The sequence below is a fragment of the Agelaius tricolor genome, unplaced genomic scaffold, assembly GCF_023055355.1.
Source record: "Agelaius tricolor isolate 1412-34295 unplaced genomic scaffold, bAgeTri1.0.p SCAF_9, whole genome shotgun sequence".
NCBI lineage: Eukaryota > Metazoa > Chordata > Aves > Passeriformes > Icteridae > Agelaius > Agelaius tricolor.
In genome coordinates this window covers 47,681,356-47,739,980 of record NW_027269269.1, presented here as the reverse complement: position 1 = coordinate 47,739,980, position 58,625 = coordinate 47,681,356, and the positions used below count along the sequence as shown (strand labels likewise).

The following is a 58,625-nucleotide window of genomic DNA, read 5'->3' as shown; positions in this document are numbered from 1 at the left end:
TTTCTCTCTCTTTCTCTTTCTCTCTCTTTCTCTTTCTCTCTTTCTCTCTCTTTCTCTTTCTCTCTTTCTCTCTCTTTCTCTTTCTCTCTTTCTCTCTCTTTCTCTTTCTCTCTTTCTCTCTCTTTCTCTTTCTCTCTTTCTCTCTCTTTCTCTTTCTCTCTTTCTCTCTTTCTTCTTTTCTTTGCTCCTTGCTTCAGACCCATTGTCTGCCAGACCCAATTTCTTCCTTTTTCTGCCCATTTCTTTAATGATTGGCAGTTGCTTCTTATGCAAGACCACAGGGGGTTACCAAGGAGTAAAAAACCTCTGCAGTGTTTCTGAAGTGACCAGACTGGCTCAAATTGGTTGTGCTCCCAAATTTATCCTTCCAGTCACTCCCTCTCCTTCCTGGGGAGGGCTGTAGCAACTGGGGAAAGTCCCATTCCTTATGAAATACGAAGTACTAAGCCAAGACAGGGAGAAAGCAGAGAGTTGAGGATGAGGAGTAAAAAGCAAGAGGTGGAGGAGGAGTTCAAGCAGAGCTTTGCACCAGATGGTCGTGATTGTTGGATGGAGAGAAAACAAAGCCTTTGGACAGGTTACAAAGTCCTGTGGGAGCTGCCTGATGCACTGTGGGGTTGCAGGCTCTTTCTGCTCCCTTGGGTTCCTGAATCTTCAGTCCAAGAGAGGGATGAAAGCCTGATCCCTCTGCAGCCTTAGGTGAGGGAATTTCAGCCCAGGCACCTCGGATGTGCGTGAGGTCTGTGAGGCCATTATTTGCTACTCAAGTCTATTGATCTGCTCACTTAAATGCTTCAAATCCTTGGGGTGCAAGGTGCTTTCCATTAGTTCTGCCCCTCTGCAGTGCCAGATGGAGCTGCTGGATGTGCTTTTGTCAGTGAAGGCTGATTGCACCCTGGGCTGTAACAATGGCAATGCCGGATGTGGGTTTTCCTCTCCAGGGACACTTGAGGAAACTCATCTGAGCACTGAGGGCTCCCTATAGCCATAGAACTGACAGAAGTGAACCCACTGGGGCCACCAAACTGTTTGGAACAGGAACAGGGGAGGAGGGGTGGAGAGCTGGGGTTGTGCAGATGGAGGTAGGAAGAGAGAATTTTGCTGCTCCCAGCAACTAAGGAGAGGATAGAGAAGGTCACAGAATCATAATTTTTTGGTGTTGGAAGGGACCTTGAAGATCCTCCTGTTCCAACACCCTGCCATGGCAGGGACACCTTCCACTAGACCAGGTTGCTCCAAGCCCTGTCCAGCTTGGCCTGGAGAACTTGAGCCAGGATGGCCCTTGGCAAGAGGCAGCAGGCAGAACCTGCATCAGGGGAAATTCCAGCTGGACAGAAGGGAAATTTCTCCCATGAGGGTGGTGGTGAGACCCTGGAGCAGAAGCCAGAGGAGGGTGGGAATTCAGTACAAGCCACTGCTTTAAGGACTCTGCATTCACATACTGAGAGTTAATAAGGAAAGTTTGTAATTTCTCCTTAGGAACTAAAGTGTTCCCATTGACAAAACACTCCAGCTGACACTTGTTCTTGGTGATGCTCAGTTTCTGGGTCTCTTAGGAGATGGAGTCATCTTTCATCCTCAGAGATGATTTAATAACTTGCTTGAAGATAATGTTTTGTTTGTTTGGATAAGATCTGATTGGGTAATCCCGAAATGAGGAATTGTGCTGTCAGTTTTCCCTTTGTATTTGCTGGATAAATGTTACCTCTCCTCCTTTCCTCTCCAAACTAATACTGATAAATGCCTGAAGCAAATTGATTCTTGAAAATGCCAGAAAACAGTGGAGTGCAGACTCCTTAATAAACTCTTTGTTGGATCCAGGAGTGAATTAAAATGGTCTGAAAACACACTTGAGTGATGGTGGTGGTGCTCCAGTCCAACTCCAGCTCCTGGATTTGCTCCTGAGGTAGAGAGCAATTGTTCAGGACTGATCCCTCAAAAAACCCATTGAATTGCTTAAGGCAGGTGCCTGAGCTGGTGGATATTTAGGGACACAAGGATGGTATGCACTGCAGGGAGATAAAACACCTTTTGACCTTGTTGCATTTCCAAATTTCAAGGTGTGGTTATATTGGATATCTCTGAATGTCTGCACATAAAATTTCCAGCAGGGAGATTTACAGTATGGAGCTGGAGGAAGATTCCCACACTGGGTTTGGTTGGTGTGGTAAGATCCATGTGCTGCTGTTTTCCATCTGCTTGTGCATGCCCTGCCCAATGTGCTGCCAGATTTGTGGGAGGGCTCAGGCTCCTTCCAGTTTCCTCTCAGCAGAAATTCCATCCTCAAGCCAAGATGCCCTTCAGCAAGAAATTGCTTTAAAATACTAGATTTTCTCTAAAAGGCTTCTGTTTTTCAAAACTGGAGTTTTTCTGATTAAAAAAAAAGAAGGGGGAGAGGAGGGGTAAGACATTGTTAAACAGCTTCTTCCTGTTCTAGTTAGATTTTTATTTAGTTATTTCATTATTTTAATGAATGAACAGGAGGTTCACTGTGCTCAGGAGACAGAGAATGGGTAGGGTCCTCCACAGGGACTGGAAGCCATGAATTCCCAGAGGCACTTTGGCTTGAATAAGAGCCTTTTTCCTAGTGGATGACTGGCAGCTCCAGAAACAAGAGGGTCGGCTTCCTCCTCCCCCTCTCTCCTCCCTTTTTTTTTTTTTTTTTTTTTTTTTTTTTTTTTTTTTAAATAAAACTGTGCCCCAGTAGCTGCACTCATCTGATTTAAACTTCTACACAACTTTGGGTTGTTTCCTCTGCCCAGTCTCAGTGGTGGCTCCTTGTAGAGTTCACAGAACCACGGAATGGTTTGGATTGGAAGAGACTTTAGGGATCATCTTCTTCTAACCCTTGCCATGGGCAGGGACGCCTTCCACCAGACCAGCTTGCTCCAAGCTGTTGATGTTCTCCAGGTCTCAGTCTTTTAAAGAAAATATCTTTAAGTGAATAAGATCCATCTGCTCTGTGGTGGATCTCCTCAATTCCAAGCACCCACAACCTCCTCCCTGTGTTTAGGATGGAATCTTTAGGTGGAATCTTTCTTTCTCTTTAGATGGAATCTTTCTTTCTCTTTAGGTGGAACTTTTAGGTGGATTGTGCTGTGGTTTCAGCTGCTCTGGGAGAGCTTTGGGCACAGTGGGTTTGTTGTGAGCCAATCCTCACACGAGGATGTGAATCCAGGAGGGAATATAAAATCCATCTGTTCCCTTCTGAGCTGTGCTGGAGTGAACTGCAGCATGCTCCAGCAGTGGCATTTGGGTTCCTTCACAGGAAAGCTCCTGTGGATGCACACCCTGGAAGGGACCCAGCTTCACCCACGTAGATGGAATGTGTGCTGTGAGCTCATCCCTGTGGGAATGGAGCCATAATCCATCCGGCAGAGGCATTTCCTCAGGCCCATTCCCAGTTCAAAGCAGGCTTCTCTCCTCCCTGTTCCTCTGAAGCTCTCTGGGTGCCAGGGAGGATGCTGGAGGCGTGGGTTTGCTTAGGAAGGGGTTCTGCTGTTTCATCCCAAGGCTGGGAGACGTAGGCGGATCTCAGGGATGCTAATCCTGCTTGGGATGAGCTGAGAAGGACTCCAGCAAGCAGCACAGGTGCAGGATGGCATTTCAGGACTGCTGTCAACTGGGGTCACTCCAGCAGCTTCTCTGGAGCAAAATCCTTCTGCTCTGTTGGCTCTGTCAGGGAATCAGCTGGCTCTGGCCTTGCATTTCCTTGGCTTCCATGGAGCAGACCTGGAGCCAAGAGTGTTTTACTGGCCCTGATTCCCAGCTGGGTCCAGAGGGAGTGTGAGGGGACAGCTGAGCTCGTGGTGCAGCATTTCAGCAGCCCTGGGGACTGTATGTGGGAAAAATAAGGAATTTAATATGGTCTCACATGTTGAACCCTCTGTTTTGCCTGCAAGACTCAGGCAGGGTTTGGGACAGACTTCTGATAGAGCCATCTTAATTATGTAATTTAAATCAATGTTAATTATAAATATATTGAATTTATTTATATATCCTATCACTATATAAATATTAATTATATTACTCTAAATATATAATATGAAGAATAATAATTATATGGTTGATCTTTATGATCTTGGAGTTCTTTTCCAGCCTTTCTAATTCTATGATTAATAGAATTAACCTCAGGAAGAGAGGCACCTGTAAATGCAGTGATAACCACTTTAGATCAATGCAGTCTCACCCTGGGCAGTCTTTATTTTTAAGATCTTAAGTGTTGATTATCTGTTCTAAGTTCAAATCACCCTCTGAATCCTGATACAATGCTGATCTGCTTTTTGGGAGAAAAGCAGGCAATTTAGATAGCCTGGATTTCCTGGTCAAAGGATTTTTTTAGTTCACAAATGGTACCATGCTGGGAGGTGTCTCCTGGCATATGTGTGATCATCTGGAATGAAATAGGTGAGAAATTCCTGTCTCTAATATAGAACTGAGAAAGTCCTTGTAGGAGGGGTTGGTGGGAGTATGTGTATAGTTAAACCTCATAACATCTCCCACAGATCCTGCAATAAATAAAATAAACTTCCTGAGCCTCTCTGCTTTCCTGTGCACTGCAGTAAATAATGCTTTGCACTGCAGTAAATAATGCTTTGTGTGGCTTGGGGAGTTGCAGCAAAAGAGACTGGCAGAGCCTTCAGTTAACCAAAACTAATCCCTAAATTGGAAAATCTGTCCCCTGTGATATGAAATTCATTGCTGTTTTAAACAAGATTAAATCTTCAAGCACAGGAGTGGGTAAAATCCATGAGCCAGTGTCACAAATTAATCAAACACTGGCTTTTCTGCAGCAAATTCCTTTAATATGTGGATTGGGTTTTTTTCCCCAAAACCCCTAACCTGGAGCTGGAACAGTGTAGGGATTGGGGATGTGCAAAAGTGGTGGAGAATGTGTGTGAAACACTGGTTTATATATTTATTTGTTATTAAGGATTCTATGATTTTAATGAAAATTTTTAAATCTGTCAATCTACAACTTGGAAGAATGTCTCTGTTGTCATTAATTTCCTTTTGGAGCCCTTCTGATTGTGTCTGTTGATCACTGAATCAGAGGATGGTTGGAAGGGACCTTAAAGATCAAATATTCTGTGTTTTTTCTGAAAGCCCACTGAGAAATGTGCCTGAACTCACTGAAGGATGCCTTGAGACAGAAGAATTTGCCTGGGTTTTCACAAAACCAGCAAGGCATGGCAAGGGCACCCTCAAAGACAGACCCAAAATAGCTTTTGGAGAGCTTGCCACAAGCTCTGCTGCCTGCATGTAAATAAGGGGGGGAATTATCTTTATATATACAGGGGGAAGAGCTCAAAGGTTTTAAAATGTTTTCCTTGGCTTGTTTATCAAATCAGTGTCATCCAGTGCATGAATATCAGCAAAGCTCAGCCCAGAGTAACCTTTAAAGGGCTGGAGGTTGGGATTTTTGTAGAAATGTTGGTCTTTGGCATAAAAGGTACCTAAAACCTCCCTTGCCTTGGAAAACCCCAAATATATGTGGGAATATAACCCATATTTAACTTATATGTGCAAGGAGGTGTTAGACCCAAATGGAGAGGGGGAGAGAAAATCCAAAAAAACAGTGGGAAATTGAGGTTTGAGATCTTGGGGATGTGCAGAGTGGAAGGCATCCAGAAGGAGGGGAATGGTTTGGGTTGGAAGGAGCCTTAAAGCCCATCCAGTGCCACCCCTGCCATGGACACCTTCCTTATCCCAGGCTGCTCCAAGCCCTGTCCAGCCTTTGGAACACTCGCAGGGATCCAGGGGCAGCCCTGGCTTTTCTGGGCAAAATTGGATGTCTTGATTTGGGTTATACAGCCAAGAATTTGGAATTTCTAGCAGAAAACATCATTTTTGGCACAGCAAAAATGAAATAATTCCAACCCTTTTTATTGCTTTATTTTGGCTTTTTTTTTCTATGATGGAGGATACAAGGAGGAGCTGTATCACAGGATTAGTATCCAGGGTGATGCACATTAAAAAATAGTCACAGTTAAAAATAATTATAAAAATAATTCACAGTTAAGTAGATAACTCCAGCCCTTCCCATGGAAAGAGAGGCAAAACCTACTATTTTTAAATGTTTCTATTGTCACTATATTGGTTACATTGTTTTGCATAATTAAAAAGCCAGGAGAGTTCACCAGAGAAAAGAGCATTTTCCAAAAAAATCAATGTGTGCTCAGGGTCTGGAAGGCAATTACAGTGGTAGAGTTGCTCATAGTCTCTTCCAGTCTTCATCCTTCCTTGCTCGTTGTGGGAAGAGAGGATTTGTTGGAATATTTTCTGTGCAGAATTTATTTCAGTGTTTTCAGTGTTGAAATGAAAACACCTGTGGACTGTTTAAGGCCAAGGAGTAAAAACCAACCCGGAGCCCATGGAAATGGTGCTGGTGAGAGGCAGTTTGAAGACACTGATTGATGTCCTTGAGGTTTGGGATTTTACCTATGGCATTGGAGCAGGGGCACTGAACAGATTTATTTGGGGGATTTCTTTTGTGTGTGTGTGTTGAGTAGAATTTGAAATGCTCCTGCACGCTGAATGTTGGTGCTGGTGTGGTCTGTTTGTAAAACACTTGAAATATGTGGTGGTGGGAAGGAATAAATTTTAGGGATGGGTGGTTTGGCTCTGCAGGATCTGAGCACCTCAGGGGAAGGAATAAGGAGTAGGAACATCCCTAATCTGCTGTGTAATCTTCACCATGTGATAACTACTCATTTAGGCTAAGCCCAGAGGAGGGGAAGATGCATGAGAATGGAAAAGTTAATTAAACAATTGCCTCAAAAAAAAACAAAAAAACCCCACCTAAACAACCACCAACAAAAGCCCCTCACCAAACAAAACCCCAGCTCCATATCCAGAAATGTCCCCTCTCCCCTGGCAGCTGGAGAAATGCTCTTCCAGCCCTCCATAAGATGAATCTACATAAATGAGCCCTCTGCCCAGACCTGGGGAAATCTGGAACATTTCCAAATCTGCCTTTGGAAATGCCTCTTTACTCCAATGAATGCCCATAGCTGGGACCAAATGGGATTCTACTGACACTGATTTCTCTTTTCCTCCACAGTGGGAGCGCCTCTGGTTCCTCATCCTCACCTCATCCTTCTTCCTCACCCTGGTGTGGTTTTACTTCTGGTGGGAAGTTCACAATGACTACAATGAAATCAACTGGTGAGTAGAGCTTCCCTCAGGAAATTGGGGTTTTGGCCATCATGCACCTGCTTGACACAGCTTTGGATATATCTGGATCCTTTGGATGGGACTGTAATGATGAGAAAGGGAAAATGGGGTGGGGAGTGGGGCTCAAGGAGAGCTCCTTCTGCCTGATCTATGTGTAGCTGTAACGTGGCCTCACATCTCCACTTGGTGGCTGGGTTTTTGTTTGTTTATCTTGATGGTTGGCTGGATTTGAAAGTGACTGAGCAATTTGGCTGCAGCTATTCCACAAAATACCCATGGCAAAAATTCAGCCTGAAGCACATGGGTGTGGAAAATATTATACAAAGTTGGAAGGAGCTGAAAAGGAGCTTTGCAGTGGGATGTGCTGGAATTTAGGGTGTTGCCAGCTGCCTTCCAGTGCTGGAAATTATTCTCCCTTTTATTATCGGCAGCATCTTAAAACATTTTGACAGCACCTTGGGCTGTATTCTAACCAAACTGCTTTGACATCACCTTCTTGTCAAACATGAAATGTAAAGTGTATTTTAAAGCACAGCGGGGAGCTGATCCCTTAAATAAATCATCTGCTTTGGATGCTGGAGCTGTGTGAGGGCGATGTTTACCAACATGGTGATGTGAGCTGGCTCCTCCCAGGAGAAAATGGGTTTTTTTCTCTTTGCTCACACCCACACTGTGTGAAGTGAAACCATTACTATGGTTCTGTATTATTTGTAACAGCAGCATGATAAAAATGCCTTTTTTAAAGTGGTATTTTGGAACCCTCCTCTTCTTCAGTTTGTACCCTCAGTAAAGGATGTGATTGCTCCAGTGCAAAACCAGCTCTGTCTGAACTCAAAGTTGTGAGAGGGCTAAAAGCATTCCTTCAGAAATGAAGGAAAGCCCTGGGATTGCTGGGAATGGGTACTGCAGCTGCAGTGCTGCCAAGTTTTGGGTCCCCAAATATTCTTGCAGGAACAGGGGGAGATGTACAGGTCTGCTCTGGATGCAAGAGGCATTTGGGATTTAACACATCCAGATGTCACCTGCAGCCCAAAGCCCTGTCCCTGCCATGCAAGCCAGGGTGCTGGAAGCACGTCCCAAGAGGGAAAGGATTCTCTTTTGTGCAGCACAGGTCTGGAAGAGGCTCTGTGGATGGCAAACAGCATTTCAGACACTGCCACTCAGTGCTGAGAATGGCTCAGTGCTCTGTGTGTGCTGTAACCCCAGCTGGATCCCTGCTCCACACACCACCAGAGGTCGAGCAGGGTTTCTGGAAAACAGCTGTGGAAAGGCTGGGTAGGAGGAGGAGAACACAGGGTGAGGCTTTAATTACAGCCATGCCAGTTCCAGGCAAGGGGAGAAATAATTTCCACTGGGTCCATGCAGGCTGAGCCTGGCCCTTCCCTTCCAGCACAGCTGCATGGGCTCCATGAAAACAGAGCAGTTTGGGGCCAGACAGGGTGAGAAGGACTTGAAAGCATCATTTTATTCCCAGCAGAGCTGTGAACCTGTTGCTGATGAGGCACAAGTGAGGTCCTGGCGTTTAGAAACAGCACCTTTGATGTTCCTCTGCCGTTGTCACTTCTGGGTGGTGTTTTTGGACAAGATTTCTTTGCTGCTTGCTCCTGCTGCCTTCCTCTCTGCTCCACTGATTTCTTGGAAAGCTGGGAGCTCCCCCAGAAGATAGGAAGGGCTCTTTGGGGCATGGCACACCAAGCTAGTGCACCAAGCCGGGGTTTTCCAGAGGAGCTGGGAGGAGGAGTTGCTGTGATATTGGTGAGGAGCTGCTGAGCTCTTCCTGCCCTCCAGAGTTCATCCCTGCAGCTCTCCTAGCTCCTGTCACCTTCAGCCTGTCTCACCAGGTGGAGAGGGAGTGGAGGAAGACTTCCCTCCTCTCTGGGACTTGTTCCAGCTCTGCACCACCCTCTAGGAGGAGATTTTTCAACCCAAACCTCTGAGGGTCTTTTGCCTCTGCCACCCTTGAGGAGGTTTTTCATCTTTTTACCTGTGTGTCGGGCAGCTTGGGCAGCAGTTTGGTCATTTCAGCTTGTAAGGACCAAAGGGCTGTTCTGGGATTGAAATGGGTTTTAGGAGGACAAGGCAAAACTGTGGGCCAGCATGTATTGCTTCAGGCTTTTAACATTGAGGTCCTTGTAAGTGATGGTGCTCTGTGCCTCTTCAGTAATTTGTTTTTAAATTTATTGCTTTTGGCATTTTCCTTTTTGGTGTCTACACTTGATTGCATTACAGTTCAGCTCTGCACTGTCTGAGGTTTGCACTGCACCAGAAGGCTTCACTCTAGCTCAGGCAGGTTGTGGGGGATGCTCTAATTTGTGACCCTGCCTGTGTTCCCCATGGAGCAGGACCATAAAATTCAAGTCTGTGTAGCAAATGTTTTCCTCCTTGGTTCTGGAGAAAGCTCCTCTGCTCCTCAGCTACCATGGACCCAGCAGTTTAAAACAGTCATTGCACATCAAGAGAAGGCCTGGTGCTCTCAGAGGGACACTGAAGGGACATCAGAGCAAAAGCTTAAATGGCCTGAGAGCTAAGGAAGCTCTGGGTGGTGGCATCAGCAAAGACTTCAGAGGAGCCCTCCGTCCTTTCTTCCCTCTCTTTTCCTAACAGCACGTCTGGATCCCTGCAGATCCCTGGGTTTGTGCTCTTTGACTCCCTGAGCAGAACCTGGACCTGGGCCATGCCTGTTGAGCCCAAGGATTTGCTTTCCAGGTCCCACAGGGAGCTTTGCTCCTGGACAGAATGAGAATCAGAGAATATCCTGAATTAGATCATGGAGTCCAGCTCCTAGCTCTGCACAGAACAGCCCCAAAAATCACCCCAGAGTTTGTCCAAACAGACCAGAGGTTCTGGCTGATGAATGATGCTGGATTTGAGTGCTGGGGAAGAGATTGAATCTTTGACTTGCATTTATATAATGCAGCATTTCTGTCTGTGACCAAAAAAAAAAAAAAAAAAAACCAAGAGGCAAGAAGGCCAAAAAAAACCCCAAAAAACCCAGCCAGTTTATTGAATGAGCTAATGCCACCCCAAAACCATCCTGTCCTTGCTGTGCCAAAGGGCTTGCATGGAGATTATGTCAACCGTGATCCAAGCCAATTTAGTGATGTTGTTTTGGGTTTTTTTCCTAAAAATCCAGAGGAGAAATTTGAATCCAGGTGAGGTTTGAACTGTCAGAAGCTGCAAGAAGGGTTCTGGGGTTTCTCTGCCTCTCTCTATCCAGATAATTTCCATAAGGGATTAAAGCACTGGGTTGTCACTTGTGCTTTTTGCTGCCTATCTCTTTTCTAGAGAAAGATCTAAAGTTTTCTAAAGTCTTGTCTAACCCCAGTGGAGCTGTTCTGGTGTTGAATCCCTTCTTAGTCTGCCCTTCCCACTTCTCCCCCAGGTTTTTATATAACCGAATGGGATATTGGAGTGACTGGTCCATTCCAATCCTTGTAACAACTGCTGCTGGCTTTACCTACATCACAATGTTACTGGTGAGTAGAATGAAATCCCATTTCCTAGAGCTTTGTGTGTTGGCTTTAAAAAGGCCACGAGCTCCTCAGGCCATCTACAAGTTGAGGAGTTTTCTCTGAGAAGTGATTTCTCCCACCTTCTCTTTCTCTTAGCCTGAAGTTGCATAAAATCAAAAGTGAGAAATTGATGGTCTTTGAGCTCAGATGATTAAAAGACATGTTCTCAGAGGAGGAATACAGTTTTGTTTCCCATGGTATAGCCCAGTTTCCACTTCTGGGCATAAGTGGCAGTAGTTTCCCTGTGTCCCAGGGTGCTGGGACCTCCAGGGAGGTGTCCATCCAGATGGCACTGTCCCTGCATGCTCAAACCCTTCAGGGTGGTGATGTGCCTCTGTCTGACTCTCTGTTTGTCCCTCCCAGATCCTGGCACTGTGTCACATAGCTGTGGGACAGCAGATGAACCTGCACTGGCTGCACAAGGTAAATCTGAGCTCCAAGGGGAGCAGATCTGGGGAATGCTGGAGCCTGAGGAGCAGGCAGGGGGTGGCACTTCTGTCACTGTGTCCTTGGGAAAAGCATGAAATGTCTGTGGTGCATGGGTGCAAACTGCTCAGGAGAGGCCATCAGAGCCTGGGGGCAAAAAATTTGGTGAAATGCTTTTGGCCCTTGCTGTGGAGATGGAGAGACACCAGTGCTTAGAGCATCCTGATTCAGTCCCAGCTCAGGTGCTCCAGGAGCCTCTCTGGGGCTCCATTCTGTGCTGACCCAGCCCTGGAGAGGGGCTGAGCAGAGGTGAAGCTGTTCAGAGTGTGCTTGGAAGGACCAGCTGGGAAAGCCTTGGGAGAAGGAGATGTAGGTGTTGAAGCTGAGGGTGTGCAGGGTGAGGTTTGCTGGGCCCAAGGGGATCTGTGTGTGAAGCAGTTTAAGAAACACTGCTGTGAAACACAAGGAAAGATATTGGGAGCACAGAAAGGGAGGGGAAAGGTGTACAGGAAGAGAAAATGGGTTGGCAGGATCCCATTGTAGCTGGCAGTCTGCTAACTGGAAATGAAGGGAGCAATCCTGAATCTGCCAATGCCCAGCTCCTCCTGAAATTCTGCATGTGATGTAGGATCAGAGCCTGAACCTCCCAGGACAGGGACAGCAGACACTTCCCCACCCTGCCTGTTTCTTTTCCTTTTTTCCTTTTCCTTTTTTCCTTTCTTTTCCTTTTTTTCTTTCCCTTAGAGATGATAGAAACTATGCTTCCTCAGAGGAAGAGGATGCAATCAGAGAGGGGGCAGGGACTGTCTGACTGCTGCTGCAAAATAAATGATCGGTTCTTGAGTCTGATATATATTTCTTCATCAGGGAAAATGGTATTTTTCAGATATGTTGGTGGGCTTAGATGAGTAAGTCCAGAGCAGGGATGTGTTGGTGATCACTTTTACCCTCTGGACTCCCACCCTTCCTCCCCTTCTTCCAAGAAGCCACCTTCTCATCACAGCTCAGATGTGTGGCTCTGTCTCCTCCCCTCCCCACACCTCCCTCAGCTTCCTAAGGAGGTTGAGCTACAAGGCTGGAATAAGTTAATATTTTTCTTGGAACTGTAATCTAGATCTGAATTAACTTCAGATATAGATTAAAGTGTGTGGGAAAGGCTGGTATGGGCAAAGCTCCCAACTCCTTCCAATTTCCTCCTGTAATTCTGTGCGGAGGCTTGTAAGCCAAGTGGGAGATGAGTGTGAGGGCAGGAGAAGCAGCAGTAAATTGGAGCTGATGGGAGGAGTGGAGATTTGTGTCCTGACACCTCTGTGCCACACAGGATGGCCACACCAAGGGGAATTAGGGCTCTAGAAAGAGAAATGCTGTTTACATGTACCAAAGGGATTCTGTAAATGTTGGCAATGTGGGATTTTATTTGTTGCTCTAGGTATTAAACCTGAAATGGTCCTGGAGGAGCCCTGTGCACCTGACATGATCCATTCATTTCTGAGGATCAGTTTTCTGCCAAGTCTCCCCTGCAGATTTTGGATCTGCAGCAGCATCCTTTGGCTCTGGCAGAACAGCAGAGGCTGAATACCAGACACAGGCAGAGAGTGGGGAATTATTTTTAGACAGGCAGCCCAGATTTCCAGTCTTTGCACCTGGAGTTATTTCTGTGTCACTTTTCCATGGTTTGAACTCTTTACCTTCACCATGGAGGTCGTGTTTTCTTTTTGACTGCTTTGCTCAGATCTCTGAAGGCTCCCATGAGAGGGGGAGGTCCTGGAGGGCTGAGGTCTGTCACCTCAATGCCACCACTGTCCCTTCCCCAGTAGCTGTTCTCACATGACAACACATGAGCCCAACCTCCTTCCCTGTGAGTCTTTTTTCAGACCTTTTATTACATGCAAAGCCTTTCTCTCTCCATTTCCCAACCTATAATAAATATCCCAACCTAATTTTTATAACAACCACAGTCTCCAGCCTGTAAATACCTCCTGGTTTGTTGCAGATTGGTCTGGTGACAACCTTGATAACTACTGTGGTGACCATGTCATCGATAGCACAGCTTTGGGATGATGAGTGGGAGATGGTTTTTATTTCACTGCAGGTAAGTTGTTTGCATGGATGCTTCCCTGGGGGGGGAGGAAAGGGGCCAGTGCAGCTGAATTCCATGGGATTTATGTATTTCTGTAGGGTGAAACTCTGTCTTGATGGTTGTCACAGCCCAGATTGAAATCTTGGCAATGAGAAAATTGTTTTAAGGAAGACTTGTGGTGTCTTGCAGGGCAAGAAAAGTATGAAAGGAAAATACCTACAAATTAAATTTCTTACGGATCTGCTCTCTGTTGCTTTTTCACCTCTTCCTCAAAAAAAGAAATCCAAAAATATTTTCCCCATTTTGCTTAAGAGGTGACCACTGACGTGTATTTGGGAGTATGCAAATCTATGCAAATGCAGGGGGTGGAAATGGCATTCACACAAGTGACTAACATTTCTCAGAAGTGCTTCATTTTATTGGGGTATTTTTAAGATTTAGGCAGGGAACTGGAGAGCAGAAGCACGACTCAGATGATCCATCTCCAGCTTTGTGTCATGGTGCTGCACCCTGCTGATACAGTCCTGTGTGTTCAGAGAATTCCAGAAGAGTTTGGGCGGGAAGGGACCTTAAAGCCCATCCAGTGCCACCCCCTGCCATGGGCAGGGACACCTTCCTCTGTCCCAGGGTGCTCCAAGCCCTGTCCAGCCTGGCCTTGGACATTTCCAGGGATTCAGGGGCAGCCACAGCTGCTCTGGGCACCCTGGGCCAGGGCCTCCCCACCCTCATCCTGAAATTTTTTAGTCTCAACCTAGACTACTCCAGTTTAAAACCATTCCCTGCAGCTGACCCTAATAAAATCTGTCCACATTTTCTTACCCTTTAAGTCCTAAAAGGCCACAATAAGTTGTCCCTGGAGCCTTTTCCAGGTGAACTCCCCAGCCTGGTTCCAGAGCACAGGGACTCTAGCCCTTGCAGGAGCTCTGTGGCCTCCTCTGGACTCCTCCAGCAGCCCTTTTCCCAAATATCTGTGTTATTGAGGGAGAAATTCCCCTAAAAGGGGATTAGAGCTTTCTTCCCTTCCCTTCAGAGCAGCCTAAAAGCCAGAGACAGCATCAGCATTTGGAAAAAAGCAATAGCAAAAACAGAACCTGCAAAAACAACACATTTTCAAGGTGCTGGGGTGTTTTTAATCACATTTTCCTCTCCTGTTCTTGTGCCCTGCAGGCCACAGCCCCTTTCTTGCATATAGGAGCCCTGGCAGCTGTCACAGCACTGTCGTGGTTGGTGGCAGGGCAGTTTGCACGGACAGAGAAAGCCAGTGAGTACCTCCTTGTCCCTGCAGGGTGGGCAGTGGCTGCTCCTCTTGGCTCTCTTTTTTCCCCTCTTGTTTCTCTCTTTTTTACCCCCTTGTATCTCTTTTTTCCCTCCTTATTTCTCTTTCCCCCCCCAGCCTTGTTTCTTTTTATTTTTTCCTTTGTTTCTCTTTTCCCCCCCCTTGTTTCTCTTTTTCCCCCCCTTGTTTCTCTCTCCCCCCCCTTGTTTCTTTTCCCCCTCTTGTTTCTCTTTTTCTCTCCCTTGTTTCTCTTTTTCCCCTTTGTTTCTCATTTTTCCTTTTCCTTTTTTTTTTTTTTTAATTATTTCAATAAGCCAGGAAGCTGTTTTCCTTCTCTCTTTCTGTTCCTGGATTGTTTTGGTTTTTTTTTTATGAAAAAACAGTGCTATCTCTTGATCTTAAGATTATTTCAGACTTATTTGACTCATGGAATTTATCCTACCTGGAAGAATTTACAGGCTTTTTGGTGTAGACATGGTGGTTTGGAAATTAAAGTGAAAAAACCAAATATCTGTGAGAACCTCCAGTCACTTTTAATGGAAAACAGGATTTTAATATTTTGGAAACAGCTGCAGGTCTTGGTGCAAGCCTATTCTTGCCATTTCTTTGTGGCATTTCAGCTTTTTTTTTTTCCTGAGCAAATTTTTATGGCTTTTTTTTGCTCTGGTTAAAATGAATGTTCAGAGCCTGGTCAGGATCCCATTCTGTGTCTGCCTGCAGGTTTGGGTGCTGGTGACACCTTCAAGGTGCAGGACACAGCATCAGGTCCCTGAGCAAGGTGTCACTGAGTTCCTGGAGGGCTTCCTGAGTGATGGAGGAAAAAATCCCTGGCAGAGTTCCTGGAGTTACTTTCTGCCTGGTGGGAACATGTGTGAATGAGCCTATTAGATGCTGGAAGCAAAAAGGAGCCTATTTATGAGTGAAGCCAGATCATCTGTGGCCAGGAGCTGAGCTAGGCCTAAAAATAAAAAAAACACCACCTTCTCTATCTTGCATCCCTTGCAAATATTTGTTTTAAGTGGTTTGGGGTTTTTTCCTTTTTTTTTCTTTTCTTTTTTTTTTTTTCCTTTTTCTTTTTTGGAGTTTATCCCTTGAGTTCCCAAGCCTTCATGAGTTTAAAAAATAAATAATAATTTAAAAAAAATTTTTAAAAATCAAGTATTTTGGTGTAACATCTGTGGCTTCAGATATCTTGGGTGTTCAAAGGTGCTTGTTGTTTTTTAGAAGGAACACACATCTGTGGGACACAGGGGGGATTCTGTTGTCAGCACCTTCCAGAGATTCCCAGGGAGTCTGGGCTTGGTGGGAAGTCACTGATAAATGGAATTTGGGTGGCATGGGAGGCAGAACTGCTCATCTGGCCCCAAGCACTGCAGCTCTGTCACAGCCCAGGGATTTGTTTAAACATCTCCAGCTTGCTCAGTAAAGCATTATTGCAATTTTCTGGTGCAAATCTCAAGGCAGAAGCAGCTGAAATGGCTTTGCCCTGGCTGAAGTGGGTGGTGCTGGTGAACCACCAATATAAACTTTAAATGCACTGAGGTGGTGCCATGGCTTATTTTTAGCTGTGTGTGACTGGTGAATTATTTCCCTTGTCAGGGAGGGCAAAATTTGGTGCTGTCCCACCCAAAGGGTGGAAATGCCAACAACATTTTGAGCTACATTTCTGAAGGTTGAAGCGATTCACTTGACTTATTGTTTCCCCAATACAAAATGAAGTGAAAACCTCTTTCAGGACTTGAATTTTTTTTTTTTAATGTTTTTTTTCCTAAACACTGACAGTAGATCAGTAGAGGAAGACAGAGGAATCTTGCCTTTGCTGCTGTGATGTGAGGAGGTCAGGACCAGCATTTTCACCATCTCTTTGTGTCTCTCTCCACCCCAGCCTCCCAGATGCTGATGTTCACTGCATACCTGGCAGTTGTAGTTGCACTTTACCTCGTGCCCCTGGCCATCTCCTCGCCCTGCATCATGGAGAAGAAGGCCCTGGCACCCAAGCCAGCCATCCTGGGGCACCGTGGGGCTCCCATGGTGAGTAGTGACCCTGGAGCTGCCACTCTCCAGGGATGGGTACAGCAAACACAGTTTGGAGGCACTCCTGCTGCCTGGGATGGCTGTGGAAATAAAGCAGGGCTTGAACCCAGAGTCAAGTCACCCCCCAGATGTTTGAGGTGCAAACAGAAGGCTGATTTGTGCCACTGCATTCTTTTGGCTGCTGGTTTTCATAGAATGGTGGAATCCTTCCCTTCATCTTCTCTTCCATCCTCATTCTCTTCCCAAACATTGCCACCATCTGTTTGGGGTGGCTTTTTTTTCTTCAGGCTTCTAGAGAGCTTTGGTTTGTGCTGCTTGTGCAGGTGAAATCAAGAAGCAGTGGCTTTGCTGCACAGCTTCTTTACATATTAAAAATAAGAGCAGTTAACCTGACTGCTGGCCTGATTGATAGCAGCAAACCCTCACAATGAACATCTTCTGCCAGAGCAGGAGAAGGGCTTGTCTGGGAAATAAATCTGTGTCAGGTCAGGTCCTCTTCCATTAAATCAAGCTTCAGCTTTCTTGTGTGGGCAGTACAATAATGAGGTCTCATCTCCTGCATCTAGTTATTAAATCCCTAATGGCTCTTGCTTATGAGTTTATCCTCTTGTCCATTGTAGGTTTGGTTTTGTTGTTTTGTTTTGTTGGTTTGGGGTTTTTTTTTCTGGTTTGTTTTGTGTTTTTTCACTTCCTTTCAGTCTAGCTGAGGAATTTACTGAAAATGTGGGTCACAGAACCCCAGAATGGTTTGGGTGGGAAGGAACCTTGAAGATCATTGAGTTCTGAGCCCCTGCTATGGACAGGGTTAGTTATGGATGCTCTCTAAAATATGGGGATTAAAGACATTATTTTATTTTTTGTTTTAAACAGAACTCTGACTGCCTTGGTGTGTTACTCACCTGGCATGATGGGGCACCAATGCTGAAATCCAAGGGCCTGGCAGATCCCACACTAAACCCCACACAGGGAACTACCAAAGGGCGTTGTTTTACACAAAATAAAATGCTTAGATAAGATTTCATTTCTAAGATTTAATTTCTTAGATATCACTTTAATCCTTGTGGAGTTTTTTTGGTCCAGTTCATGGCTCACAAGGAGATTTATGCTGGAGAGGAGAGATAAAGAGGAAAAAAAATTAATGAAAAATAAATTTAAATTATGGCTATATTTCCAAAAGGACAAGAAAACACCCTTAAATCTTGTTGATGAAACAAAAGATCAGATCCTTTAGTGCATAATCACAGAATCCCAGGGTGGTTTGGGCTGAAAGGGACCTTCAACACCACCTTGTTCCAACCCCTTGCCATGGGTAGGGACACTTTCCCCTAGACCAGCCAGAGGTTTGCAGTGGCTGCAATTAGTTTGGAATAAAATTTGGTTCTTCTGTCCAGGCTTCTTCATTAACCTCCCAAATTATACCATGAGTTTCTTTTTTAAATCCTTCTAATTAAGGGAAAAACACAAATGTGGTGATGTCCAGCTGTAGCCAGGCTGTGCTGCTCTAACACAGTTTCATAATCTTCTTTAAGGAAGGTCTCCAAAGCTCCTGTCTCTGTTTGAATGCATTTGCAATGGATTTCTAAGCACAAAAATAACCAAAATGAGTTCATTTGCTGTAATTTTCTAGAAATTACTTGCTGTGTCTCTGCAGCAGGAAGAAATGAATAGTAGCCTGATTTTTGCAGGGGATGAGTCTCTCAAACCAAGCACAGAGAGGAGGAAGAGCTGCTAGAAATCCTGAGCTGGGTCTGTCTGGCTCTCAGTACCTGGGCATGGTTTATAAAAGAGAGGAGGTTTGAAAATCATTGCTTTGTGCCCCAGGGTTTCTTTCCCTTAAGGAATTGGTTGTATCCCTTGTTATAAACCTGGATTTAGGTTTTAGACATAGCATAGCTGCATATATTTTTTTAAGCAGGTATGCCTTAAAAAAACCTGGAGAGATACAGAGAGAAATACAAGCAGAAAGGTTGTACTTTTTTTTTTTAGTTATGGGAGTTTAGCTGTAAAGCCTTTTTAAGAAAATACAATTAAATCTCAGCAATTAATTCCTGTAACAGCTGCCCCACTTGGATGCATCTTTGCCTCAAACGTGCTTAATGTGGGGCTTCAGCTCCCTCCTTCTTGGAGGAATAGACAGGCTGGAAGGATGGAAATTGCTGTATCTCAGATTTTCCTTTCTCACAAAACCCCTCACATTTCAGGGTTTATAAACCCCTGGTACAGAGCAATCCTGCCTCCAGAGTGGTGCCATCTCTGGGGACAGGCAGCCTCTGACCTTGTTGGGAAAGGTTAAATTTGCTTTCCTGGCTTTCTGGTTGATGTTTGCTGAGTTATGTCACGGGTGTCGGTGCCTTGTGCAGAGGTTCAGCAGAGGGCAGGTTGGGATGGACTCCCTGGGAGGGGCAATTATTCCTGTCAGGGTGACAGCCTGGGGACTCAGCACCTGCTCACAGGGAAATCTGTCTTTGCCTGAAGGGTTCTGATCACAGAATCACAGGATGGTTTGGCTTGGAAGAGACCTGAAAGCTCATCTCATTCCTCTGCTCTGGAATGGGCAGGGACACCTTCCTTACCCCAGGGTTACTCCAAGCCCCATCCAACCTGGCCTTGGACATTTCCAGGGATCCAGGGGCAGCCACAGCTGCTCTGGGCACCCTGTGCCAGGGCCTGCCCACCCTCCCAGGGAAGAATCCCTTCCCAAAATCCCATCCATCCCTGCCCTCTGGCAGTGGGAGCCATTCCCTGTGTCCTGTCTGTGTGAAATGTGCTCTCCTTTTTTCCAACCCCTCTTTAAGTACTGCTGTGAGGTCTCTCTTTAAGGCTGCAGTGAGGTCTCCTCAGAGCCCCTTTAGGCTGAATTTTCCCAGAATCTCCTCTTCTCCAGGCTGAACAGCCCCTGCTCTCCCAGCCTGCTTTGGAGGAGAGGTTTTTCTGGGATCATTGCAGGGTTACCCTGCAGAAACCTGGGTCCTTGGGAAGGGACACCCAGGCTGGTGACAGCAGCCCAAGGTGATGTGAGGCAGTGTGGCTGAGATTCTCCAGCTCCTTGTAGCTGCTGCTCTCTGCTGACAGCTCTGGGAATGTGTGCAGAGCTCCTCTTTGATCGACCCTGGGTGACCCAGCTGGGCACCGGGGCTGTCGCCTCTGTCCTGGCCCAAACAAGTCTGGCTTTGACTGGGAGCTGCTTTGGGAAGATAATGTGGCTCTGTGCTGCCTTTGTTGGGCAAACATAGAAATGAACTTGTGCTGATGTGTGGCTGGAGCCAGAGGGATCCCGTGCTGAGATACCAGAGCTGGGTGAAGGTTGGGGCTGACATTTGCTCTGATTATTTTATTTTACCCCAAAGCTTTGCTGACCTGAGCCTGGGAAGTGATCAGAAAACAATTGTCTCTACTGTCTCTTACAGCCCCTCTATGTCCTTAAGCCAGTTTTTATGCTTATTTACATTATTTTATTATTGTATCTTGCTTGCATGGTGCAGCTGGGCCTTTGCTGTTAATTATTCCCCTTTGCAGTAAATCATGGGATGTGAATGCTCATTGTCCCCTGATGGAACTTATCCTGCTGGTGGAAAAACAGGGTGTTACAGGTGCTCTAAACCTGAAAAAAAAAAGAGAAAAAAGTAATTTATTTTTCAAAAATAACCTTATTTTGATGTGATTCAGTGCAGGAAACCTGACAGGTTTTCTTTCTGTAGTTGTCAATATTTTTTTTTTCTGGTTTGCCTGTTGCTGTTTCATGGATGTTTTGGGAGCAACTATACTGTACTGCTTTTGTGGAACAGCAAAGTATCTGTCTTCACACCATTTTTATTTTAAACAAGTTCTAATTCTGTTACCATCTGCTCCATTCAACAGGGAGGAATTTCAAATAAAATCTGAGTCCTTTTCTATGATAGCCACAGGGATACATTTTCTAGGCTTAAGGCTATTTTTTTAATTGTTGGTAAAACTAACTAGGACGTTTGTTATTAGAGAAACTCTCTGATTTTTAGACTAATAGATGACTTTATGGAGTGAGCGGAAGTGGGAGTAAAATGTACCTTACAGAATGTGTGGTTTAGTTGTTCTCTGTGGTATGGAAGAGACAGGAATTTTTGGGCACAGATAGATGTGGAGTAATAACATTTTAGGTCCCTGATATCTCCAAACCCTTCTCCCAGCATCCTTGCTGACACTGCTTTGTAAACTTCCCTCATGCTACTGATCTCTCATTGATTTTTTTAAATGTTTTCCTGACAGCTGGCACCAGAGAACACTCTGATGTCCTTCCAGAAGGCAGTGGAGCAGAAGGTGTCTGGAGTGCAGGCTGATGTGGTACTGAGGTGGGTCAGTGCTGCTCTGTGGATGATCCAAGCAGGAATGGTCCAGCATTTCCAGAGTCTGGGCACTGCAGCTTTTCCCACTGGGAAGAGCTGTCCTGGAGAACTCATCCAGTAACTCCTGTCTCTGTCTCTGTCAGATGCTGCTGGTCATTTCACTGAGGTGCTGGTGAAGGGTGGGCTTGTCCAAATGAGGGAACCTGGATCTCTTTGTTGTCTTCATTTGCAAGAAGGCTGTAGTTTATCCTAGAGCCTGGTTTATTCCAGTAAAACACAGCCAGAGCTGCTTAAATGTGACTTCTCCTGGGATACCCCAGGTGGAGAGAGAGCAGAAATTCCCATTTGACTTCATTTGCACAGCAGAGTTTTCACCAACCTTGACAAACCATCCCAAAAATACACCAGGAGGAAGCCCTTCCTTCTCCCCTTCCTCTGGCATTAATCTTTAGGGAAGGAGGATGCTGACTGTCAGAAAGTTATTCCTGCTGGCAAATGTTGAGCTGAGTGGCCAAGACCAATTAGAATTTAGAGAGGGTTATTTCCAGAGCTGTGCTTTGTTCCAGGAGTTTGATAGTTCCTTAATATTCCTGCTCCCAGTTTGTCCCAGTACCACTTACAAACACAAGAAAGACTCAAAGCAGATATTTTATTTTTTTCCCTGACTGCTTTGAAGGTTTGTGTTGATGGACAGATATTTTTGCCTGCTAGAAGGAAGTTTTATTTTGAATGGCTTTCTTTTTACTTTGCATATTTTTTTTGGAGAGAAAATGATTTTAAAACTGAAGCAATTTCTTCCCACTGATGAGTGGCAGGTCACTGTGGAAGGATGGACTATGAATTGGGATGTATGTTACACAATTTTTTTTTTTTCCAAAATGAGTTTATCAGCTACTGTGAGGGGACAAGTACTTGAGTGTCCAGCTCCCAGATGAGCGCTTGGCTCACATGGCTGAATCCATTAACACTGGCCAAGGAGAAAGGTGGGCTTTGGGAGGAGGAGAGCTGGAAAAGCTCCAAGATCCTTCCCCATTGTCACTCAGCAGCCATCCCAGAGGAGCACTCCAGGCTTCAACAATGCCCTTGATGGCCCAATTTCCTGAGCCTTCTCCAAGAGACCCAGGTGCCTTCAGAAAAAGAGGATTCCACTGATTTTGAGACTGAGAAGTGGGATATTGGTGCAGCTGGCAGCACCCTCAGCGAGGGTTTGCAGCACAACACCCCTTGCTGTCCTTATCCTTCAGGAGATGCTCTTTGTACCTGTGGCTGGATGGCTCCATCCCTCCTGGAATATTGCCATGTTCTTCTAGACATGGAGCAACTTGGACAGGCACTCAGAGCCATCACATCCTGCTCCACACCCACCCCACATCCCAAAGCAGTTGGAAAGCCAGCTTTGCTCCAAGCAGCAGGAGTCCAGAATTGCTGCCTGTTCCTCTCTCTCTTCCACCCCCTCCCACATCTCTTCTTCTGAAGCTCTGCTTGCTATCTCTGAATTCCTGCTTCAAACCTGGGGCTGCCAAGACCCTGTGGCTGGCCCTGAGTGGTGCTGGGAGGGAAGGATTGGAAAGGAGAGAGCAAATGTCAAGTGCCCCAGAGGATTTCTGCTCTGTGGTTAAGGCTTAGCAGTGCTGTGCTCTTCTATGAGATCTCCTGACACTTTTAAACACTCCACACTCTTTATTCTGCAGTTGCTTGGCAGGTCTTTTTTTTTTCAATTTTATTTTTAACTGTATTTATTAAACCCTTTGACTGCAGCAGCGTGGGATTGCCGTGTCAGCGGGTTGCTTTGGGCTGGGGGAAGGAGGTGGCACAGCACAGGCCAGAAATAGCAAATAAAGGTGCCAGTGACCTTTGTCAGAAGGGACTTCTCACAATTTTAGAGGATGGAGCAAATGTTGCCTCAGTGGTAAAGCTGAGGCAACATTTGCTCCATCCTCTAAAATTGGGTTTCATTTTCCCTCTGGGAAACAGCTTTGGGTTATCTCCTAATTCAAATGGGATTTGTTATCTCCTAATTCAAATGGGATTTGTTATTTCACCCCATCATTTTTCAGATCTTTCTGAGTCTCCTGTTAGGAACATGGGCTCCTTGCTTTGGAAAATGTCACTGCTACCAGGGTGGGTTTGTCCTGATTCCTGGGTGCAGACAACTGTTCCCCTGCCTTTGATAAAAACTGTCACTACCCTGTGTGGTTCCACCACTGATCTGGTCACAGAAAATGGAGTGGAAGACAGTTTAAAGAGCTTTTCATGCTTTCCAGACCATTATTCTGTAATATCCAGATGACTTAAAAACCCCAGGGCATGCATTTGCCTGCTTCGTTTCATCTGAGAGGTGTGGGTTTTTTGTTTTTGTTTTTTTTTTTCTTTTTTTAAACATGAACTTAACTCATGTGGGCATGAAACCAGTTTTCAATTGGAGAAGGCAATTTCAGAGCATTTTTGGTAGTTTGGGAGCCTTGCATCTTGCTGAAAGCCTGATATAAGAGGCTTTGAAAATTCCCTTTCTTTCCTGCTGTGTGTTTATGTGTCTCTGTGCATCCAGGGAAACCTCTGATGTTTTTGGGAGCTGCAGAAGCTTTGAGGAGCATTCAGGGTGGGTGTTCTTGTCGAAGCCACCTGAGTTTTGCATATTCTAGGGGATAATGGGGAGAAGTGGACAGTGGGGAGGCATGGACAGTGTTATGTCAGTGACTGCCAACAGCCAGCAGGTATCTAAGAGAGCTTTTCCTCTTGAGGATGCTGAGGATTTTTCTAGGCTGGTTGAGACCTTCCCAAGGTTTTTGATGTGAGAGAGGCTGGAGTGGGAAGGGGAATTTCCCTCCTCCACACCTGTAAGAGGGTCTGTGTTTGCAGCTATGATGGGGTGCCCTTTCTGATGCACGACAAGACTCTCAGGAGAACAACCAACGTGGAGGAGGTGTTCCCAGAGCGCGCCTACGAGCACTGCTCCATGTTCAACTGGACTGACCTGGAAAAGCTCAACGCTGGGGAGTGGTTCCTGCAGGTGGGTGCCATGGAGCCATGGGATCACAGCTCCTGCCCAGCTCCTCTTTAAGGGGGAAAGGTGTAGGTCCATCTCCTTGGTGGTGTGGTGCAGCTGGACCATGGTTAGTTCTGTCTCTCCTAAACTTAGGCTTGGTTTAAGCCATGTTGTCTTTCTGTGCCTCTTCTGGAAAAAGGGGCCTCAAGCCTGGCTGACACCACAAAGAACTTCAAGACCCCCGGTTATAATCACTTTTTTATGTGCTTATAAAAAAGACAGAAAAAACAGCCTGTTATACACTGTTCCCCTTTTTTTTTTAAATTTGATTTTGGGACAGTCATCTCCACAAAGAAAAAGTAAGAAAGTCTTTGCACTGGGGGATCCTGGGCTTTGTGGCAGTAATCCTGGGATGTGCTTTGCTTCCAGAATGACCCTTTCTGGACAGCAGGGTCTCTCTCAAGGGCTGACTACTTGGAGGCTGCCAACCAGTCAGTCTGCAAGCTGGAAGATATGCTGGAGGTGATCAAGGACAACACATCCCTCATCCTGAACTTCCAGGACCTGCCAGCAGCTCATCCCTACTACAGCACTTACATCAACATCACCCTGGAAACCATCCTGGCATCGGGGATTCGGCAGCAGGCTGTGAGTTCTGTGGGCTTGGGGAAATTTCCAAAATCCTTATGGTTTCCATGAATCCTTGTGTGTCTCCAGTGGGGCATCACTGGAAGTTGTGTTGGGCACGGAGGTTGGAATGGAGCACCTGGTACAGCTCAGGAGGGGTTCTTTCTCTCTAGATATAAGGAAACTGGTTCTCCCTCTTTTTTTAAGTCCCCACTAAGGCCACAACAGAGATAGAGATGAAGAGCAAGAGAAGGACCATTAAAATGTAGATGTGGGGATGTGAAGTGGGATTTCTCCCTCAGGTTTTTGCTTCCCTGTTGAAAATGCACGTGGCTGTTTCTGTGCTGCTCTGATGCTTTGGTAGATGAGCGTCACTGAGTTACTAAGACCAGCCTGATTGGAGCTTGGAGCTAGAGAAAGGTGTTGGAATGGCAAGGAATGAGATGACTTTAAAGGTCCTTTTCTACCCAAACCACTCTGTGATTCCATGACCCACTTTACCTCTTGCAGCTGAGCGTGAGCTGTTGATTTGACGTGTTTTGGAATCATGGTGTGAGCTCAGGGAATTCCATGCCCTGGGCTGGAGTGGTCCCAGATTTTGCAACCACATTTGCCATACCCTGTGCCCTTTCTTGCTCCCCCCACAGGTGATGTGGCTGCCAGACACGGAGAGGCAGCTGGTCAGGCAGGTTGCTCCTGGTTTCCAGCAGACTTCTGGCCTGAAGCTGGACGCAGAGCGCCTGAGGGAGAAGGGCATCGTGAAGCTCAACCTGCGCTACACCAAGGTCACCAACGAGGAGGTCAGGTACTGCCAGAGCCCTCAGCATCCTTTCCTGAGCATCCCAGCCTGTCTGGCTGCACACAGGGATCTTTCCAGATGGATTTGCTCTTGGAAGCTTGAGCTGGGCAAGCTTTTCCCTGCCCATCACCCAGAATCCAGGCTGTTTCTGGGAATGCACAGCTGCCTCTGGCATCTCTACATGCTGTCTCAGGATATGATGAGCTTCTTTGAAATACAAATGTATGAATTGGCTGATTCTTATTGCACTCAGTTCTGGGAAAAAGTGAAAGCCTTTCACACTGAGTTCCCTCTGAGTGCTGCTCCATCCTCATTAACAGCTGCCCTTTGTCTGCTCCAGGGCTGCTAGCACGGAATTTTGGTTAGCCCAAAGTCTGGATATGCTTTCAGAAATTTCTCTTTTCAGAAGGAGAAACTCCTGTCCTGTATCATCTATTTAGGCTGATCAGCTTTTCTCTGTAATGGCCCTGGCACAGCAAGGGGTTCCTGTCCTGCCTGAGCCTGTATTGAACTGTGTGGTGTTTTAGCTCCCAGCTTTGCCCCCTTTCCTAGGGAGGGCAGATTGTTTCTAGTAGGGCTTTTCTGGTTTTTGAAATTTAAATTAAGCAGGTTTGCAGAAGAGAAATCTCCAAAGGAGCTGTCTGGCTGGATATTAGAGCTGATGTAGGGAAGAGCTGAGCCTGCAGCTGTTTGAGAGTGTGGCCCTGTTTGGGGTGATCCAGCTGTGTCTGTCTGCCAGCAGTCAGTCCAGCTCCTCACCCTTAAAACCAAGGTTGTGCTTCATCTGCAGGATAATCCCTGCTTATTTTTCCTCCTGTTTGCTCTGTCCCATGGAGAGGGCTCTATGCCCACTCACTCATCTATCCCAGTTTAGCCCCAGTCTCCCATCAACCCCACCTGAGCTGTCTCCAAAATAAGAGCCGTCACCTGAATGATTCTTGAACCCTGTGGTGCTCAGCCAAATTTTGCTGCAGCCCTGGTTTAACACAGTTCTCTCAAATCTCCCCCAAATCCAGCACCTGGATGCAGCATTGCTGCAACCACCCCTGCCTTGAGCACCCCTTTGGAGCACCTTGTTCCTGCTGAGAGCTGGGAGATGTCCATGTCTTGCTCTGTGTGACCTTCCACCTCAAAGTGTTCTGCCTGTGTTGAATTGCAGGGATTAATCTGTGCTGCCCATGTGAGGGAGATTGTTGATGCTTCTCCTTCATAGATGAGGAAACAGAGCAATTTCTGTGAATTATCTGGGTACCAGGTAATTGCCAGTGCTTGGTTTGCTGCTGACAGTTTTAGCTGCTTGGAAAATCACCTCAGGAGACTGGAAGCTGTAGTTCTGCAATTGTCCCCAAACCAAGGGCATGGAAGTTGCAGGAGGTGATGTTGGAGACAGGTCTGCTAGTGTTTAATTAAGCAGATTGCCCCCGAAATGTTACAAGCGTCTGAGGCAGATGCTAATTTCACATCAGCACGATGAGATGGTTGTTCCAGAAACACACCATGTCCATCATTCCTGGGGAAGCATCTGAGATGGTCTGTGGCCTGTGCCAGACAGCAGCCAAGAGGTGAGGAAAGCTGTCAGGATCAAACCATTGCCCTGCAGTGCCCTTGGGCTGATCACAAGATGCCCATGCCCTGTTAAAATCTCTTACTTTCCACAATTCAAACCACATAAACCCAGCTGGCAAGAGATGAGGTTTGGTGGGGTCCTGCATGTCACCCTGTGTGTGCCCTGGCAGGGACTACACCATGGCCAACCTGAGTGTGAACCTGTACACGGTGAACGAGCCCTGGCTGTTCTCCATCCTCTGGTGCGCCGGCGTCCCCTCGGTCACCTCCGACAGCTCCCACCTCCTCCGCAAGGTGCCTTTCCCCATCTGGCTCATGGTAAGCACCACCCTGGGAGCCTCTGGCACCAGGAAATGCACTGGGGGGGTGTGGAGGTGAGAGGTTTTCCCGGGAGGTTTGCCTGGTATTGAGGGTTTTCCTGCTCTGTCCAGCTGAGCCCTGAGATGATAATGAATTGGTGCTGCTCTTGCACAGTGCCATCAGTTTGCTCTTGCACAATCCCATCACTTTGGGTGGGATTCTTGAAGACTGCATTGCACTCCCTATTTAACCCACATGATTTTCCCAGTTCTCCTCTGAGGGAAGAGCACCTTTGCAGACCTGCTGAGCAGCTGTTAAGAGTTGCAGGAGAAGCAGGCACACAGGTGAACCAGCAAACCAGGCCTCTGTGTCTTGGCCAAGTTGTAAAATGAGATTTTTGCCTGTTCTGAATCCCAAATTGAGGATTTATCTCTGGTTACCCCATTGCTGGACAATAAGCAGAGACCCAGTGATGGTGGTTCAGCTGGTGTGATGACCACTTAGATTGGCAACTGGAACCAGAGCTACCAGTGCCTGAAAGGACAGAAATCACATTTACAGCATGGGGCTGTGCCTAAAAGGTCACATCTGCACTTAAAATGGACCCTACATGGATATATTTCCCTATTTTCCCCCAGACTTGGATTCCCAAACAGCATCTTGCCCTCACCTTGAGGTTCAGCTGAGATAGGAAACTTTCAGCCCAGAGAGCTCTGAGAAAATGTCAGCACACAAAAAGGAGGGAGAGTTTCAAATTGTTCCTGTTTGCAGTTTCGCCTGATAGTTTTGGATGACAGCCTGGCATTAGGAAGGTCATAAATATTGTGATTTATACCTAACCCCTGCAGCTCTGTGCTTTTCTTGCTCCTCAGTGGTAACTCCAGCCATGTGTGGTCTCCCTGTGGTTGCACAAACCCAAATGTTTAAGGTCTGCTCCTGTTTTCTGTTTTCTTGCAGCCTCCAGACGAGTACCACCTAATCTGGATCACGTCTGATCTCATTTCATTTCTTGTAATTGTAGGAGTTTTTATATTCCAGAAGTAAGTTTGTTACAGCTCTGCTCTTGTGTGTTTGTGACCTGTGGTTTTGTCCAGATTGTCGGGTGGAGGTGGGAGAGAGGAGTACCCTGAGCCTCAGTTCTTGGATTGCAATAGCAGGGGAAATATTCATTAAAAAATCCTTGCAAACAATAATTCCACTCCCAAGGTGGGATGGAGAATTGGATGCACCTTTTAAGAATGAGAGATCACAAATTAGTAGTGTCAGATGCCTTCCTTTGCTCCTAAAATATGTGGAAGAGAAACTGTAAATGCTTTAGGGAAAAGAATGTTGACAAAGACATTACAATGCTTTAAAAGAAGAAAATGGGAGGGATTTTGAGATTCCACCACTACAGTGTTCAAAAAGAACATGTTACAGTTGTCTTATATCAGTTTGTTCCTCTTTGGATGTAGAAATATTATGGAATCATGCAGTGGTTTGGGTTGGAAGGGACCTTAAAGATCATTTAGTTCCAACACCCCTGCCACAGGCAGGGAGTTACTGTGGGAAATGTTATGATTCTGCACATCAAATCAGGTAATTAGTTAGAAAGAAGGAGAAGCTCTACTCCAGAAATTGAACTTTTCTGCAGTAAAGGGCTTGCTCTTCCAAGAGCCTTGTGCAGGACAGACCCTTTTCCCTGATGTTGCAGTTTCTCCACCACATGAACGAGTTGCTAGCAGGGTGAGGATTTGTCAAAACCAAATCAGAGCAGAACTGCCCAACTACCACCTGCTGATGTGATTCAGCTCTGGGGAATGGGGCTTGGCATTTGGCCTTCAGTGTCTCAGTTGATTTTTTGGTGTGTTTTTGGTTGGTTGGTTTAGTTTGGTTGTTTTGGTTTTTTCCCCCAAGTCCTTTTTGGGGCAAACCAGAGCTGCTTCCTTCATGCAAGGATGAGGGGGTGGGTGGGAGCAGAGGCTTTGATGTGCTTGTGCTCTGTCCTCTGCATGGCTTCTGTCTCCTCAGCCATGGTAGGGACTGCTCCTGCTCTTCTGCTCCAGCCCCAGTGACAGGAACGTGGCAGCCTCTCCAGAGGGGGAATACCAACTGTGATGACTTCTAACTAACCTTTTTTTGCCTCTTTGCCTTGTTTATTTTCTTACTGCTCTGACTGTTGTGCATGTTCCTCCTCTTTCTCTCTCTGCTGCATTCTGGCATCTCACAGCTATCACATGATCAGGTAATTCTGGTGCTTTCCTCCTCTTTCTCTTTTTCATTCAACCTTCCTTTCTCTCTTTCTTTCTCCCTCTCTGCTATGGCTTCACTGCAGATGGTCAGGGCAGGATGCAGCTTTTCTGATGCTTTCCAACATCTGGCTTCAGGAGGGGACCGTGAGGGTGTGAGCATTGCACAGTCCATAGCCATGAGCACCAGGGAAGTCTGATGCTGAAGCCAGTGGATGTTTTGAAGGCAATCTGACCTCCTGTGACAATGATCAAAGTCAGTGCCTTTTAAAACAGCCCAGCTCTGAGGCCATACTGTAATTAGGAGATTCCCAGAGGATGTAATGCTTTCTCTGTGGGAATAATCCCATGCAAAATATCCCCTTCCTTCCTGTATTTACCAGAGATGTTTGAGACCAGCCTCTATCCCAAAGAAAATCATGGAATCTATTCAATTATACAAAGTAGCACTTGTCTGAATGAATGGGGCTGATAACTGGAAAGGTTTGGCTCATCAATTGGGATCTCCCCCAGTTGCACCACAGTGAAGCTGGAAATACAGTGTGAAAACAAAGAGCTCTGCAGCAGGGGAGGGAACTGAGCCTGGGGTGCTGGATTTGAGGTGCCATCAGAGCCCCAGATTTCTCCTCTTTTTGGCCCTTCCCTCACCAGTCATTCCCACCCTTTGGAGGGAAGTGCTGGCTCTTGTCTGCACTAAAGCCTTCGCCCCCTCCCCAGTCAGACCGAGCTCTTCACGTGTTCCCTTCTCCATTGCTCCTGCTCTGTGCCATGGCCTTGCACTCCTGAGCATTTGGTTGCCCCCACCCACTGCCTCGGGGTCAGGGTTGGCCCCTGCAGGTGTCCATGAGGTGCTCTGGTGTTCTGGTCCCGTGGCATCTCCCCAGAGCAGGGCTGGGCTGAGCCCTCCTGTGGGTGCAGGGAGGTCGGGTGGTCTCCCCTTCTCTCTCCCCTTGCCCATGGATGAGGAGAGGCAGGCTTGAGGCAGGAGCAGGCACAGGAGGGGGACTCTGCAGCTGGCTTGGCTCTGTGCTTGCTCCATCTTACCACCTCAGTGCCAAACAACCCCATTTTTCCTCTCCCACCCCCTTTCCATGGCATTGAGCATCTCCCCTCCCCAGACCCCAGGGTCTGGCTGTGGCCCTAACCCGGTGTATGCTGTCTCTGTGTTGTTGTCCCAGTATTTTTTAGTCTGTTCCCACCCCGTGTCCGTCTGGTCTGCTCTGACGCCAGCCTCCCAGAACAGGACCTTCCTGCTGTCTCTCTGGCCTTTTTGCACGCTGCTGTCCCAAACCTGGGCCATCACAACAGAGTCCAAGGGGGTAGGAGAGGTGCTCTTTTCTATTCAACCAGCTTTCTGGAGACCCTAAGGCTTCTGAGCACAGCACAGAGTGTTTCATGTGGTGTTGGTTGGAGTTTCATCTGGTTAAATGTTCTGGTGGCCCTTCTGAGAGGATATTTCAAAGCACCCCTGAGAGATGGGGTGACCCTTTCCTGGCTCACCTCTGTGAGAGGAGCCATCATCTCCTCGTGTGTGTTTTACCACCCTGGCTCTGCCCACAGCCACCACGGGAGGTGGAGAGCACAGAGCAGTGCCTGCTCCTCTGGGCAGCAGGAGAAAAGCCCTTGGTCCCTGCACATGTTTGAGGCTGGGCTCTCTGTGCCTCAGAGGGACCCCTGTCCTCCCTGGGATAGCTGGGATCTGTGGGTCAGGGGTCACTTTTGGCCACAGAGTGACTTGATGCTGAAAATCCTGGTGTGGTGGGCAAAGAAAAGATTTGCACCAATGTGTTTTGGTCCTGATTTAGAGTTTGAGGAGGGTCTTATCCTGTGAGATCTTGCAATCACATTGGGCTTAGTGGGATCTGCCTGCAGGGGATACTAAGGCAAAAAATATGTTCTTCCAGGTCAGAGTGGCTCAGTTTAGATGATGATGATGATAGAAGAGAAAAAAAAAATTATTTGTTTTATACTTCAATGTTTTTGCCTCCTTGTGCTTCCTCTGCATTGCTTCTGTCCATGGGTCTGTGAGTTGTGTCGTGTTGCCATCCCACCCTTTCTTTTCTGTGTAGCCTTCATCTGTACCCTGCTCAAAGCCTGATTCAGGTCACCCAGTGTCAAGCACTGGGACTTGGGAAGGGGGTGGAAACCCTACAAAACTGACACCAGCTGCATTTACCTGGGGAAAAAATTGCAGAACCTCCTTTGTGGACGTTGATTTGTCAGGTTGATGCTGTAGACCCAGGCTGGAGATTTGTGGGCTCCTCAAATCTTCTGCTCCTGGGGCTGGCTAGGGGGTTTGAAATGGAAGAGAAGGTGATTGTTTTGTCACCTTCGCTTGTGTGGGTGAGCCACTAGATGGTGCCAGCAGATCAGAAACCTCATAAGCCACCCTAAATCCCTGCTGTTTCTTCATCAAATAGTTTCAGGGCATCCCTGGCTCTGGCAGGGAGAGTGGGATTTGCTGATGGCTCAGTGGGGTGTGGGCTGTGAAAGCCTGGCCTAAACATCATCCCCTTGTGGTGGGATCTTGGGAACAGCTGCCTTGGCTGAGCCCACCAGGCCATGTTTTCCCTATTCCAACAGCCCACCTTCCCCTCCTAATGGGGATCTGCCACAGGGCTGCTCTCAGTGTCCCCAAGTGCCACATCCACGTGGCTGTTAAATCCCTCCAAAGATGGGCACTCTGCCACTGCCCTGGGCAGGAATATTTTTTGGGGCAGGAATATTTCCTATACCAAATCTAAACCTCCCCTGTCACAATCTGAGGTCATTTCCTTGCTGTGTCTCAGGTTTGAAACTTTAAATTGTCTCTGAGCTCTCTTCTCCCACAAGCCTGACCACGGCACTCGGTGAGGGAAATCAATTTGTGGTTTCTTTACTTGGCTGGTTCTCTTATTCTGCTCCCTCTAAAAGTTTAAACACCTCTGTCTCCTTTGCACAACTGGAGAGGGCTGTGAGACAGCTACAGCCCTTGTGGAAATTAGTTCATGGATTTGTGAATCCATGGGCTTAATTCCCAGGTGGAAGTAGGGTGCTCAAGGTGCTTAGAGATGCCTGAGGTCACTCATCTCTGAACATCCTCCTGCCACGTGGGGCTGTGCAAGGGAGCAAAGGGTCTCTGGCACTGAGGGTGCTCCTGTGTCTCCAGAACCAGTCCCTGAGATGCTGTTCCTGCCTTGCAGGTGGCGCCTGGGCAGCATCAGGACCTACAACCCTGAGCAGATCATGCTCAGCGCCGCCGTGCGCCGCTCCAGCCAGGACGTCAAGATCATGAAGGAGAAGCTGATCTTCTCAGGTAGGGATGGGGCTGCTGGGTGCCTCCCTCAGCTCTCACCCCACTGAGGGAGGAGCTGCTCGTGATTCAGGGGCTTTTTCCTGCTGTGGGTCAGGGGACTGGGCTGACCTTGCTGCACTGCGCTCATGGGATATGGGCGAGGCTCATGGGGGTTGGAATGGGATGACCCTTAAGGTCCTTTCCAGCCCAAACTGTTCTGTGATTCTGTGGCCCATCCCAGCACTGATAAGCTCAGAAATCCTGCATTTAGTTTCCCGGGTTTTCCCATCTCACACTGTCCCACATCTTCTCCACTCACCATTGTCAGAGGCCAAAAAACCCACTGATAATGGCACATGTGACCATAGACATGGGGATGAGGTTGGGCTAGACCTGGAATTCTGTGGCATTAGAGGTTGTGGCATTCCTGATATCCTCATGCTCCTCCCAGAGTTTATTTCTGTTGGAACACATTGGCAATGTGTCTATCACACTCCACCTCTAAGAAAGATAGCAAAACTGTGAGCAAAGATGGAAATGTTTAGCTTTAAAAGGTTAAATGTGGTGCATGAAGCTGGAAAGCTCACCTTTGAAGGAATGTGAATATAATCCCCCCACCCCCTGAGCTTTGTTATGGGTTTTCTTTTTTTGTATTTAGGGTCTGGAGATGCCCAGCAGGGATCAGGGTTTAGTGCTCTGGGCACAGACAGAGCAAAAAGGCAACATTGCTTACTGTGTGAAATGTCAGCCAGAGGTGCTGAAAATCAGGTATAAATCCAGGGAACCCAGACAGGGAAAGCAGCTTGGCACAGCAGAATTAAGCTTCCCTAACATGTCCTAGACATAAAAACCCTTAGAGGTGGGGGGTTCAGAATGAAGTTTTGTGCCTCTGAAACAATTATTCCTGCTTAGGGTGGATGTTTCACCATTAAAAGACTGGTGGGTGCAAGTTTTTCCCAGTGAAACCAGTGACTGGAGAAGCCAGTCCTTTTCCAGGATGGGCAGGGATTAGGTTCAAAGTACCACTCTCCCACAGGTGACTTGCCCAGCCTGTGGCAATGACATCAGGTGTAGGGGGTGGGGGAGGCAGAGGGGATCCAGCTCTGCTCTGGTGCTGGCTGGGTTTTGAAAGGCTGAAATGTAGAGCTGAGCTCCAGACTGGAGGCAGAGCATGTTCAGAACTGGCTGTAAATGAGAGCAGATCCGAGGGGTGCCACGTGCTGGGACTGCATGGCTGCTCAGCACCTCCATTCCCCATCCAGGGGGAAACTCCTGGGATGACCTCCCTGCTTTCTGTGCCCTTCCCAGAGATCAACAACGGCGTGGAGAGCACAGATGAGCTGTCCTTCTGCTCCGAGAACGGCTTTGCCAACGAACTGGTGACACCCACGGACACCAAGCTGCGCATCAACTGAGGCTCTGTCACCGCCTGAGGCTCTGCCACGCTCCTGCAGCGAGAGCCGTGCTCTCCTGCCTTCCTCCCTGGGATGGGAGCCTCTGAGGAACTGCTGCTCGGGCAGAAACCTGCTCCCACTCCCCACCACTGGCTGCTCCACCTCCCTGGTTGTGAGGCTGGGGGGCTTGTTTTTGTAAATATGTAGAAAATCTGAATTTTTTGTCTTTTTTTTTTTTTTTTTTTTTTGAGTGTAATTTTTCCAGGGCATGAGTGGAAATACTGTGTTCATTAAATCCTCAACCTTATGGCTGAAGTTTTTGGATCTTGATGTGAGAGTCCGAGTCCCCTTGGGGGGGTTTGGGAGCAACACATTGGACCTGTGTCCCATTTCTCCCCCTTTCCCTAATCCAGTCCTTCCCCTGGTGCAGCGACTGTGTAGCTGAATGTTGTGATGTTCTTGTGAAGTGTTGATTTTGTTCTGGTTTCTTTTCTTTTGTTCTTCCCCCGTTCCCCTTTTCCTGGGCAATGAAATTGTAGCTCTGATGCAACAGGAGGCTGTTGGGAGAAGAGAAGCTTGCCTGGGAGAGGAATTCTCGCTGCTCTTCCCTGCTGAGGTTCAGAGCCAGGGAAGGGCTTGCACTGGCTCAGTCACTTGGGCACCTGCTCCTTGTCCCATCCTCCTTCCCCAAAGCCTGGCTGCTCCATGGGGAATGGCCTTCTTAGAATGTCCTGCCAGAGTTTTAAAGGCAAATCCTGGGCATTGGCTGCAGATTGGTCTCTGCTGGCAGCAGTTCTTGATTTCTATTTTTTTTTCCCCTTTTTTTCTCTCTTCTCCCCAGGCTGGGCTCTGCTGGGAGCCCCAATGGCTTGTGACAGGCAATGCCATGGGCACCATCACTGCTGGGATCTGGCTGAAGTGCCTGCCACTGCAAGTGGCATTTGCAGTCACTCCTTGCTTCCCTTCTGGGAGGGGAGGTGGTGGTGGTGCGCTGGGAGCGTCCCCCTCTCTGGGCCGAGGAGATGCCCCTGGGTGAAGAAGTTGTAAATAGTCTGGAAGGCAAAGCAGCCCTGGGGTGTAATTTATTCCTGCAAGGAGACCTTTGCTCCTTGCTGTAAAAGCAGGATCTTTAAAGCTGCACACTCGTGTCCTCCAAAGGAGTGATGGTCTTGCAGCAGATGCTGGTGGGATCTCAAGGCAGAGGCTCCCATCAGCAAGGTTCCAATGCAAATGGCTTTAACCCAAAATCTTGTGCCAGAGGTTAAAAGTAAACAACAACAACAACAAAAAAAGGTAAAAAATGAAAAAAAATAGAGGAGAATGCTGTCTGGGGAATGCTGATATATATCACATTCCACACCCAAAGCCACGAGAGAAACAGCCCTGAGCAGTTTCTTCTTGTTTTGGAACTGCTCTGTCCTTTTAAGCTGAAATCCAGTGGGATTTTGAAACCCTGAAGTTTGGGCTTAGTGTCTTAAGAGTTGGGGGCAAAAGTGGCCAACTTAACTATGTGAAAAAAACCATGTTGATAATCACAATGTGAATTTGGATGCTTTAAAAAGCACCACCCAAAATCAATTGCATCTCCCCCAAGTTTTTTTGAGTGTAAGTGGAATAAGCCCCTGCTCTTACCTTCCCCAAATACTGTCCTTCTCCATGGTACTCTCAAGTCCATGAAATGCAGCGTGTCTCGTTCTGCAGAAGTGCAAGACTTTGGTGGATTTGAAGGTATTTTGAGAACAAAGTTGCTTCTCCCATTGATGTGGTGCTGTATTGAACCGTTCCTGGTGGATTGTCATTGCCAAGTGAGAGATGTTGTTAAACCTCAGCATCTGTTGGTGATCACCTGCATGTTCTGTTTCTATCCTTGGAGATGACTTTATTGAAAGGTTAAATGCTTAAAAGCTTGGAAGTGATAAAAGCAAACCAACAAAGAGTTGTTTTCACAATTAACTTCTTTTTCTTTTCTTTTTGTTTTTTAAACAAGACCCAAATTTCATGCATAATGCACTGACTGTTATTGTCCTGAATATTTGCTACCTTTTTTTTGGAAAAAAAAAAACAGAGGATGATACTTTTTTGATGAGACTAGAGCTAGATCAAAATAAACTCTGCAATGCTCTGTGAAATAAACTGTCAGTATTCCCCTGCCAGTCTGTCATTGTTTTGTGTTATGGCACTACACAGAGGCTCCCACTGCCTGATCCCAGAGAGTTTTCCCGTTATTTTCTGTCAGGCTCAGCAGCTCATTTTATCCCCAAAGGTTGAAAATCCCCTGGGAGCAGTTGGAATCAAGAGCAAATCACACAAAAGCCAGGCTGGGAGAGAATATGAGACATTCCAGAGATTTGCTTATCCCAGTGCTTTTTTAATTTAACGCAGAACCCCTCTCTTCTCCTTAGACCCCATATCTTTTAATTTGGTTTTTTTTTTTTTTCCTCAAAAAGAACTCCCTGCCTAAGCTGGGGAAAAAAAATCCTCCAAATTATTTAGGGGGTTTGGGATGGGTTCAGTTGGTCAGTAGAAGCAAGAAATTGGCAAGAAATTGCTTATCTCTTGGGTTCAGCGAGAGGCTCAACGTGAACACGAGTGAAAATAAACAAATAAAATAATAAAACCAATAAAAATGAAAGCAATAATAATATAAACAATAATCATATAAAAATAAAATAAAAATAAAATAAATATTCTTTATTAAAGCCCCAATGGCGCTGCAGTTCCGCCGCCGCCCACCGGAGGGTCCTGCTCTGCACCGCCGCACTGTGTCCGCCAGACGGCGCCCGCGGGCCCGGCGCCATCCCGGGTCCCCTCCCGGCCCCCGGCCCCCCCGGTCCCATTCCCCGCCGCGCAGAACGGGAATTGCGGCTTTTCCAATTTCAAACCTTCAACTTCCAGCAGCTCTTCCCATGGAAAAGCTGCTAAAAGATAAATCCGAGCACTCCGCTGTGCTGGGTACTTCACTTACAGCTCCCTTACAGCTACACATCCCAAAATATTCCCGGGATCGCTAAACCAAATCGTTTCCAGCTAAAAACACGACAAGGAAAACGTGTCAGCATGCAAAGTTGTCGCTGACCTTTCAAGAGATAACTTGAAAAGTTTCCAGCTACATCTTGCAGAGATAAACGAGGACAAAACGCTTGCTCATAACCCTTATATTTGCAAACCTGTGTTCACCCCACAATCAAATGACAATTTTCTTTCCTTCACAACCTGTAAACTGCACACACCCCACCAACACTTGGATTCTCAGAGTCTGGCACATTCCTCACACACAAAAATGTGCCAGGACACACACACAGATGCTGCATCTCCCTTTCTCCTTGCAGCCTTCCAAGAGCACGCCACACCCCGGGGCCTTGCACCTTCCTTCTCAGCTCTTTGCACCTCGCTTTTTTTCAGTCTCTGATCCCGGTTTCCAACCCTAAAACATCCAGCAGGTGCTCCCAATAATAATTTTTAAAACTAATTAAAATTTTTTTTGAAATATATATAAAAATATATATTTTAAAATCTGAAATTAAAAATGAATTTATATATATATATATAAATGAATTTTTATATATATAAATTCATTTTTAATTTCAAATTAAAATATATATTTATAAATATATTTAAATTTATTGTTTATTTATATAGAATTATATGCATAACATATATTATAAAATATAATATATAATTATAATATTAATACACTATTAATATATTATAAATATTATAATATATAATTATAATATATAATATTATAATTATATTTATTATTATAATATTTTATTGTTATGCTATTATAAGTATTATTGTAATAATTATTTTATTATATTATATATTATTATCTAATATATAATATATTTATATGTTCTATATATAATTATATATAGTATATTTATATATTATATATTTTTATATATATTTATATTATATATATATTTATATATAATATATAAATATATATGTATATTATATATAAATATATATTATATATATTTATATATATATATTTATATATATATAAATAAATGTGTAAAAGTGGTAGAACAAAAAGCCAACATTGGCATTCCCCTGCTGCCCATAAACTACACAAAACAAACTTCTGTGCACTTTCCCTCTCAGCTTACTCATCATGCCTTTGCAATCAATCCAAACTGAAAATTGATGAGCTACAGCTGGCGCAGATAAATGTCCAGGACAGAGAGCGAGCTCGGACTTTGCTCATGAGGTTGAGGAAATTTTAATTTGCATCACAAGCCAGTGACAGTCACCCTGTCCTTGCAGGTCGGGAGCTGCAGTCCCCCTCTGGTGCTCAGCTAAATGTGCTCAATGTCACCCAATTTCTGTCACCCGATTTGTGCCAGGACAGAAGAAACAGGAGGGGGATTCTTTCCACTGGCACCACCCCTGGGGTTCTGCACCTTCCTCGTCAGCTCGATTCCACCTCCAAAATTCAACCAAAATCCAAGAATTGCTCCCACAAAACAGCCACCACCATCAACTTCATAATTCAATATTTAAGGTCCCTTTTAGTCCAAACCATCCTGTGATGACTCTATGAAGTATTTGTGAGGGTTTTTTGCCCACAGACATCAAGGAAAATGTAGTTTCACAATACAATATGTTTGCTTTCTTTCTGCATATAATTTAGATCCTTAACACCCAAGTAAGAGAGAAAATAAATTGAAGTGAATTGAAATCAGAAGTGAGTGAAGAAATTGAGGTGGAGCCTGAAATGCAGCTTTAGGAGAGGTACAGGAGGGAGGAAGGACTAAGAAAATGAGTAAGAAATAAAAAATAATCATAATAGGAATAAAAAATGGAATTAAAAAGACACAGAAAGGTGGGATGGAGAAATCCAGACAGTTTAGAGAATTAAATTCCCTCTTAATCCTTAAGCCTTTCCTTTCAGGTCAGCCTAGAAGAATCCCAGCAGAAAATGAATTAAACTTTGCACCTTTTCAGATTCCACTGAGGAAAGAAGCTCCTGCCTTATTTTGGCAACATTTTTAAACCCCAAATTTATCAAAAACCATTTTCCCTGCCCACATAATCTGGGTTCCTACCTGCAGCTTCAGAGATGTGTGGATCTACCAGTCCTACGTGATTTACCAGCTCCAAACTGCCCTTGCAAGGAACAAAGACAATGAAAGAGGCTGAGGACTGGATACTTAAGCAACTGAACCCTGCCCCAGGTGTTTAGGGTGCACATTTTATCCAGGAGCCAGCTGCAGGCAATCAGGAGAATGAGGTGTCTTCAGCAGGTGATTCATTTAACTCATCAGCTCTCTAAAAACCAGCTTGCAATGGGTGGTTTTTAATTTAGGAGCTGAGTCTCAGACAGCCTAAACTAAGCATATTATAAAGGAGATGTGCCAATACCTTTTATTGCTACAAAAATCTGGAAATTTAATATTTTTCTGCCTTAGAGAAAATAGCAAGAAAAAAATTGTAATAATAAAAAAGCCCATAAATAAAAAAGTAAAAAAAACCCAGACCCTGAAAAATCAGATCCTAGTTCCTGAACAGTTATTATTTTTTTATAAGCAGTATTATTCTCTTCCTAGCAAAGTATTTAAGTCAGAGAACACCAACAGCATAGGCAACATGACTTAGTAGCTTTAATTTTTTTTTTCTTGTTTGCTTTCATTGCACCAGGGTGACTTGTCCCTTGCATGATGGTCATTTCAGTGGCCTTAAAAAAAAAAAAAAAAAAAAAAAAAATCCACCAAGAAAACCCAAAACCACCCCTAAAACTAAGGCTGCAAATTGACAGTGGCCTGAACAAAAGGCAGGGACCGATTATTCTGCTACCAAGTATCAAATGATATTTTATGTTATCATGCATGTCTGCATACCTAAAACTCAAATTTTGCAGAGAATTTCAAGCAAAGAAATGAAAAAAAAATATCAATTTACTCGGTGTATAAATACACAGATAAATAGATACACATCAGAACAGGAGAAAGGAGGAAAAAATTTGTTGTTCTTGCACTTGTGTATAGTATGACTACTGAGAAACACAGACTTTTAAAGAAATAGCTGCAACAAATAGCTTCACATTCCCAGATGATCAAAGGAACGTGAAATGCTATCATCTAAGGCAAATCTGAATGGACAGCAGTACTGATTAATAATATCAATTCATCACTGTTTTTACATCAGCTAAGCTAAAAAAAACCCCCAAAAACCAGAAAACCAAACCATTAAAACCAAAAATCAACAAAAAACCCAATAAACAAACAAACAAGCAAACAAACAAACAAACAAAACAAAAAACCCCACAAAACCCCGCCCTTTTTTGCATAGCTTTCGAAGGACAGGCGGTTTTTGGCTCATTATTGACACTTTTAAAGTGAATTTAAATCAGAAATGAGGGCGCCGCGCCCTTGCTGCCCTCTGGCGGCCGCGGGCCGCACCAGCACGCCCCAGCGAATTAGATTGTAATTAAAGTGTCATTAAAATGTCATTAAAATTTAGTTAAAATGTAATTAAAATGTAATTAAAATGTAATTAATCACTGGCTGTAGGAGCGAAGCCTGTGGTGCGACCCTGAACTTTGCCCTGCTGTGATGCTGTACATGTGCTCTGTTGTCACTGGTCAAAAACCATCTGGATTTTTAAACTAATTTAAATTTAAGCTTAGTTTAAATGTGTCCTCTGTGCGTGTTAGTGCTGGGTTTATTTCATAAAGTTTATTCATGTTGCTGTGCTCAGGACTGGAGGGACAGGGAGCTGCCAGAGTGGATCCAGCAGAGGGATGCAGGGATGCTGAAGGGCATCTCCCTGCTGAGGGAGCTGGGGCTGCCCAGCTGCTGGTGCAGCCACTCAGGCAAACAATACAAATTCCAATGCACAGGAACCTCTTGCTTTATTTATAGCTTTACAAATCATGCAGGAGCTTTTATTTTTATAAACACCGGATGCATGATGCTTACCAAATATCCTGTATTCGGATTGTTTTGCTATAAATAGCTTCAGAGAAAGCAGGTCCAGCACTGGTAGTGATTATTCTGAGAAATCCCTGGCTTGTCTGTAGCAGAGGATCCTTTCTGAACCTGCAAATTTCTCCCAGCACTCTGTTTTTATTAACTGCACCCACAGTGCTGCTCAATCAGGTATCACACATCAATAGTTCACTTTCCTTTTCCCCACCTTTTTGTCTCAAAAAGAGAGCAGGCTTGACTTTTTGGTTTTCTTTGATGTAGAAGTATTTATAGCACAAAGTTAAGAACCCAAAGCATCTGCTCCAACACTTGTCCTCTATATTTTCCTATTAAAAAACTCCAAACAAACAAAACCCCACAAGCAAAACCCCAAACAAGCAAAACTTTCAGTGCTGTCTTAATGTCCTGTTCTGTCTCTTGATACTCACATCCAAAAAGTATTACACATGTTGTTACACATGGAGGTAAATAGCTGTAAAGAGTAATAAATGGAAATAGAGTAATGTATAATATGACTTTTATGTAGATAGAGAAATATACTGATCTAAAATGGCAGAAAGGCTTATTGGGAGATTATTGTCTTTTACTAGAACAATAGAGACCTGAAAAAAAGAAAAACCCACACAGGCGTCTCTTCAGGTTTGAAATGTGTAAAAACCTTTGTAGCCCAGACTAAAGTTGGCAATTTTTACCAGCAAACGTTGAGAAATTCAATTTCAGGGCAGACAAAACCCTTTGCCAAATCTGAATTATTCAGCATCAGTTAGAGCCAAGAAGAGAAAGAGCTAGAATGTCAAAAGGATTTATCTTATTTCTTCTGAAATGGAAACAGTGACTGGAGTCATAAACAAAAGGCCTGACACAGACACACAGACACATGCAAACAGTTCTGGTTCCATTCACAAAGCAGCAGGCAGCACTCCATGAGCCAAAGCAGCTTGGAGTGTCCTCCTCACTTTTGGGACAGCTGATTTTTCCATGCACAGCATCCTGACTGTCTTTGGGCAGTGCTGAGGTGCAGCCTGTCTGCTTGCACTGTTAAATTATTGTGCTGTATTTTACCTCACCAGGGAAGGGACAGAGTCAAGCTCAGATTTTGTGTGACATATCCAAGAGTGGGGAGGGAGGGAGGGGGAAGAGGTAAAACACCCAAACTGATTGCATTTCCACGCCCCAGCTTTTAAAATGACCACTTGGCTTTAAAAATAATATTAATCAAAAGCAAAATACTTCTAAAACTTCAACTCTTAACTCCCTTACGTTCAAAATCCCTGTTTCAACATGATGTTCTAATAAATGTGCAGCCACCCTCATGCAGCAGCATTTCTTGCAGAATTAAATAGAGATTTTTGAAAATTGTCCATTTTCAAGCCGTGAGTTTGAGCACTTTTATATGATTGGAATCACCAGAGAGCCAAGGTGGACCAAGAAACAGTGCAAGCAAAATAGATGTTTAGATGACATCTAAATATATAATATATTAAATAAGACTGATTTACTTAATAATAAGACTTCATAATATACTATATAATAGATACTATATAATATAATATACTTATTAATACAATAGAATATATTATAATGTATAATATATATTAATATATAATCATATATAATATACTTAATAAAATATTACTTAAGACGTAATAATATATTAAATGAGACTGGTTTACTGTTTGCAATTTATAAAAAGGGAAACAATCCCACCAACAGCACTGTGAATCTTGGTTTCTGGTGTGTTTTGACCCTCAGGAGATAAATGCTGTACAAAATGAACTCCTGAGCTGCTAACTCTTCTTGAGTTGATAACTGATGAGGTTTAGAAGGGTTAAATGCTCAGGAACACAGATTTTTCCCGGGAAAACAGCAGGGAAAAGTGCCAAGGATATTCTCTATGGCCCAGAGGGTGAAACTGGGAGCCCTTGCGCTGCAAGGCCAGTGCCAGAGCCCCAGGACAGGCTCAGGACCTGGCAGGTGTTTGTCAGACCCAGAGGAGCTGCAGCTGAGCCCTTGCCACCATCCCCATCCCCAGCTGGGGCTGGTTAACACTGCAGCTCTCAGGGCTTGGAGGGGGTCAGCTCAAATCCATCTCTTTCAGAATTAGTATTGCTGAGCTTGTGATGCTTGTTCTTTTCCTTCAGACTAAACCCTCGAGTGACAGCAGGAGCACAGCATGGTACCAGTGAATAGAGGGGGGAGTTTTATCCCAGAATTTTCTTTTTGGGCTCCTAACAGCTCATTTTCAGAAGGCAGAGCAATGACACAGCAGTGATGCCTTGTTCTCAACACCTCCAGCATACATCGGACAGGGAAATCAGCTTGCAACACACAGAAATATTTCCTGACCCAGATTCAGGCATTTTATGAACTTTGAGCCTCTTGCTGGCTGCAGAAATAAAATGCTGTGCTGAAAGTAAGAAACACTGAGAGCTGTGAGAAGCAAAGGTCTTTGCCCTCCCTTGCTGTGTGTGGTTAAGAAAATTTACATGGGATTTCACAACAAAAATTAATGCATTTTTCTGTCCTGAGAGCCTCTCCACTTGATTCGTTCCATTGTTTCTGCTGGGCAGTGCAGCACTGAGTGCAAAATGTTACACAAGGAGAGTTTGCTGAGTGCTCCAGCAGAAAGACACCTGAGCAGAAGAGTGGCATCTTCCCAAGTGACACGTCCTCCTGCACCCCAGCCTGCTCACCCCTGGCAGCTCCCAGGCAGCAAGGCAGGGCCTTCACACTGAAGTACCAAAGACCAAGAGGCGTTTGAAACAGGAATTTGGAGGGTTAATTAAAACAAAACAAGTCAGTGTTAAATAATCCCCATTTAAACCCAGATAACAACACCCCGCAGATAGCAAAAATAGAAATTACCCTGGACTGTTGTAATTTTTTTTGAAGCTAAGGAATACATTTAATTGTACTGCATTTAAACAATGTTTTCTAAGAACAGATGTCCAGTTTTTTGAAGAAGGCAATGTGGTCCATTTTTGGCCCCATTCACTGCCCATAACAAGAGGGTCTTTATACATGGCTACAACATGAATTTATTAAAAATTGTATGGAAACGGCAGGGGGGAATTGTATGAAAATGGCTTCAGAGATTATTTACTTATTTGTTTGTTAACAAAGTGTTCTGTATTTATTCTTTCTAAACTGAAATGATTCCTTCCAAAATTCTGATAGCAGCTCTGGTGTGTCACTTCACAGTCAGTGTCACAGGGCCATCTGGCCTGCTGAATTTTTCCTGCCACTGCTAAAATAAAATGCACCCCTTTATCTCAGCCAACATGAATGATAAAGTTTGGTTTCCCACTTCCCCATCCCGAATCCTTTTCCTTTTTCCTGTTGAGATTCTCCTGCTGTCCATTCCTGGATGGCCCAAGCTCCTTCCTGTCCTGCATGGGATGAGCCCCAGACTCCCTGTCTGGCTGGGGGGAGCTGCCTCTGTCTGCCCTGCCCTGGTTTCCAAAGGGGAAAAAAACCCACCTGAGCCAGGAGGGGCTCTGGGAGTCAGCAGGGTGAAAATTCCCTTTGCTTTCCCTATGGCAGAGATGTGTGTTTTTTAATAAATTCAGTAAAAAAAACCCAAAGAACCAAAAATGCAGCAGGGGCTGAAAATGACCCAGCTGAAAGAGTATAATTGGATTTGGAGAGGGGAAGCCTGTTTCAAAAGCAAATTCTTGGGATGCTTGTTTTTAAAGGGGTAGCAGCAACCTCCAGAAAACAATGAAGCAGCTGCTGGAAAATGAAGGGTACAGCAAGGTCTGACCTCAGGACTTGCCCTGGTTCTGCAAATCTCTCACATCCTTGGGAGCAAAATAATCCTCAGCTCAGCAGAGCCCAGGTGAGTGGCTCCAGCCACTGCTGTGAGATCCCCACTGAGGTAAAAAGGGCAAGTGCAGAACAGGACAGGGAATCAGTTTTCAGACACTAAGGCAGGGAACATTTCTGGGATAAGTTTTTAATGTGATATTTTAGGTGCTTGTGACTTAAGCAAGTTCCAGTGGTGCTGGAAGCAGGTTGCTTGCAGTTGCAATGCACAGCTGAAGGAGCAGGGCTTAATTTATGCAAGAATGCTGTGGAATCACCAGCTGAACACACTATGGGACAAATCCTAGAAAAGAAATTATAAATCTACACAAAAAAAAAAATAGGCAAAAAAAGCATTGTCATTAATGCTTCATCTTCAGAGCAAGAGGCTGCAACAGAACCTGCCTTGAATTGAAATTAAAAAGCTTCCAGGAGCCTGCATAGTTTTGTTCAGGGAGAAATAGGGTGAGCCAAAATTAGAGGCAAATTAAGAGATGGCAAGGTGCTGAATGTCTCTATTACCCAAGCAATTTCTCCAGAGGGCCAAATTAACTCTAACCTCTGGGGGATTTTGGTCTGCTCTGCAGTATCCATATTTTGTACAGGAAAGTCACAGTTAAAATCTGCCTCACTGAGGGGTTCAGTGAATACTTCTGCAGAGCAGCCAGTTTTTTTTTAATTTGCTTTTTTTTATCAGATGATATGCTTTCAGATCACAGATGGTAACTGCAGGAGGGTTTTTTACTGTAAAAATGTACATGAAGAGCACACAGAGGAAAAATTTCATTGCTATTTGGCCAGATAAATGTGGGGGAAAACTGATTTTCCTCATGATATTTGTTCTCCAGAGGCCATCACTTTCAAGTCAGCTGTATCCGCCACAAACTGTGCTAATTCATAAAGGATTTCATAAATTCATCATGCAAATTAAAGGATTTCTGCACAACAGTTTCCAGCCTGGACACAAAGATACCCTGTGTTAAATACAATTTCCTGGTGCCAGGGGACAGCAACGAAAGAAAAAAACAATAGATGGATATATTGCAATATACAGACATAATAAAAAAGAAAAGGCCGATAAAATCTTTTGATTCCAGCAGTTCCAGTATATGGTTTATGTTCACTTTTTACTACACCCTCTTCCTGTTTGCTTGAGAGCTTATCTTTGACGAAAACCATCATTGTTTAAGGTCTGACTAATACCCACAAAAACAAGGACAGGCTGAGAACGACACGAGAACTTCAGATTTCTGTACAACAATTGCATAAGTTGGACTTTTTTTTTTTTTTTGCCTAGAATAGGATCACTTTTTACATATATTGGTAAATTTTATCACCAATTATATAAAAACAAACAGTTCCTATTGGGTTACTTGCAATGGCTAATAATAAGTGTATCCCTAACTCTCTTTGGTGTGGATTTAGGCTCATGTATAAAACAGGTTTTTGCTTTTCTTTAAGACCCGAGGGACATTTAAAATCAGGCATCTCAGCAAGGTTTTGTACTATGGATTTCAATATTTACTTTCCCTATAGAACCTCTGTAAAATTTTCTGTTTCTTTGCACTTCTGTGCAGGAAAAACAATTTGCTAATATCAAGCATTAAGGGAAATTTGCACAGGAAGAGGCAAATCAAGTCTCTGATTTGTTCAAACAAGACACTCCCTTCCTCAATTTCCTACCTCCTTTCATTGAAGACTATTACATTTAAATTACATCCCACAAATTGAATGAAACAGAATTCCTCTCTTTCCAGTTCCAGCTTCATGAGTAACCCCATAGAGACACACACCCAATCATCTCAAAATTTATACAAAGGATTAGCTTCAGCTATATTTGTCTTCAATGTACTTGTGTCCAAATGCAAATGGGTCCCAAAGTACTTAAATAATCGGAGGTTTGAGTTGCCACAAGTGCTTCTTTTTCCTTTTCTTTCCTTTGGAATTCTTCCTATCCTCCCTGGTACACTGAGCACGTTCTGCAGGGTCAAACACTGCCCTGCAGAATCACACTGAAATGGGACTTTTCTTTATTGGCAGCCCCCCCTGACAGGTTTGTCACAGGACACGTTGGGAGAGCACCCAGGTACTTCACCAGGAGTGAAAAAAGGAGTTTAAGAGAGTCTGATTAGTTGGGCAATTCATCACCAAAATCTGTCTTTAGGGCATAGTTAGTACTTGCCTCACAGCTGATCATTAATTATTTTATGGGGATGAATAAATTTACTCAAATATACTATTGCTCTATAATTTTACAGTTTAGCTTCGGCGCTCTAACATCTCTATTTTAATTTTTTTTTCTTTATTACTCTGCATTTTCCCAACCTCTGTCTTTGAACGGGGAGGAAAGCAGGACTCTGGTCCCCTATAACTCATTTGCCAAGCTGTGCTAGCTAATCCCTTTAAAGAATAACCTGGCTGGCCAAGGCTCTTCTGGAGCAAAGCAAGGATTTGGCATTGCCAACCTCGTGGAGCATCCAGTCCCTGGAGTTCAAGGGGCCAGAGGTCACTGCTGAGCCTTCACCTCTCTGACAGCGGCACGCAGAACCAATTTCCTCTGGGCTTTATTTAGCAGGCATGTGGCCAGCAGGGGAAGCCGCCCTTCCCCCAGATGTGCAGCATAAAAAGAGTTATTTATCAGTGAGCTCCAGAGCCAGGCTGTGCTCAGAACAGAGCAGGCTTCTGTGGGGCACAGCAGCTCTCCTGTTCCCTGAAACAAAGCCCTGCAGCAGCCACAGTAAAGCTGAGCTGTGCCTGGAGCCTGTTTTCTGGCATTGTTCTCCTTTAGAGGACACTGATTTACACCCATTGGTCACCAGGATTCCTGGAGCACACGGAAAATGCGGCACTGTCCAAGGTGAGCAGCTGAAGGGACCTTGGGCAGACACCAGGTCATCTCTGCTGACCATTCCAAGCATTTTTCTTCCCATAAAACCTCCAAAAACTGTGGTCTTCTTGCTTTCATTGTTAAAAAACTCCAACAAAATATATATTAAATAATTCTAAGTTCCTTTCCCAAAACAATTGGCTTTCTCCTCTCCCATTCTGTTAGGGGAAGTACCTCTGCACTTGTTGAGCATAGAAAAAAATACCTCAGATATAAACCATGAGATTCTTTTGGGACCAGGAGAACCACAGGTATTAATCCATGGTAAATTGTGGGATTGGGCAAATTCCCTCCATTAGGACTGTTTCAATATTCTTAATTCTGTCCTTCCCTCTAAAGCCACCTGTGTCCTTTACAAACTCAAAGAGCAAAAAATCTCTCTTCTAGAGCCTTGAAACTGTAAGAAATAAAACCAACTCTTTACTGATTTACTGAACTGACAGACTGAAAATTGTAAAATCATCCTTCCAGCACCTGCAATTAGAAGAATAAAAAAAAAAAATCTTTCTGGAGCAGGCATCATTTAAAGCAGGATATTTCATGTCTGGGACTGTAACTGAGCCATCCTAAACCAGGGCACTTTCAGAGCCTGGGTTTTAAAACAAGTCCTTGCAGATGGCTTTGAGAAATTGATGTCTTTTATCCTCATTTGACTGAATTCTAGAGATTTTTTTTTAACTGTAGAGCGTTTCAAAGCATCTAGGCTTTGGTCTGAGTCAGAAAATTAGAGCTACAGAAATCTCAGTCTCCTCCCCTAGTGCCACCAGCTCCATCTTTTTTCTGGGACATCATGACACAATTATCTTGAGAATAGATGACTTTTTTTCCCCCCTTTTCTAGTTTTCTTTCATACATGTTAAGAAACCACACCAATTACTGTAAAATGAAACTGCAAGTATTCACTGACTGAGACAGAGGCTCAACACAAGAAATTTCAGAGCACTGAAAAATAATTTACCCCAGCAGGAGCAGGATTTTACAAGGGAAATTATTGGCCAACTGCAACTCTTGGCAGCACTGCCAGCTCCACTTATAAGAAATTATGTGCCTATGCAAATCAGCCAGCTCTTGAAAATCCAAATGCTGCACCTCAGTCGTGCAGCCAAAAGGAAAGGTTATTCCTTCAATGTTAGCCATATTTTGAGTCATTTCCAAAAGGATCCTTTTACTTCTTTGACTGAATTAGAATGAGGGAAGGGGGATCTTTACACCCTAATTCTGCTCTCAGACTTTCTGCAGTGCCGTATTTCTCTCTCCCTTGCTTCTGAGGCCACACCTTTAAGGTGATCAGGGTGAGGACATGGGGTCCAGTGCCATGGGGATGGGGAGTTTTGGCTCTTTGGGATTTGCATGGCTGAAGTTTGCTTGTCCCATCAAGCCTGAGCAGTGTGACCCCAGGATGAGTGAGGGGAGGCAGAAGTTCTGATAATCTGAATTTCTACACCTCCCTCTCCTTCCAACAAGCCCATCCTTCTCCCCTGAGGACACTGGGAAGTGGAATTTAGGAACAGAATCATGAAATACCTCCTGTGCAGCTTTCCTCCCTTCCTGAAGTGTAGTGTTTGCCTCACTCTCCATGCAGGAACAGCTGAGGGAGGTTGGTTTAGCTTTTCCTCTGTCCCAAGGCCTTAATCTCGGTGAGTTTGGATTTGGATGCTGCTCCATGTGGATCCTCTGCAGCAGAGAAGCACAAAGCAATCCCTGCTTCCCTTCCAACCCCAGCCAGTCTGTGAGAAGAAGTCATACCAAGATACAAATTAAAAAAGGCAAGCTTAATTCTTTTGCAGCAACAACAGCATCTCAATAATTTTAAAATTAAACTCATCCTTAATCTCACCAGGGAGTTTGAATTTTTGCTTCAAAGCAGTTGTCACATTATGTCACCTTAATAAATCAACTTTTTCTCTCTCGCCTTTTTATTTAGCACTCTTTGCCCAAGAAAAGTGCAAATTTCGTGATGGGAGGAAGAAAAAGATAAAAAGAAAGGAAGCAGAAAGAGAATGGAGGAGAAACAGGAAATCTTATGGCTCCAATACCAAGGCAGACTAATGCTCTGCTCCTGTGCTTGAATACAAGGACATTTTGTTAATGTAGAGCCCATCGTATCGGAAAGGCCTTCTCAGCCATGGACAAATGTGAAAAAATCATCTTCACTAATTTTAAACTAAAAGCCACAATAAAAACGAAACGCTTCCTTATTTGTGCCACTACCGAGATTATTTATAGATTAATATAAACCTTAAGCGGTAAATTATCTTTACCAGCCGTTACAATACCCAGGACTTCTTTTAGCACCTGCTAACAGCTTTTAAGAATACCTGATGTTTGCAGCATTGCACAATATTTACATTTCAAACAAAACAGGAAAGCTTCCTGTTCTCAAAGCTTAGTTTCTGATAAAACCACTTCAAATAATGCTCTTACCTCCTCATCTCGAACTCAACAGCATCATTTCGCCACTTAGCACGCACGTAAAAGAACAACAAAGGGAGTAAAGCTAAGCACCCAAAAGGCAGGAAATTTAGTAATCACAGAGTGCATCACAAAAACACCTTAACCCCGTCACTTAGAGCAAACACCGGCCGGCAAGGAGCTCCTTTATCGCAGTGCTGCAGCACAAAGAACTTCACAGGGACAGAAAGTCCAATTCCAAACCCAGCCAGCTGCTCCTAATCAGCCAGCCCGGCTTCTCTTCCAAGCATATTCGTTCTGTCTGTCTGTTTCACCACCTGGGGCACATTAAATAATCAGCAGGGTCTGGGCAGGGAAGGTGCAGCAACCTCCCTGGGATGCTCTGTGTTTTCCCTGCTTTTCTCTGTTGCTGTGCCATCCATGCCCTGCATTTTCTGGCTTTGCCATCTGTGCCATCCTTTCTCTGCTTTTTTCCCCTGCTTTTCCCACCAAGCTGTGCCATCCTTGCTCTCCATACAACTGCACCAGACTGGGGAATATGGAATATTTTGAACTCCACTCGATAAGTGCTTCCAGTCATAATTTTGATTTCAGCTTTTCTGGGCTGAAATCTCGTTGCTGCAAAGGGGAATGGGCTGATTTTATTCCACTTATAAAGTGAATTTCATTGACCTCAGGAAGCTTTGCTGTTATCAGTGTGTCCACAGGCCTGGGCTCCTTAGGCAAGACACTGATGACTGCATTTATTGTTACTGTGTAATACTACCACATGCATTTCACTCCCCAGCCTCTCCTCATCTGCCAGTGAGCAAAATGTTGTGGAAAATCACTTCATCAGGAAGGAATCAAAGGCCATTGCGAAATTTTCCTTGGAGTAATCCGGTAATCTGGCAGTTTTCTGAAGACGTTGTGCATCTGTGATGTGCAGACATCTCATTGCTAGGGAACAAAGCTCGCCCATGGTTACTGCTTGATGTTGAATTTAAACTCAAACAACAGCGCTGTAACTGCTGCTCCTACATGACACAGACTTCGCATTTGTTTGGCATTTTATTGTTTAAACCCAGCGTTTATTGTTTCCCCAAACAATGCTGCCATTCTCAGATTTTTAAGCGCTGCTAATTGTGCTTTTTCTTCTTAGGCTTCCTCATCTTTTCCATCCCAGACCCTGCTGAGGAGCAAGTGGGGTGGGTTTTATTATCTCCAGCCAGCTCCAGTGGCAAGTGAGGTGAAATTTTGACTCTCCAGGGTGCTGGATGCTTATTTGTGAGAATCTATGGTCCATTAAGGCAGAGGCATCAGCAAACCTCGTGTTCTACTCGGTTCCTGAAACGTTCTGAAATTTCTGACAGCCTAAATATTTAAAGGCAGTGGATATATGTTAGAGAAGGTGTGTAACACCCACCCTCCTTTGCAGCCCTCCTTTGTAGGTCGGCATGAGGGGGGAAAGCAGGATTTTTCCTTCCCAAGAGGATTTCTGATTTTTTGAATCACACAAAAGAGAAGTCTATTTAATTTTCTGTATGCAAATGCCTTTGCCAACACGGCTTTAACCAGTGAAGCTGTTCCTGTCCATGCGAAAATGCAAATTTAGTTCAGTTCAGCAAATTAAACTTCCTTGTAGGTACAGCTTAGAATGCTCTCAGAATAGAATAAAGGATTTGGGCCAGTGTAAACGCATCTTCATGAGGATTTTTTGCTGTTACAGCTATAACAAATGGAGTCGTGCTTTGCTTTTTTGTGTTCTCAGTGACATGACTATGCCAGCAATGCTTTTAAGAGCAAGCCTAACTCGGGCAGGTCTTGTGTGAGTCTGTCAAACAGCCCCCAGCAAAAAAAGCAAACAAGCTCTCACAGTGAAACAAGAAGGGAACCGGCTACAAAACACATCAGGCTCCACTGAAGAAAACATGAAGGAGATTCAGGCCACTGGACCTTCAGGATACTCAGGCAAAACCCGTGGCCACGTGAATTGTGTCAAAAAGCAGCTGAGCACCTCGCCCCAAAGCTAAGGGCTCTCCTCTGGAGCCCCAAAAATATAAGTGCCAAACACTTTATCTTTTAGTAGCTCAGGTTTTGAATAACAAATTTTTTCCATCCTTTGAAGCACTTTCCTGGCACTCAGCTGAAATAGAATGCGAACTGTAGGATGCATTTTTTCTGGAAAAAAATCCACCATCTTTTTGTTTTCCACCACACAGCCCTACAACAGGCCAGGTCTTTGAGGGAACAGTGTTGGGACTGTCTGGAAAACACCGGGTCAAACCTCACCCCTCAACTTGGTTCTCCTAAAGGACCCTCCTTCATCACTGATGCTAAAACAGAGAGATGAAAACACCTGGACCAAAAGTATAGTTACTATATGAATTTGCATTTCCTGCTCTCTGACAGTGTTCCTCTTCAGGTCAGGTCACTAAACCAGAACTCTGCAAAGTTTAAACTAAATTGTGACCCCCCAATTTAAGGTCCTTTACAAAGCTGTTTGAGCTGCATGACTGGGAGCTGCTCTCTGTTTTTGCAAATTGTGCCCCGATCACCCATAAAAGCAGCTTTTCTGCTCCACTGACACCAGAAGAACCCTATCCAGAGGGAAGCTCTTTCCTACATTCTCAAGGGAATCTAGTGTGGGAATCTGGGCTTCATTTTTTATTTTTTGAACAAATAATCAGTGATGCCAAACAGTTCTTGCAGTAGCTCTGAGCTCAGAGCAGGTTCCCTGCAGGGCTGGGGTGGGTTTTGATCCTTCTGAGGCTCAGGGACAGCCCTGCATCCCCAGGGAAACTCCTGGAGCTGGGAAGGGGAACCTGGCTGGAGAGGCTCCTCAAAGTGATGTCAGCAGTTTGCTTTACACCCCCTGATATTTCCAATATCTCCATCTCCTCCTTCAAGTCCTGACACATCCCTCTCAATACTCGAAGTTTTTGTCCCTATGCCAATGGCAGAATTAGCTCTGAATTGCCTGGCTTTTGCTAGTTTCGATCAGATTCTAAATTATTTAATGCAGGATTTTGACATTTATATTTTTTAATGCCTCTGACCCTCTTGTCTGCCAGGCAGCTGTTGCTCTGGAGGCTCTCCTTTCTGACATCAGCTATTATGCCTTTAAAAGTGCAAATAAATAAAATTATAAATTAATAGAGTGAAGAGGAAACATGTGCAGAGGGATTCTTTTATTTATTTTTTTTTTTAATTCATCAAAGGCAGCTGAGCCCCTCTATGCTTCCGTGTTGTGCTTTGCATTTGTTCCAGCAGGAGGATAATGAGAAATGGAAAACACCAGTGTTCATTATTTTAGCATATTCCCTAATGTGTATGCTGGTTCACTGGGAGAGAAAAAGGAGACAAAGGACTTTACACTGCATTTAATTCACTTCTAAATCTGCCCAGGCCTGATTCTGAAATCTAATCTCCACTATCTGTTTCAAGTTTCCACAGTTAAAAATTCCACAAAAGTCCTCTTCTCTCCCTCTCTCTTCCCTTTTCCTCACACAGTTTCATCTCTATGAAAATATTCTCACCAAAGCCTGACCTCTGGGGTTAATTCAACATGCAATTAAGACTCAGATTAAACACAAGAAGGCAAATTTTCCTTTGGTCTCAGGTTTAACCAGGGCATCCCTGAGCCAGGATGGGTATAGGAATTCAATTAGAAAAACAAATTAGAAATATTCTAATACTTTAGAAACTTTAAGTTAAATTGTGCTGCTTGAGAGAGAAATTTTTAATCAAAATGTTTGAATTTCACTTGGTTTCTCATCCCTAATTTCATCCCCAGTTTAGTACATGAGAAATGGCACAAAGTGGCAGCAGACATTTAAATTGTTTGGGACAGGCATCTTGTCTTAGTTATACTGAAAAAAATATATTTGGTGCACAATTAAAATGGCCACTGCTCTCAGCTTGCCTGATTATAATCTCCACCATATGACTCTCCTCCTTGGAACATGCAGCTCCTTTTTGTGTGTTTGTAGGAAAATATGCTCCTATAGCTGAGAGCAGCTAATACTGGAGAAAATACTAATTTCCAACTGGAATATCTGTGAAGGATCATAGGAGAAATTCAGATTTGCAGCATTATTGCACAAGGGTACAACATATTAAAGAGGATAGATTTAGCAACTTAGGTTCTGGATATTTAGATTTAGGTGTTGTCCAGGGGTCTGGAATTTCATCAGCTGCTGGTTTTGGGCTGCCACAGGACCAAGGATGATCCTTAATCCCATTGATGCTGCCAAGCACACCTCCCAGGCAGAGGGGGTGTAGGAAACTGCACTTCTCTTGCCCAACATGAAATCCCTTTTGCACAAGCCCCTCTTGCTAGCTGTGGGCTGTAAAAGCCATCTGTGATCCAAACAACTGCTGCTTTCATCTCCACAACAATCCCTCTGCTGCCCCAGGCTGTGGGGCACTGATGTTTGTTAAAACAACCGATGTTTGTTAGAACACCCTGCTCCAAGCACCACTGGTGAACCTGATAACCGTGTTTTGACTTCCCTCCTGTCCCTGTTTTGTGTTCTGAGGGGGAATATCAGACAGGAGAGAATGTTTAGAGCTGTTTTGCTCCAAAGCATGGGATAGATCACCATGGAAGGGACATCCAGAGGGTGCAACCTCCCCACAATAACATAACCATATATCAATAAAGCTTCTATTAATATTCACACAATATTCATCCAATCTTCTCATTATTCATCTATAACACTTCTGTCCCTCTTTTGTGTTCTGAGGGGGAATATGGGGCAGGAGTGAATGTTTGGAGATGTTTTGCCAGGAAAGCATAGGATAGATCACCATGGAGGGGACATCGAGCCCTGCAATCTCCTGGGCTGCTCTCCTTCTGCCTCCACGTGTTGTAAGACAGAGCTGTGCTTGTGCAGAACGGGGCAAAATGCAAATATTTCAGCTAAGTGCTCTCTTACACTGCTGTGTAGCCTGGACATGTCCGTGGGATCTGGATCCCTTTGCTGTACCTGGGTGACCTTTGCTAGGGATAAAACTTCACCTAATTACACCTCCTTTGCCTGGTGGGCTCAGCAGGCAATGGCCACATCCCACAGGAGGATCTCTGCTCCAAAGGGTGCTCGGCAGGCAGGTCTGCCCCTGCAGGGACTGAGGAGCCTTCCCAGCTGGATGAGCTGTGGGAACAATTTCACAGGGAGCTGATGAGCACAGCCCAACCAGAACTCTGGCACTGTCTGCTGAGCGGCCCAGGTTATTCCTCTGATGATGCCTTTCTGAATTTCTCTGTATTTCCTTCTCTATTTTCTTCTCCATTCCCTACCTTAGACAGTGGGTGAAGGTATTTTGTCTAAAATATCCCTATTTGTCCTAAAAAAACCAACAAATAACACCACTTTGCATCTGCTGACCCACCTGTGATGTCAAAATGATAAAAGCAGAAGTCTCGCTTTTTCCTGAAACATCTCCACTGTTTGGTTGATTTTTCAATGAGTTTTGAGGGGTTTTCTCATTTACTGTTAGGACAATTTGAAGCAGCAAATCACATTATTATTTTAACAGTGCCAGAGGAAATGAGCTACTCCACATTTTCTAGTTACACCATTTACAGTGCTAACCCAGCACAGAAGCCACAGTTTCACATCTCATCAGTCTGGCAGGCTCTAGGATAACTTTGCCTCTTCAAACTCCCAGTTATTTTCTAACCTAGATGGTGAATAAAATATATATGCATATATACTGATATATGCAAATAAATAGTTATTTCTTGTATTTATAAAACCAGAAAGGGATTGGCTGCCTCCTGAATAATGTTAGTAATAAAATATGCCCCAGCATTTCTGCACTTCAAAGCAATGCCCAATGAAGTGTGATGTGATGAGAATTCTCTGAGATTCAGAAGGGCCAGGACTTTATCCACAGAATAAAAGAGGAACTATTTCTGCAGAGACAGAGTCCAAACTTTGGCAAAGGAAGTTTTAATAGATTTTTACATGACACAAAGCCAAAAGTATCCAGAAATGACTGATGTCTCAAATACCATGGCAAAAATCCAATGGAGCCCAACAGAAGATTTTCTCTTCACTGCAGTGGTGATGAGATCAGGTATGAGGGAGCAAAAATCAGCTTTAGATGTTTAGTATCCATTTTAACATCATAAAACATGTTAGAACAGCTCATTCACACAGTGCTTCTTGGAAAAGCAGCATCAGGAGAAAATTAGACAGGGAAATTCTCCAAGAGTTGGTGAGGGAAACATCTGACTGCTCATGAATGGTTCTGGCTTCTGGCTGCTCCTTTCCCACCAGAGTGAGGCAAAACTGCTGCTTTTGTACATATTTTGTATGTTCTGAACACGACTGACAGCACTGCTCCCTCCCCAAGCTGTTATTACAGCCAGTGGCATCAGTATGGTTGCACTCCATTTTCTGGAATAGATGAGTTAGTGGTTAAGTAATAAAATACAAAATTACCTCTTTTAAGGTAGTGTGTGACATTATGGGGAGAGTTTTCCAAACCTCTTCACTAACACAGGTAATTAGTTGCCTCTTGCTTAGTATTTTCCTCAGATTCCAAACTCTTTCTGCTCCAAGGACTGGTTTTAGTCCAGTGAAATAAAGACACTCCATTTCCAAAATTTATAGGGTTCATTTATTACCTCTAGTAACATATTATACTGTATAAATACTCTATCCTTGTTATATGTCCTTTTAAAAAAGCGATAACTTAGAAGATCACATTAGACAAGAAGTATAAAAATAAATACGCTCATTATATGCATTTATTACAAATTATAACCCTTCCCAGAAGGGAGAGAAATATAAAATACTTATGAAGTATATAAAATCTATAGTAATATATTTTACTATATACATATGGAAAGCCATATTCTCTCATGGTCTATGGACTGGCACAATCTTCAATGATGTGAATGCTGGCGTTTCGCTGTGGATGGACCTGCTATCCCTCAGCTTTGCCTTCCCACCCGATCAGTGACTGAGCTCTACAGACCCACCAGAGGCCACAGAGGACATACTCATTCCTAATGGGACTCTTTTTTTTTTTTTTGTTCTTTTGAACTCAAATAATATCCATTGGCTGGGGTAAGGCCAAAGATTGGAGCGTGAAGACACGACTGGAATGCTCACACACTCCATGGATCTGTTTGGCAGGAAGGCAGGACCAAGCTGGAATCAGAAAAGCCAGTGGAAGGTATATGCAGAAGGCACAAAGAGCAACTACTCAGACTCAGATTTCCACTTTTCCAAGCCTCTGGATTACACATATCACCACAATGGCACTGGAGTGGCTGAGAGAAATGGACAGGCACATTGGGATGACATAAAAGTACTTAAAAAAAATATGAAATTCTAGTGATTTGTGGAGTTGATATTTGTTCTTGGTATTTCTTACTCTTAACAGGTAGAGAATATGGCTTTATTTTTATATAAAACTATTCTCTGAAACAATAGCAGCCATGAATGACATAGTTAAAGCTCCTTTTCCAATCTTGTTTTTTGCCCTTTGTGAGGTAGGTAAGCCCTGACCAATTATTTTAAGCTATCTTTTTCCCTCCCCTTCCTACACGTGGGGATTTGATCAGTACCACAAGATAAATCCAAAAGAAGGGAGAAATAACCAAACCCCAAAATGTTTGCTGAAATGTGTCTCACTGCTCATGTTTGGCTTAATTCATAACAGACTTTTAAAAAGGAAATTCTGATGCCTTTGGGCCTTATCTGCTAAAGAGAAATGAATGACATGGGTCTGCTATCCCATCCAATTTTCAGCTGGCAGGGGATTTTTGGGATGCAAAGCCAATTCAAGCTGTTTGCGCTGTCCCACCTCAACAGATCTTCACCGTGAATTATTTACGCAAAAACACAGGTGCTGCCTCTAGCCCTCTTTTGTGTTTTTCAGTGCACTGGTCTGAAGGAAAAAAATAAAATAAAATAATAATTATAAAAAAAGTTTTAGCTTTTCCCAAGCCGTCCTATCTAGCTGCAGTCCGTGGCGTTGCAGAAGTCTATCAGGTGCTTGGGTTTCTTGGAGGGCTCACAGCTTTCTTGGGGCAGCACGCTGCCGTCGGAAGAGACACATTTCAACAACCTCTTCTTGAAGCCTTTCCCACACGTCTTGGAGCAGGGGGACCAGTCCCCGAGCTGCCACTGCGGGCAGGGCATGTCGGCGCAGGGCCGCAGGTTGCTGGGCTTCAGCTCGCGGGCGCAGTCGGCGGCTGGCCGGCCCCGCGGGTCCCGGCACTCCACGGCGCGCCGCTGCCAGCCCGAGCCGCACGACTTGGAGCACTCGCCCCACTCCTCGATCACCCACTCCGAGGAGATGATCTCCCTGATGGCGTTGAAGGATTCCTTCTTCTTGCCCACCACTGCCGCCGCCTTGTCCGCACCGGGCTGCGCCGGCTTCTTCACGAAGTAGGTGAACTTGATCTTGGGCTGCGGCAGGTCCCCCACCGTCAGCACCTGGATGGTCAGCGGCTCCTTCAGCGGGCTGAAGCTGCGGATGCGCTCCAGGGCGGCCGAGGAGCCGCTGTAGCGCAGCACGCTGCCCTTGTAGGTGATGTCCTGCTCCAGCGTGGACAGCGTGTAGTCGCCGTTGAGCACGTAGGTGCCAT

At 44.8% G+C, this 58,625-nt stretch overlaps 2 protein-coding genes across 3 annotated transcripts in view; one reads left to right on the top strand and one right to left on the bottom strand.

The window, feature by feature from the left end:
• Positions 1–7,042: 7,042 nt before the first annotated feature.
• On the top strand, positions 7,043–35,975 carry LOC139593134 (glycerophosphodiester phosphodiesterase domain-containing protein 5). 2 transcript variants are annotated; one of them, XM_071433825.1, is made up of 15 exons: positions 7,043–7,167; positions 10,559–10,652; positions 11,052–11,111; positions 13,108–13,206; positions 14,362–14,455; positions 16,356–16,501; positions 20,747–20,829; positions 23,683–23,833; positions 24,239–24,457; positions 25,084–25,241; positions 26,972–27,119; positions 28,059–28,141; positions 29,311–29,325; positions 32,512–32,624; positions 33,912–35,975. In XM_071433825.1, the coding sequence occupies exons 2-15, from the start codon at positions 10,575–10,577 to the stop codon at positions 34,016–34,018; spliced, it is 1,554 nt and encodes a 517-aa protein (XP_071289926.1). In that variant the 5' UTR covers positions 7,043–7,167; positions 10,559–10,574; the 3' UTR covers positions 34,019–35,975. The 2 variants fall into 2 exon arrangements, with proteins under 2 accessions (XP_071289926.1, XP_071289928.1); XM_071433827.1 differs by lacking the exon at positions 29,311–29,325.
• A 20,646-nt stretch (positions 35,976–56,621) lies between these two features.
• ADAMTS1 (ADAM metallopeptidase with thrombospondin type 1 motif 1) overlaps positions 56,622–58,625 on the bottom strand; it is a 6,750-nt gene continuing 4,746 nt past the window's right edge. The window contains exon 9 of the mRNA XM_071433824.1: positions 56,622–58,625. This exon is cut by the window's right edge and continues 116 nt beyond it. Within this exon, the coding sequence (XP_071289925.1) occupies positions 57,991–58,625 (635 nt within the window). The 3' untranslated portion in view covers positions 56,622–57,990.

Bases quoted from the DNA above. Each gene is read 5' to 3' on its own strand.
- LOC139593134 (XM_071433825.1), top strand. From the start codon at position 10,575: ATGGGATATTGGAGTGACTGGTCCATTCCAATCCTTGTAACAACTGCT. The intron at 24,458-25,083 runs GTGAGTTCTGTG...CTCCCCCCACAG, and splicing joins CGGGGATTCGGCAGCAGGCT to GTGATGTGGCTGCCAGACAC. The intron at 32,625-33,911 runs GTAGGGATGGGG...TGCCCTTCCCAG, and splicing joins GGAGAAGCTGATCTTCTCAG to AGATCAACAACGGCGTGGAG.